Below are 71,396 nucleotides of genomic sequence, written 5' to 3' on the forward strand. Positions count from 1 at the left end.
ATGTTTTATGCTGCTCTCTTGGCAGGGTTGAAAAAGAGATTTTTCATCTCAGTGAAGCTTTATGCGAGTTAAATAAGGGATATTCTTGGATCCATGTCTTAGTAAGGTTTGTGTGCATTGCACTAGAAATCACCCAATCATGTTTGAAAAATGCAATTCCTTGAAAAATGCAAATGTTTGAAGTCTGAGGTCCTCAAATTAACATTAAGTCACATGACTCAAGTCCCCAAGTTATGGTGGTAATGGCCAACCAAGCCTTTTTCATTACACAAATAATATTCTTTCACAATAATATTACAGATCACTGAGTTCTTGCAAGAGAGAACTGCAGCTTAGTAGTTTATACAAAAATGGAAAGCACTGATGATAAAACTTTTGTGATATTAAAGAGGGAAAGTTTAGGACACTTAAGAAAGAGGGCACTGTAAGAAAAATAGGAAATATTTTCATGGTGAACAGTTCTGTGAGCAACAATGTGGCTTAAGAAGAACACACTGCTAACAAAGGTAGGGTTCCTTCAAGGACATATCACTGACAATGGCAACACTTCTTTTGATGACATTGATGGGAACAATGTGTGACTTCCACCGACGCTGAAACATTTTCCTCTCATGTTGTCAATAACAGACACAGATCAGAAACGCTGCTTTGTTATTTCACCCGCAGCCTGTCAGGCAGCCTTAAGGATAAAAGGGGAAAAACATCCTACCAGTCCTCATTCTTACTGCAGAGTCAAGATGCAAATCAGTGAAAGATGGCGTGCAGTGACGTATGGTACATGAGTATGACGCACTCTTCAAAGGCATTCAAGCACATGTAACAACACATGTAACACATGACATAAACCCTATACAATATACCCTGACTGTGAACATTCACAACATTTTATAAAACATTTCAAGTCCAAATTTATTTTGACAAGGTAACTGACATTGGTAAGACTGAACTAACTTAACTGCTTCAATCCCTTTTAATATGGGACACTGTTTTTTCTGCTCGAAGGCTGCACAGACTATGCAAGTCTCACAGGCATCCCTGAACTCACTTTGCTTTATTTTAATTTAATTTATTTTATTTTTGGTTCACACACTTGGCAAGCAATTTTATGTAAGAATATCAGGGCCAGGAACTTTCAGTATTGGCGCCGGGCATAAACAAAAGTCTGTCAGAGGTGGAAGAATTAGTTTTGATTTGATTTGATTTTTGCATTTTTAAAATGAATTTGAAATGTTCAGAATAAAGTCAAAAATGTTCAAAAAAAAAAAAAAAAAAAAAAAAGTCAAAATGTTGAGAATAAAGTTTTCAGCATTTGTGCCTGGCAAAAACCACAATGAAATGTTGAAAATAAATTGGAATGTTGAGACTAAAGTTGATATGTTGAAAATAAAGTCAAAATGTTGAAAGTAAAGTCAAATTATGAGAATAAAAATATGTTTAAAAAAGTTGAAAGATATATAATGTCGAATGTCGAAAATAAAATTGCAATGTTGAGGAAAATGTCCAAACTTTGAGAGGAAAGTTGAACTTTCAGTATTAGTGCTAAATAAAAAAAAATCAGTTGAAATGAGGTAAATTGAAAATAGATTAAAATCAAAATCAGAATTGGCAATTCTTCTTTTTTTTCCTCTCCGTCTCCACCTATTTACGTGATGTTGGCACAAAACAAAACAAAACAAAACAGCACAGGTTACCGGTCACCAACAGCTCTAGCTTTCTGTCTGTTTAGAGAAACATTTGATATTGTAAATTACAGGTTTTTTTACAGGTTTGCAAATCAGGACTCTGTACCACACACCATCACAGATGCTCGCTTTCGAAGTTAGTGCTGGTAACAATCTGGATGGTCCTTTTCCTCTTCAGCCCAGAGGTCAAGAGGTCCAGTTTGTCTGAAAACAATCTGAAACATGGACTCGTCAGGCCGCAGCACACGTTTCCACTTTGTGTCAGTCCATCTCAGATGAGCTCGGGCCCAGAGAAGTACCCAGTGTTTTTGGACGTTGTTGATTTATGGCTTTCGCTTTGCATGATGGGTTTTTAATGCAGTCCCACCTTAGGGTTCAAAGGTCATGAGCAGCATCCAGCTGCAGTCCCTGAGAAACCCCTGGCATGACAAGCCTCTGGCATGACGGAAGCGTGGACATGGACTGCATAAGAGATGGACAATACTGCATATTTATCAATGTATTTTATTTGATTGTTTTATCACTTATTTCAGTTTATTTTATATTGTCTTAAAATGATACACATGTGCGCACTGAGGTCCTTTTTGACTTTTCTGCTCATAATAAATTTAATTTTCATAAGCAAGCACTTTTGGTGTAGTTAGCTTTTATCCCACTAATACTTTACTTTTTTTTAATACAAAAATTACGTTTTATTTCTATCACTTTCTTTCTCTACTATGCAATTCCCTGGAAGATCCTCTAGAGATCTTTATCAAGTAAACCTGGTCAACTGTACGAACACTTTGTTGTTGGCTAAATCTAAGCACTGACAGGTAAATATGTATAAAATCCATCTCTCTTTCATCTCTTTATATAACCTACAAAAAAGAAGAAATATTAATCTGTTTGATGATTTAATGGTAGACTATATGTTGAAGAAGACACTGTTGATCTTAACGTCAATAAAGACAAGGCAAGTATATTTGTTTTTCTATAGCACAATTCATATACACTATTCTAAAGCAAAATGTACATCTGTCTTAGTAAATTTTATTTAAAGTCTTAAAAAAATACAAAGTAAAAAATAAAGTAAGACGTAAAAAAGTAATTTTATTCATACACACAATACTAAGCCAAACTGTACACACTAAGTAAATTTGATCAACACGGTTTTCTTTTTTTAAAAAGACATTTTAGTGTAATTTTACAATAAATTTTAATAATCATCATTATACCATCTATTTTCCATTTATGTTATATGTTAAAAGTAAAAGAAAATTTCCAGGTCTGCGGCATTCACTGTTGGTTTTCAGCCTTGTCCCTTATATGCAAAGATTTCTCCGGGTTCTCTGAATCTTTTAATGATACTATGGACTGTAGATGGTGAAATCCATAAATTCTTGCAGTTTCGTGTTGAGAAACGTTGTTCTTAAATTGTTGGACTATTTGCCGATGCGTTTTTTCACAAAGTGGTGAACCTCACCCCATCCATGTTGGTCAACGACTGAGCCTTTCGAGGACGCCCCTTACATAACCAATCATGATACTGTCACCTCTTACCAATTAACCTGTTTAAGTTCAGAAATGTGTGGTGTTGCATATAATACAGACTTTGACTCAGAAAGTTGAATCAAATATCAGTTCAGTGAGTCAAAGTACAAGTAATGTTAAGAAACTGTTGCTGATCAGAGAGCAAATCACTGAATGCATGTGTCTTCATCTTTTTCAGCAATCTGAACAAGAGGTTTGTTGGATTTGAGTTTTTCCTCACTGGTCTGATGTGGGCGGGGCTCTATTGGATCAAGGTGATGTCACAAATTTCCGTGGACCAATCAGGATTTAGCAGATTCTGACGACAGTCTCAACATTTATTAATTTTAATCAGTGTGTTTATGTTATTGTTCGCTATCAATTTATTCATTATTGTTATTCTTGTTAATCATTTACTATTGTATCACAGTTCTTATGAAGATTATTTGGGTGTTAAAGTGTTAAACTCTTCTTAAATACACCTTTAAGGTTTGTTTGTTTGTTTTTTTATGTTAAGTTATGTTAAGTTATATTGTAGAAAAATACCCAAGATTTTTCAGGGGCTTCAACAATAGAAACCACACAGCTACAGTCTGGTGATGCTGATCAATGAAAGCAGCTGATGAAGTTTCACAGTCAGCTGTGGAATTCAGACCAGAAACCAAGCTGTTCACCTTTCACTGCTCTCAATTTTCAAACACCTGTCTGCTCCCACAGGACACTTCTGCTATCAGACTGTTTGACTGGCTTTCAGTATACGTGACTCAATAAACCCAGGGAGACTAGTAATAACAAAGAAAAGAATTGTGAGACAAACCAAGAGGAGAAAAGTGCTAAAAATGCATCTCAGTGTGGAGCTACACAGTCTCCACCAGCTGAGGGTGACTGGATCATCTGTTTCATGTTTGTAGGTCATCGCTGCCATCTAGTGGTCAACTGCAGAACGTAAGCGGCATAAAAGAAATCTTAGCCCTTGACTTTCACTTTCAACTTTATTTTCCTTTTCCTTTATTTTGACAGGAGTGTTGGTTTAAATAACCTCACAATTTGTACAAATACACGTTTCTCCTCAGAAATGCATTGCTTGCATTCACTCTCACACCCAGAAAGTGTTGGGATGACTTTTGACATAGAGAGTACTGCACACACAGTGATGCTGCTCTACTCAGTGTGTGAACTACAGACAAACAGTTTATTTTTATTTTTTTTTTTGTGTGTGTGTGTGTGTGTGTGTGTGTGTGTGTGTGTGTGTGTGTGTGTGTAGGTGTGTGTAGGTGTATGTGTGTTGTGTTTGTTTCTGACTTAGTCTACTTTCAGGGACACATTTCAGACATAACACCAGTTAACTGGGGAAGGCTTGTCCAATTAGGGACAAATGTCATGTCCCAAGTTGGAAAAATGCTGATTTTATGGTCAGTAGTTAAAAGTTAGGCAAGTAGTGGGTATGGGTAGCTTGGAAGATGGGAAAAGATTTTGGTACAGAATCTGCTGAGTTACTATGTGTCACTGGGAAAAATGCAAGTGGTGGACATGGTTAGGGTTGGGGCAGTCTATCATTTATGTGGTTTTGGAAAAACTGAAAAAAATCGTTACATGACCAGGAAAATTTGTGTGAATGCCCCCTCAAGTCAGAGCAACAATTCGGAGAGTACAGAAAAAAATTGGCACATGACTTGCAAGGCTGTTGTCTGTCAGTTGAAAAAACACTGATATTTGGGTCAGTGGTAGAGGTTAGGGTTTATGGGTAGGGTTAAGGTAGTCCTGCATTCATGTGATGTCAGAATAAAGAGAAAAGTGAGTTTCTGACAGGGAAAATTTGTGTGAATACCCGCTCAAATCAGAACAACAACTTGGAAGATGGTAAAAAAAAACAAAAAAACTTTGGTGCAGATCCTGCTGAGTTGTTATAGTGGACATGGAATAGTCCAACATTCATGTGTTGTTGAAAGAATGGAAAAAAAAAATTAGTTCACAACCAGGAACATTTGTGTGAATGTCTTCAAGCTGAAACAACACAAAAAGTCAGCCAACGTTTTAGTGCATTAAATGCCGAGTTGTTGTCTGTTGACATCATATATGCTGAAACATAGTAGATGAAAGTAAATGGTTGATAACTTTTTATGAATTCAAGTATTTAAATTTTTTACTCACATGTAATTTGTAATGTGGTGTTAGGTTGTAACTGTTAGTTGCTGTCCACTTAGACTGACATAGATTAATCAGAAAAGTTATTCATCAGCATAAACCATGATAAGAAGTCAGGTAAAACTATATTTAAATGGTGTCAAGGAATGTGCTGTGCAGCAGCAAGTCTGGGACAAAATTATTTTGTAATATAAAGCTTCAGACTGTTTCAGCATACTTGGATGGCAACAGGAATCTTCACTGGGGTGCCATTCTCAGCTAAGCAATCACCCAAACCCTTCAACAAGTATAACAACGACAACGCCGCCATTCCCTTCCCATCGTAACATCCATGGTGTTCCCACATTATTACTTAAAAGCTCATAAACAAACCAAAAAGTCAGAAGAACGACTTTCCAACTCAGGAAATGGGACTATCCAAGAAGCACACAAATGCAACATTATTCTCCAGGAAATTAATGTAGGCCAATATCCCAGCTCCTATAACATTCCTGGAATGTTCCTTCCAGGTTTTTATTTGGTAACCCTCCAACAATATTCAAAGAACACTTTCAAATGTTTTTGTTCAGCATTGCATTCCCAAAACTTCCTAATAACCACACAAAGTCATGTGCTTAAAGTAACCTTCTTGAAACGTTCCATTAACAATCACAAAATGTAACCTTTTCAGAAGAAAAACTTCATGTTCATGTTGTAACGTGTGAGAGCATAAAGTGGAACATGCGACTAACCTTCCCAGGGCATTCTGAGAATGTTAATGTTACATCATAAAAACTTGCTCCTGTTACACTTCAGGAATGTTAAAGAGAAACTTTCAACAAACCTCTCAGAACATTGGGAAAATGTTACTATAATGTTATTTCTATGTTGGAAAAACTCTCCTTTAATGTTTTGGTGGAACATTCCAGTAATCTTTTTCCAACAGTTGACTAACATGACCATAACGTTACTTTATGTAAGGCAAACTATCATCAACCATCCCAACTTCTAACCTCTTCATTCTAACGTTAGGGGGAAATGTTCACTAACCTTCCTGGAACGTTCAATTAACCTTTTCTGAACTCTCAGGGAACTAAAGGGACAGTTCACCCCAGAATCAAATATGCATATTTAGTAGTTGTAGAGATGTCTGCCTTCTCTCCAGTATAATGGGACTAAATGGCACTTGGCTTGTGGTGCTCACAGAGCCAAAAAAAATACATTTGAAAAAATCTCTTTCCAAATATCATGACCTGGTTACTCAAGATAATCCACAGACCTTATTGTGAGCAGTTTCACATAGGAAGTATTGTCTTTCCAATAGAAAGCAAATAGTTCTGGAAGATTCTAATGTAGTTTTGGTAGATTCTACTGCAGAAAGAAGGTAGTTCCTACATGAAAACTGCTCACAGCAAGGTCTGTGGATTATTTTGAGCAATGGTACCAGAACCAAAAAGAAATGTCCCCAAAAAGTTTGGGACACAAATATTGGTAGCTGAGATAGTGTCCCCAAAAGTTACCTAAGTCAGCATCTCTGTGTGTGTGTGTGTGTGTGTGTGTGTGTGTGTGTGTGTGTGTGTGTGTGTGTGTGCGTGTCTACATTTTAGTGCATGGGGATGATTGTTTGCATCATTGCATTTTTGTGCAGCTATTGCCATCAGGTTACAATGTGTATAAATGTGATACGTGTCACATGGAACTTGCATATTGAATACCTATAACCCCGACAGCTTCCACCTGAGAACAAACCAACACACCCACTGGTTACACAGAGCTTCTTAGATTTGTCGAAGCACACAAAGTAAAACAGGAGGAGAGAACAGGTATTGCTGTTGCTGATACAAAGTGTGCAGGAGGAGGTGGAAATTCAAAAGGGAAGCCTTAAATCATTGTGAGATGTTATTGGTAACACAAGCAGGAAGTGGTGCAGCACAGGCGATGAACAATACTGCTTCAACTCAGGTACACAACTATTTTCAAGAATCCAAATCACAGCTTTCCTATGAAGAGTGGTTCAGGAGCTCTCAGGTTTATAATGTGATGTTTGAATGGAGGTAAGTAAAACAAAAGAATACCATAAAATACGTCTTAAGTCACTGTCATGCAGTTGCATTCGCTGCCATTTATACAGCACGTAAATCTTAACAACAGCACACACACTGAAACAACTGATACACGCTTTACTCACTGTGTTGCTTGTGCAAAGTTAAAGGGAAAATCCACACAAAAACAGAATTCACATTTTCAATTTCGAAATTTTTGGTAAAGTCGTCACTTCTAAAAAAAGAAAGCTGTGATAATGACATCACATGACTATTTGGAGGGTTGGTCCATTGACAGTGAATAATTTAGGGAACTCAGTGGGCCAGTATACCTTTGTCTGACTTATTACAGATGGGTGACAAAAGAAAACATGAATAAATATGTGCATAAACACAGAAAATGCATCAGTCTTTGCACATTTTGTATATAACTTCGTAAGAAGAATGTCCAAACAGCAACAACTGAATCTTGAATTCTGATACAAACTGAAATAATAAAGTTAATAAAACAACAGGGCCTCAAGATTAACTTAAAGTGCAAACCCAAAGCCTTAAGGTTCGAGTATGCTTGAAGCTATCTAGTTTGTTGTAATTTCTGTGGTATGGAGGTGTTCTGAAGTGTCTGAAATGGATATCAAAGTTGCTTTCTGCATGTGAGAAGAAGCCAAACTGTAGCCCTTCAACACCACAAATGTAATTGGTCTTCTTAATAGCCATCATCCCAATCATTATGTTGAATCCTAACAAAGAAACCGGCTTTGTGATACTTGAAAATGTGCATCAAAATACGTTACCAGTACCAGTTGTCTTGACCATCAATCAGATAAAAATAAAGCAGGGTTTTGGGATTTTTTTTTTATTTTCAGTTGACCCCTTCCAAGTCCCGCCCCTTTTTGCTCAGTGCTCCAATAAAAGTTGAGCAAGCTTGGTGCCTTGGTAAACCTCCTTCTTTACTGTTTCTTGTACTTAGATATGCTATGTGCTAGGCTCATCTATGTTGAAAAGAAAATAAATGATGGTTAAAAGATGTTGCTGCTAACTATCTTGCTAATCAGCATCAATCATTAGCTAGCTAGTTAGCTTGTATTTTACTAACATTAGTTAGCTAATTAGCCAATGTTTTGGTAAGATTAGCTAACCTAAAATCATTATATGTAACTTTTACTTAAAAATGAGAAAGTTGACAGAGGTACCAAGTTTGCTCAACTGTTGGCCCAGAGCAAAAAGGGGGCGGGACTTAGAGAGAATCAGTTTGGTGAGTTGTAATTATTCTTTCTTGTCAGCTATATTCATGTTCATGATCATGACAGCCGAAACTTTTTAATTAGCTTTCCAAAACATTTTTGCAAAATTGAGGAGGGTTTTAAATTTCTCCTGATTCCATCAACTTTTCATGGAATACTTTAAAATGCACATTAAAAGTATGTTAATGGAAACATGATAGAAAGTCTAAAACTAAAACTAAGTATGTTAGGTTCTTCCTTTTTTTCATTCTGTCAGCCATCTGTAAGTTTGATCTGCACACAGAGCTTTCAGATATGAATGGCAAAATGTCCCTATAACCTTGAAAACACTTCACTGCTGTCCAATGACTGGTCCCATTATTCGCTGTCTATATGTCTTAACATGACATCACCAGTAAAAACCGTCTCTCTGCTGTGCAGCTTAAGGAAACTGGCTCAAGTTCACACCATAAACGCAGCCACGCGATGTTAGACAAATTACATCTGTGAATTCTATATTTGGGACGGACTTTCCCTCTAAGAGCAACGTTTCTCCTTCCAGATGCATTAAAATTCTGAGCTTTAGATCTTGAGCTCTTCAAGCTCACAGAGTTTGTCCGCCCGATACATCAAAGCCACTATTTCACAATTATTGATGGATCTGACATGCTGGTAAAATTCAGAGAATCATCCAAAAGACATATGGCTCTATCCATACACCAGATCCTGCATCATAAATGTCATCTTTCCATGTGCTTTTCATTCGACACCAAATGCTTAGTTGCATCCTTTATACCCACAATAACCCAGTGTGCCTATTTCCTCTATAAATTGACCACACATTTACAAACCTTTGTGATTGTCGTCCTCACACACAATGACTCCACTCAGGACTTTCAGAGAACCAAGAAAAAATAGTTTGAATTCATACCACTTGTATCTGACTGTGTTACAGCATGCAAGCTTTAAACAATGTGTGTTTTCACTTGAGAAAAGCCGTCATTCAAGTCAGTCAGTGCAAAGGGGAGAAGCTGGCACCTTTGTGGCCCCTGGCTTTGGAGCTGGAGCCAGCGTCCGGAGAGGTAGGGGAAACAGGGTCGTCGAAGCCGGGGTTGGGGATATGCAAAGCCGCCGCTCGTTTAGTCTTCTTCGACCGGCTCTTGGTGTGACGCGGTGGAGAGGTGTCGCCGTGGGAGCTAGCGGAATGGCGGGGCCCGCAGGTGGTGGAGAGCTCCGGCGAGGGGTCAGAGTTCACGGCGGGGCTGTTGTCCGGGCAGGTATGAGCTGTCTGAGGTTTCCCCTGAGGACACGAGGTGGGCAGGAGCGGGGAGAGGGTGGCCGACTCCAGCAGACCTTTAGTTCCCTGTGTGCACTGGGGGAGGCACGAGAAAGAGGAGGAGGAGGAGAAGGGGGGGGCAAAAAAGACAAGAAGTGATGAGACGAGCCAGTGGAGTTAACAGCAGCATCTTAAATCACTTCAGTGAGCTCTGCAGCAGCTGTGCAGGATGAATCAAAGGCAAGCTGGGGGCTGCGAGCAGGCTGCACGAGTGGTCTGAAGCTAGACATCACAAATGTTTCATACCATAGATCTGCTCTAGATGCACGTGAGAGCTAGGGAAGCATATTTGATAGGTGTTCAGCTTAAAACAGTCACTGTATAGTTACATTGAACTTGGCACAAAATTGTTTCAAAGACTAATCCTGTAAAATTGTCTTTTAATAATGTTTGGGGGCTTGTTTCTGTCAGGATCTTTCTGCCAGAGAGCCTAGAAAGCTACCTGCCAGGAAGGGCTTTCTGACAGAAAGGCTTTAGGAAGTCAGGTGACAGTACAAAAAGTGACAAAGTCTACATTAGAAGCAGGCTGTGGCAGATGAATGGGATAAGCATAAGACCTCTGCCCAGGACAGGAGGATTAATTTTTATGTGAATGTGATTGTTGAGTTATTACTTGACGTATTATTTTCTGTTCTTTTAATTTTCTGTTTTTTGTGAAAGTTTGGTTAGGTTTAGGCAACAAAAATACTCATGGGCTTTTCACACTGCATATTCTTAGCCCTGGGCTATACTTAACCCTGTGCTAAGTGTTAACAATGTGTGAGTAAAAAGGAGCTAAATTATCCCAGGATTAACCCTTAGTCCAGGGCTAAGGATTACTCTGGGCTAAGAATAAGCAGCGTGAAAAGCCCTTTAGAATGTTCTGTAGCTACTCCGCTCTTTTAACCCTGCATCACATTCACATTTTAGCCCTGGGTTTATTTGATTTTCAGGTGATAACTCAATAAACTCAGGGCTAACCCTGCTCTGGAGCAGGGTTAACAAGGCTAAGGTTGGGCTTAGCCCACTTTGGAATGGGCCAGGTTTGTGCCACTGTGAAAGAGTTCTTTGAGGCTAAAAGCTCAGTCCAGTGTAAAAAGTCTTTTGGTTAGGTTAGGGAAAGATCATGTTTTGAGTTAAAGTAGACTCCTGATTCAAAGACTAACTTCTCCCATGTGCGACTTTTAGTCCCTTGTATGCATCAAGCTCCAAAAACAACACTGGACCCTACACATCCCATGATGCAACTCAAAAGTGTATGTTGGTACAACCTACCTGCCTGGTAATTGCTAACATTTTTCCAACTCTATGCCCCCAGTTTATGACAAAAGCTTCCTGCTAACAAGAAAACTAAACCTGGATTTATAGTTGACACAATGGACGAAGTCCTGCCATGTTGGTTTCACACACTGATATACGTTGCCATGGTTACTTTGTTTACATTCTTTCATTTACTTTGTGATGCAGAGTAAGGGTAGGCTACACAAATAGATATATAGAGCTGGAGCTACATCCAGGTGACATTATTTCACAGTGCTTCCTTACTGAACAGAGGACAACTGAGTTAGTGCAATGACTCGTGCCTGCTGAAACAAAAGCAACACCCATCTTTAATATTGGTTGAGGTTGCAACTTTGCCAGTCCAAAGTTACCAAAGTTGAACTCTACGCAAAGCAAAGCAGCAAATACGAGCATGTGCGACTGTGCTCAAATAGCTTTATTAGAATTTTGATATTCCCTTATTATCCCTCAGGCCTCCCTGTAAAGCCACTGCTGCAAAATACATGAACACACACTGCCCAACTTCTGCTGGAGGACAGGTCCACAAGAGAGCGTTGCGAAGGAGAGCATCACTGTAAGTGCGAACTGTATCCAACTGCCTCATGTCTCATTCACATGAAACAGTGAAACCATGAACATAGCTATTGTTAGTACTCACAGCTGTCAAGCTAGCTTGTTAGCATTGGGAAGGTACGCAATTCGGCAGGTATGCTGGAAGACAGGCAGGTAGGCCCAAAGAAAATGAATAGATCAACTCACTACAGGCCTGTGACAGCCACAGATAGGCTGGTAACACTTCAGTTTCCAGGTCCCATAATTTCAGGGTCAATAGATGGTAATTACCAAGTAATATATTCAGTTTTTTTTAAAGTACACACAAATTACCCCCATAGTAAATGTGTGATAATTCGCTCGTGTCATTTTCATGCAAGTGGGTACTGAAGAAATTTCAGTTATACGAGTTATACTTACTAATTATCACAAATTTACCAGAAAATCTGGAGCAAATTTGCAGTTAATTTCAAATAAAGTTCAAATATGTAAAATGGCAACTACCACCTACTTGCATGAAAACAACACCTGTGAATTATCCCATATTTATCATGAAATTTGGGGGTGATTTGCAGGTAAATTCAGAGAAATTTCAAATATGTTCATTTGTAGCTACCACCAGCTACATGAAAAAGGTACTTGCTAATTGCGACATACTTAACCATGAAATTTGGTGGTAATTTGTGGGTAATTTCTAAGAAATTCCAATTGTGTTACTCAGTAATTACCACCCACTACATGAAAATGGCACTTGCAAATTATCACATAATTATCCATGAAAATTGTTGGTAATCTAGAGGTAATTTCTGGGTAATTTCTAAGAAATTTTTAATATATTACTTGGTAATTACCATCTATTAACCATGAAATTGTGGAACCTTTTTGTCAGATCATTTGATTTGTTGATTTTTGTCTGGATGTAAAGAGAATTTCAACAATTATAATAAAAATTGCCTGTAAAAGACATTAGCTACCAACGCTTTATAAGGAGAAGACTGAGAGATCTGTCTTTAATTTCTCTAATGCTGTCTTCACTCTTAATAAACTCCACCAGTGTCAGAAACATGTATGGGAAAACATAAACTACCAATCAGAGCTCTTGCAGTCCTCACATGGGGTTGCAAAACTGACCTCAATCCATAAGGATTGGCACCTTTCAACAACAGGGTCATTTAAAGTACCAATCAGCTACTTTACTATGTTCACTAGCTAGTCGCTAATTTTGTTGCTGCTTATAACAGCTTTTTCATTGAAAACAGCTGCCTCCTGCAGCTTAACGTTTCGGGCCATAAAACCTAAATTGACAGTGAAGTTACAGTCCGTCAAGCCAAAACAATGATCTAAAGAGGCTAAAAAACTCTGTAGAGCTGAGAGGAGTGCAGGGCTGGTGATAATTCTCTGAGGGTTTGTCACTATTAGCGACCCCCTTACACATTATACAGTCCTTTTTTCCATTGTTAATATAAAAATATTGATTAGTGCAGCTTTAAACACTGCTTTTCGCCTGAATTAAATTTAAAATGTCCCCAGCCTTGAAGCTATAATACACTCTTGAGTGTGAATAATCAACGAACTTCAAGAGCATAAAGCCTTGGGAGTCATTTTTTAAATTCAAATTTAAAACACTAACTGTGAATGAACATTCAAACTCTGACAGTTTCCTATTCACTGTGTAAAACGTCAATTCAGCCTGGCTGTCAGCATGTCCCCAAAGATGAGGACATCAGCACTTTCTAATTTGTTTCCCTATAAGAAAATGTAAGAAACTATAAGAATTTTTATTTTCGTTGGAATGCAACACTTTGTTTCATTTGATTTTTTTCCTGCTTGACCTCTGAGGACAATTTTGGGTCCGTGTAAGCTCCTGTCAGATGGGCTGTTCCACCATCAAGAGAAACGTGGCCAGCAGGGGGTGGACTTGCTGTCTGCTCTGTGGTCAAGCCCAGTTGCCATTTGCCAGAATTGCCAGATTGCTAGTCCAGGGCTCGGCTTTGACACACCTAAGGACATTGTGTACTGTGGTGTGTGTCGCCACTTTCCTCAACTAGCTGAGAACTATAGCGTGTTTTTTATTGGAAACAATGCCTTCAGGAAACACCACATCACAATTCATGTGAAAAGTGGACAAGTGTCACAGTTAAGGAAGGCTGCGTTAGGCTGCATTTAAAACCTCCTCTCTCAAGTGGAGAGAATTTTACAGGAAGAATATGATACGTTTTTTATTACACAAACTCAGAAAAAAAAACATTTTCCAGATGAGTCAAAGTGCTGGAGAACATGTGGCTGTGTGAATGCTAATCATTATCATATTTTTTGAGACTGAAGTGTAATTCATTCCTTTTGGCAGGATATAGTACATTGTGCTTGATTTATTATACTTAGGACAATTACCTAAAAAGATGATTTTAAGAAGACACAAGTATTTATTTGAAATTATTTTGGCTGCAAGCAAGAAAGCTATAACATGAGATTTATTACGGCCAGAACCACCATATATTATATATAAGAATTTATTGAAATTATTAAGGATATTTATGTCATGGAGAAGTTCAAATTGTCTTTAAATCTGTAAGCAGATTGTAGTCAAATTGAGCCAAATGGATACAGTCTTCTAATACCACAGAATCCAGTTATTTTAGATGTAAATATGTCCCAAATTTCTCCTCACCTGTTTTGTCTTTTTTTGTCTGTTTACATGCTGAAAAAGGCCTATGTTGTTGTTCAGAATGATGAATGATTTCTCACCAAACATTTCAAAAAGCTTACATCTGGGCCACCAAAACTGTACATTTAGCACCTGTCCCACACTTTTAAGAATGATATTAGCATGGCTTACAGTTTTCCTCTCCAATCACAGCCTTAACAGTTTCAAACATGTTTCTACCTTTACAAAAAAACAAATTAGTGGGGTAAAACGATTTTTTGGCAAATCTGTGGCATGAAAAAGGTCATATTTAAGGGTAATACTGTCAGTGTAGTGGAATTGTTTGAGCTTCTACACGCCTGTACATTGTGAATTAATTTTACATACAGCACACCCTGCATTGTGTTAAATAATGCACTCTGCGATGTATTCGACATGGCAGCGCATGAATAAAGCCATGCAGCAGTGCAGCAGCAAGCCATGCAGACACAGCGTTGGGCACAAAGACTCTGCACTCGCTTTCCCTTTTCTCTAAACAGGCTTACCAAGCTCAAGCATTGCTTTTTTCCTGCTCTAACAGCGGCTAATCAGCCAGTGCAGGTCACAGCAAAGTCTAGACATGTCTCCTCCTAGCGTTGGTGGCAGGACGGGGACAGACCACATACAGAACAGCAAGTTAGGACTGGGGGGGGGACAGACACACAAGGTGGTTTTTTTTCTTCTTGGAAAATACAATTATACTACACAATATGTAAATTGCGAGGATGGACAAACAAAACTATGAAAAATTTAGACACATGATGGTTTGCATGGACAAAAATGCATGTTTTATTACAGTTTTACATTTCAAAAAGTGACAAAATAGATGTATAAAAACAAGATGAACAAATTTAAAAAAAACACATGGAATGAAGGCATGAGGGGAAACAAGTGGGAGATGACTGGTTTGATGTCTCATAAATAATTTGGCACCTTTATATGCAGACAGATATGGCTGTTAACATGAGACAGGAGAAAGTGAACCCACACAATAAAAACATGAAACTGCTGGTGCACCAAAAGTTTTTCCTCACAGCTTTCCCAGTGTATCGACTGCATTCAAGACTATTTTTACACACTTAGTTTATGCATCCAAAATAAATTTCAGACTACAGCTTCATCTGGCTTGCAGTTTATTGTGCACACGCAAATAAAAGAAAAAAAAATTATGGCTGTCTTGTTATTCTGGCGTAAACAAAAAAGAGCTGTTTGTCTTCCAAAATGCCAAACAGCAGCTACTCTACATCCTGATATGCGAGTTCTGTGGCTCAGGCTGAAACTCTATCAGAACCACAGTTGTGTCTTGTAAACATAAGTTGCTGTATGACTCTCCGGGCGTGCCGAGCTGGAAACGGCATTTGAGACTTTGATTCTTATAATTCCTGCTCTCTTCCTGCCTCATAAAAGACCCTGAGTTGATGTACTGCACAGGAACAAAAGACTGTGGCGTAGATTGTAAATAAAAATATGTAGTAAATAGTACCTCTGTAGTTTTTTTCAAAAGAAAAATGTCAGTAAATCTGATTTGTTCATTTCCATGAGGTAAACATGATTGAGCTGTTCAGAAGTGCATGAACTGCCTGCAGCAGGCGTCGCAACTCATCAGACTAACATAGCCAACGGCTAACCACACATTACTAAATCAAAATTTAAAAGAATACTTTTAACATCCTGTTAAATAGGTTTGTTTGCTTTTTCTCCCAGAGAGAGATGAAAAGATTGATACCACTCTCGTGTCTGAACATTAAATATGAAGCTACTGACAGCAGGCGGTTAGCTTAGCATAAAAACTGGAATCAGGGGGCAAACTGCTTACCTCGACTGGTCCAAAACGAAAATACACCAACCAACATTTCAAAGTTTGATTTACATGACAGTGCAGGGTTGTTTAACAGCGGAAATACATGACACAGCACGTCATGTAGGCGGGGCAATTAGAATAGATGACAGCTGATCAGCCTCGCTGTGTGTATAATGAGTTTTAACAAGTGATAAAGCAGTTGGTTTGCAGGCTTCGGAAGACTGGGACTGAATTAATTAACTTGATCGCTTTAACTACAGGATCATGAATACACAATGATTTATTTATTTTAATATGGAATATAAAAACACCCACAAGGATCCTCTGCTGTATCACACTGCCTCGGGTGCAGTGAGCTATTTATTTTTAATCATTTTTAAACAGATTGTACCAGTTTTTTGGGGGCAGTTTTATGTAGTTTTTACCTGTTGGAGGCCCACGCAGCTGCGCATAGATTAAATAAAAAGGAGACAAGCTGCGGAAAAACAGAAATGCAAAATGCCATAGCTTCTGTGGTTAGAGTAACAGCTTCAGTTGGCTTGTCCTGCATATTTTGGCTGTAACCCGTACATGGACAGAAATATTAAAAATTATTAAGCTTAAGGGTAAGTATTGTGTTGAAACTATTTTGTGACACGAACAATTCCAGCCAGGGTGTAAAACTACTTTTTTGTCCTCTGGCAAAATGGCTAGTGAATGCCGCTCCATAATAAACTGTTTTTTCTGGCTGGTGAGTAAAGCAAATCTAGCAGCCACTTGCATGTGGCCTGGTTCCAACAGCTCCACATAAAATCAGAGAAGATAGAAAGTGTTAATTGGTGAGCTTTAGTGGTATCTGTGTTGTAGGTGGAATTTTTTTTTCACTTTGAAAACACTGGCCACACATTTTCCTGCAGTTTTTACACACACCCTCACTCTGTACTTAAACAATAATCCAACGTTTGAAAGAAGAAATAACTCAACCCTCCTCACACATAGCAAACTGAAAGATAAGCAATAAAAATGACCTGTGCTGAATTGGCCACTTGCTGAGTTGGCCAATGTTAGTAAACCAAAATAAATATTTCTGCATAACTGACATACCTGAGTCAGTTTGCTGACTTGTCTCTACTTGTGTTAATGTTTTAGCATTGATCATTACAGCATAATTACCACTTGTGACCACTGCTCAGCAGAAGTTAGCCAGTAGCCTGGCTTTACCATACAGACATGAGACTGACATTGATCTTCTCTTCTCACTCTCTGGAAAGACAGCAAATAAACACATTTCCCAAAATTCTTCCTTTAAGCTGCTTTTTAATCTTATGAAATAACCCCAGTGTACTGTGAGTTGTCAACCTACTTAAATGACATGTGACGCTCTGACTGTAGTGTAAGTAGAGTACGCGCAGGGATTAACCCAAACACAACAGTCAACATAAGGCAGCAGACAGATGCTGGCTCGAGGCTACAGCAGGCAACAAGGCTTCTGTCAGGCAGAGGAGGAGTTTTGGTGGGAGTTTGGGGGTGCAGGCACGGGAGAGGGGGATTCCTGCAAGCCAAAAGCCAGCTGGGAAGACCCTCCTACCACGTTTATCTCGCTCTTAGTGGCCACGGTGGGCAGCTCGATGTCCGCGCCGGCTGTCTGGACGGATTCATCCGCGGGCAGGAAACCTCGTCTGTCGATCAAGCTGAGAAAGACGGAGACAAGGAAGATCAGGGTTATTAAAAGAGACACCTTCATCTTTCAAAATAAGACAGCATACTTAGGCTTTATTGTTCATCCAGGGTAATTTAAATGAATGTGTCAGGGGTTAGAGCTCAACAAAAACCTTTTTCAAAACTATTTCAATAATGGATTCATCATCAAATGTGCCGAATGTCAAACACTGTCTGGTTGATGAATCAAATACGTCCCTCATAAAGAACCTGGTTTGGAGTTATACCCCCGTTTTACAGGTGCACTGTTGCAGTGAACTATAATGCTGTTTGGCAGTGCTAACAAAATACAGTCAATTGTTATCAGTACCCCTTTATTTGAGCACTGTCTGGTTATAAATCTGTGAATTACTGTCAGAGGACATGAAGACATTGAGCTCATTGTTACATCACAGTAACAACAGCCAGTGACTGAACGTGTCCCAGCATGTATTACAGCTTTACACTCACTACACCTCTCTGATAAAACCAGTCCATGCATTTTTAATCATTTTCATACATTGTTGGGGCTTGATCATAATGGAAGATCATAACTAACATCAAAATTATATACATTAAATGGCTCAGTTAATGATTTAATATTCCGATAAATGCACCAAAAGTAGTACTACAAATACATGTAGTGATTAATTATTTATAAAAGGTTACAAAAATTGACATTTATTTAAATTTTCTTCTGTAAATATTAACCATCGTATTAATCCCCCTATTAATTTATTTTACCATTCATTTTTCCATTTTATTTCTGAATTTTTTCACGTATTGTCGATCTGTACAATCAGATGTCAATCAGTCAGCAGGTGAAAAGTTGACAGCCGTCTCATTGCAGAATGAAGCAGCAATGGATAAAGAAATAAATAAAAATAACTTTGGATAAACACATAGTGGGGGAATGGAAAAAGGATATAATACAGAAATAAATAAATATAATTAATATCAATAAATAAAGATGGAAAATTAAATGAGAAATAAAATTTATGTTAATGGAAAATAAGTACATCACATTTTATCAATCAATTAAATGGTGCATTCATTTTTTATAGCATTTTTTGGTGCATTTAATGGCATATTAATTTATTTATTGAGTCATTTATTTATTTTTTATTTTGGCAGTTTCAGTTCTCCATAAATGGGTGTTAAAAAGCATCAGAACATAAATATTATGACAAGATGCAACATGGAAGTCAGTCTGCTTTTCTGTAAAGGAAAACAGAAATATGATATTAACATATGCATGAATGTGGATGAGACACGTTGATGTTAACTGACGTTGTCTTTAGGTCTTGTGTGTGAGCTGTGAGACTAACCTGGGTGGCATGGGTCCACAGAGCATAGTACAGCAGTTGATAAAGATGTTTTTATGACTGTATGGGTTGGTGACATCTTCTCCACTCTTCCCTGACCAGGAGCCTTTAATCTGGAGCAGACAACATATATTTCATCTTATTTATTATGCAACATCTCTGTTTTTATATCAACACACATTCAAATTATGAGAATTTCAGCAAAACAGTCCTTTGGTATGATTTGGAAATCATCATTAAACACGTAAAAACATGTAATGAATACGTGCCAAGAGATGCTTTCCTCAGCAATTATACATTATTATTTGACATAGCATAATATTGACGCAATGTGACTGAAGTAAAATTAGTTTGACTTTACCTGCATTCCAAATTTTCACTGTGTCACATGTCATAGCTATAATTGTAATGTTACTAAAGCAACTCAAAGCAGTACTCACATCTTCATTTGTGGTCAAGTTGGAAGCAACCAGGTATGTATGGAAGCCTGAGAGGCCCAAGATGGACCAGACTGAGAAGAAACATATCACCAGCTCCACGGCAGTGAAAGCTTGGGTCAAGGAGAACATCCGTAAATTGGAGGAATAAATAAAACATGAAAAAAAAACAAGGAAGAAGAAATCTTTAGAACGTTTGTGATCAAAGGATATCTGCCTGGACTCTCCTGCAGAGCGAACACCAGGCCTTTTCCACCCTGAGCCCCTGAAAGAGACGGAAAAAACAACACTGACATGAGGCTCAAAGTGCGTTTCCAGTTCCATTAAAAAGAAAAAAGTGTGTGATCGTGTTGGGATTCCCTAACCAACAATTGCAGTTAATGTTCTTGATTTGGGAACAGTAACGGCAGAGTCGAGCTCAAATATGCTCATTTTACAGAAACCCTTTAGAGAGCAGAGCTATTGAATGAAATCTAACTTGAAAACTGTGTGGACTCTCATGTTCTGCGAGGTAAGTGGTCAAATGGGAACAAGTAAATACTGTAATGCCACCCACTCAAAGGGGTAATTCGGACTATTTGAAGTGGGGTTATTTGAGGCACCTTTCCACAGTCAATGTACACAGTAGTAGGTGGTGAACACACCCTCAGTTTGGAGCAGTGGAGAGGAACACCGGCATGGACGCTAAGCAATATCAGTTTATGTGTACACTACACTTACAATATTTTTACTGCTTTGCCTTGCCGTTAGTCTGTCTTTTCCAACAGGAAAGCAGCCTTATATTTGGCAAAAACTGCTCTCTCCAAAGCAACCAAACTCCTTGATTAAAACCAGTCATTTTTAACTTTTTCTTACATTGCAGAACAAGGGAGTTGCTGGTCTACTGCTGCCTGGATCAGTTAGCTTGTTTGTGTTATTACGTGACTTCTGTGAACCTGAACTAACCTTTTAAACCAACAAAGTCATACAATAACACAAACTAACTCACAGATGAAGCAGTAGACCAGCAGCTCCCATGATCTGTGAGGTAAAACTACTGTTTTTGCCAGTTGAGTCTGGTTGGGCAAGATAAAGCTGCAAAAATATTCTAAATATAGCATACAGTCAAACTTTAGGTGGGCCTTATTGGCTAAAGTCCTTTCTGTTGCTGACCCCGCCCACAGAAATATACAGTATTACATGTACATGTATGAAATAGAGAGAAATAGGGGAAATTTGAATAACAGAGACTATGTTTCCTGCACTTGTGCAGTGACCTTTAAAGAATGAAAATATCAAAAGAAGTGCACTGCAACAGCATTAATTTTACTTTGAATTCTCAGGAGAGAATCAGTTTCCGTTCACTGATATATTTTCTGCCCTGCCGCTAAAAGAGAACTGATGTGGCAGATCTTACAGGAAAAATGCCTGCCCCTTTCCTATAAAACTTTCCTTAAGAAGCAGGAATCCTTCTTAGGAAGTCTGGTTTGACGTAGCTGCATTGTTGACCGGGTGAAAACAGCAGACTTTTAGAGTTGTATAGGATTCATACACGCTGCACAGTGTCAGATACAGGTTGTGATAATGAAAAGGGAAAAAAGGTGTGAAAATTGGGCAGAAATCAGGAGAAATACAGGAGAATTTTGATGCAGGAATAAGGGATAGGGCAATGAAAAACAGTCTGCTGGGAAGATATGGAGGGTTGGCAGGTATAGCTGGTACTCTTTTCTGCTTCCCCCACACTGACCTCATGCAGCCCCACTTCAAATAATCTACTGACTATATGCATCTGCAAACTGTTTATTTAGTGCAGTCACAAAAGAACTGAAAACAAAATGAACAAAATGTTCTGTGTATTTTTCTCATCAGACTCATGAAGTGCTCTGATGTGGTAAACCTCACCCGTCTGGCAGTCCAATCCAGACAAAACAAACATCAACAGGTAACTGGCCGGAGCTGTTCGAGCCAGGTGTGTTAGCATTTATTATCAGTAAGATGTGAACCTGAGGAAGAGCACGTACTCAGTGCGAGATGCGTGGTCACACAGCCGAAGATGAATGCCGTCAGGAAGGAGAGCGACACGATGAAGGTGTAGAAGAAACGGTAGTTGCGTTTCCCCACGCAGTTCCCCACCCATGGGCAGTGATGGTCGAATCGCTCTGGAGGAGAAACGCACCAAAGGAGAATTCACAATGAACTCAGAGTGCAACCACTGACATTTTCGTTTTAATTTAATTTCGGGAATACTTCAACAGTTTTGAATGTACTGTATGCTGATATGTCATTCAAGTTAGTCCAGCCTGAACCGGTGTAATGCAGCAATGTCCTCTGTAGCCTTGTGAAACCCCTATTCATTATTTATCGCTGTAAATGTCAGAGTGTCGGCGTGTGTCCGCAGCTCACCCACACAGTTGTCACACAGGCTGCAGTGGGAGGTGCGTGGAGGCCGGAACATCTTGCAGGTGAAGCAGTACTTGAGCTTCACCACCTGCTGGTTGATGACGACTTCCTTGGTGCGCGGTGGAGGCCGGTAGCTGGTGTTTCCAGTGTTGTCTGCAGCAGAGAAGAGGGGAAAGAGAAACAACAGATTCACTGATCAGCTGATCTTAAATGAGAAATCTGTAATAAATCATATAATGGTCACGGTATGTCATCAGAGATCAAGGAAACATGTTAAGTTGAAGTACAGGCTCCTCTGACAACAACACTGCAGCCAGTGTTGCCTTTGAAATTTCTATTCTTGGGCCGGAATGATTTTTTTTTTCATGTTAATTAGAGTTCAAATTGATGCAGAATGTTAGCTGAATGAGCAAGTGTCTCTTTATGAGCCGTTAGAAATCATTAATAATCTTGTAGAAGGTGTAGATGTTTATGACGTTTAAATTGAGCAAAATGTTAATGGAGTTTGGCAGGCAGTGAGACAGGCAGTCACTGAACTCAAACTCCACAGTGAGTATTTTCAGAGCAGTGGGCTTTTGTTTTCAGGATAACAGGCTGAACTTTACATTGAAAGACAACTGACAGTTATTAACAGCTCACTGACTTACAGTGGAGGACTCATCGTCACTTATTATTGTTAATTTATGATGTTGCACCCATCTTGTGCTCCTGCAGCCTGCCTGAGCTTCCCCAAGTCTGGGGAGGAGGGAGCAGGGGGAAACAACTTGCTTCGAACATTGATTGTATATCAAAGAGGATTTCAACCCATTTAATATACAGTCTATGGCTCCAACTCACTATATGGAATGCAATATTCACTTTTGCATGTGCATCTCTTATATATTGCTCTTTTAAGTGATGATACTAACTAAGGTTGTGTTCCGTTCAGGTCACACAGATTCAGGATGCTTCTATTGCGCATGTTAGCTCACTGGAAAGGCTCTGCTTCGCTTAATGGAATGGGACCTTAATTAATATCATTGGTAATACTTGTGTTTACCCTGATATTTCATATCACTATGGCTGCTGTGGCTCTTTAATGACTGAACTTTGATACCTGAAAACTCAGTGCTCTCTGATGTCCAGCCACTTTGAGAGGAGTGGGGTGGAAATATTGATCCTTTGTTATATGACCGCATGGTGATATATAAAACCTGCAAGAAAGTAGGCTGCTGATTGGTTACACTAAATGCCCAGACATTAATAGACTATTCACAGTCAAGAGCTGAATACTTTTTAACTTGTCACAACTATATGTAAGCTGCTAGCCATGCATCCTCCAGCAGTAAATGCGGTCAACCTATGCCATATTCCTGTCCCTCAACACTTTTATCAGTCTTATTGGTGAGGCATGTGCAGTCATCTCACTGAATCCCCAACATAATTTTAGTATTTTAGTAGCATACTTATTAGAGTATGAATTATTTGGTTACTTTTCCAGTGCAAAAACCACATACTCAAAACCTGCTGTAAATTAGTATGGTATTAGGACACACCTCTAGTTTATACTACAAATTGAAATTAGTTTTTATTCATGTCCACCCAAAAATGAAAATTCAGTTGTTATCTACTCACCCTCATGCCGATGAAGGTCAGGTTTAGTTTTTTTTAGCCCACAAAACACTGCTGGAGTTTCACAGGAAAACAGTGTTGCAGAATCTTCCAAACAATGGAAGTGAATGGTGACCAGTTTTCAAACATAAAAGAACAGAAAAGAAACATGCCAAGCTGACTTGAAAGACGTCATCTATGCCATGTTTTTAGCCTAAATTTTGAACAGTATGGAGGCTTTTTTTTTTTGGGTTGTTTTTTCTGTTTGAAAACTGATCACCAAAAGGTGTTTGGGAGATTCTGCAACGCTGGTTTCCTGTGAAACTCCAGCAGTGTTTCGTGGACTAAAAAACTAAACCAGACCGTCAATCACCATGAGGGTGAGTAGATAATGACAGAATTTTCATTTTATGTGAACTATCCCTTTAATTTCTTTTTTAAATTGGATCAGTAATTAAGACAATTGTTCAGAAAATATGGAGCCAACGTAAATGTCCAAAGGGGTTCCTTAAAGCTAGCGCAGCAGGTAAATATGCAATACCTCTGTCAGAGTCCTCGTTTCAAAAATAGCTGGAACAACAGCAGTATGGTTGGGTAACATGAACATCTTACATCACCACTGCCTAAACTTTGGGCATGAGTAGGAGTTAACAAGGTGCACATGATGCCAACTTTAGACAAGGTCATTATATTGAAGCATGCCATATGAAAAGGAAAGATACAGCTGGCAAGACTTGAACACAACTGATGGAGCGCTGTGAACAGGACTGTGGTGGAAAAAAGACAGGTTGGGACGAAGCAATCTGTACAGGACCTTGTAAAGATTAAACAAATCGTCCACTCCAAACTTTAGAAGTCAACAGGACACATTTCTTCCAGAAAAACTGGCTGCAAACTGACATCCATTACACATATGGCAAATGAGTCTCAGGACCTTTAATGTGTCAAAGGTTTCATCATCATTAACATGAACTGGCAGCAGAATGACTGCTCAATTAGAACTTGCCTTATGTTTCAGTATCAAAATAGCCGACGCTAGCAGAACAATGCCTGAATTGTGCTCTGAAGCATAATAAACAGTGTGAAAGCTCTTATGACAGTGCCACAAATAGTACGTCCTTGAAGTTGGACATGATTGAACGCCACCGAGCAGATTTCTTATAAAGAAATGAGCTGAGCTCAAGCAGTTTGAAGCCACATGGAGAGTTCCACTGCCAATGGTGGTTTAAATTCAGTGCCATAAACCGGGAGGAATAACACTCTGGGGGAAAACAGTGAACACTTAAAACCTGTAAGATTTTATGATACGGGATATCAAAGTCAAAAGCACTTGAGATATAGCCCAGACTCCACTTATGCTTACCGATCTGTTTCTCAATGTCTGCAGCCTCGTCTGGCGTCGCTCTGGGCAGGATGCCGGGGTCGGTGAAGCTGGTCTGGAGCAGGGTGATGACCACAAATACAAAGAGGCCTCCCCCAATGACCGGTATGCAGCTGGTCAGGTGTTTGACCAGGAAGGGACAGCTGTGACAGACAGAGAAGAGGATGAACTACCAAGACAGTCTGACCATATCAAAGGCTGGCAAAGGACTGAAAAAAACGCCCTGTCTCATACAACTGAGCCTATTTTTTTTTCATCCACAAGGGGATCTAGTTTAATTAACATCGAGTGCCTTTAATCACCATCGGAACCTCTGGAGACAGAACACACTTTCTACTACACAGTGACAGAAAGAAAGCCAAACTCGCATTCAAGCGCTATTCAGTGTTATAGTATCACATCATATCACATTAACAGCTGCAATCTAACTAAGTACATTTACTCAAGTACAAATTTGAGGTACTTTCTACACCAATGCATCTCAGAGAAATATTGTACTTTTTACTTTACCACATGACTCTGACAGCTTTGGTAACTAGTTTTCTTGCAAATTAATATTTGTTCACAAAGCATATGATGAGCTTATAAAATAATGATGTTTTGATTCTATTTAAACCGACAGTTTATATAAGTACAGCTTAAATGATTAGCTGGTAATTGTGAATGCATCTCTCACCATTTTCAGTATTTTTGCAAACCAAACAATTCATTGATCAATGGAATAAATATTGAGCAGATTAATCCTCAATAAAAATAATCATTAGTTGCAGTCCTATACAATAAAGAAGTTCAAGATGAGTTCCACCATTAATGAATGAGTAATAATAATCTATAATATCTATCTATAATAATAATAATCAGTGCATTACATTTTCAATTCAGGAAAAAAAATTTTAATCTGCAACCAAAGTAGACACTGACATATTAGAAGGCCAAATGACTGGACAAATAGGGCTCATATATGTGCATTTTATAAAAAACCTTGTCAGACTACATTATGAAACCTTGCATGTTTAAGTTTAATCATGCATTAGTGGTGAAACTGCTTCTGTAAATCATGAATAAGGACTTTTATTAAGCATTAGGTTCTGCTTTACAGTTCGGCGCAGATCTAACACACCAGACAGGAGTCTGTTCAATATTGCCAACTGAGAAGTACTGACATTTTGTTCCTAAAATATTTATCACTGTCACCAAAATATTGTGATCTTTGATTCTGTCCAAGTCATCTAATCCTACAAACATTAACACAATTTACGGACAAATAGAATCTGATATTTATTTTTTGTAAAGTCTAGACAAACTACATTTTAATTTGAATTCTGTGTCAGTGAGGAAATTGCTCTTGTAAAACATGAATAAAGACTTCTTATTAACCAATAGTACCTGCTTTACAGTTAGTGTAGACCTAATTCAGCAGAAAGCAGTCAGTTCAATAACAATATCAATTTATAGAGCTGGTTTAGCTCATATTGCCAAATGAGATGTATTGAAATTTCATCCTTTAAATAGGCTATTTTATGTCACCAAAATATTGTGATATTTGATTTTGTCCATATCTCCCAGCCCTATAGATATTCACACATGTTAAGAACGGATATTCAATACTCTGATATGTACCTTTTTTATAAAACCATGCCAAACTACACTATGATATTTGAATTTTTTTAAGTTAAATGTGTCTTTAGTGGGAAAACTGCTTCCGTAAAACAAAAATAAGAACATTTAATTAATCATCAGAACTTTCTTTACAGTTCGGCGTACATCCGACAGGGATCAGTTCAATAAAGTGTCATTTATAAAACTGCTTTGCCTCATACTTCCATCTGACATTAACTGAAATTTCGTCTTTGTATAATATATCTTTGTCACCAAAATGTTGTGATATTAGATTTTGTCCATATCACCCAGCTCAACAGATATTCACACATTATGATACTAAGTTTTAGTAAAGCAGAGCCAACATTATGAAATCGGACGTTTTTAAGTTGAATTGTGTGTTAGTGTAGAAAGTGCTTTAGTAATATACGACTATGGCCAGTTTCATTAATAAGCAGGTCATGCTTTACAGTTCGGCGTAGATTTTATACACCAGACATGAGCCAGTTCAATAAAATGTCTATTTATGGACCTGCTTTGCCTCCCATTCCCACCTCAGATATACTGAAATCTCGTCCTGTACACAGCATACCTTTATCACAGAGACAACGACTGAACTCGCAGGTGATATGACACAATCTTAGACTGAATATGAAACATGAACTCACTCAAATATAAAGAACAATCCACTTGTGACGAGAATAAGGCCCAGAGTGAGGGGAAGGACCCCACTCTGTTTGGCCACTATGATCCGTCCATCGCAGTAGAAGCGGTTCTTCCCAGGGAAAACTTCCCACTTTCTCCTCGGTCTCCTCGGCTCCTCTTTCTTGTCCCTGTCGTTCCCATGATGAGGTGGAGGGGTCGGGGTCGGTGTGGGAAGTGCCTGCGGGTCGATTTGCTGATACTCGCAGTTTTTCATGGTTTATAATGTAGTTTGGGTGCTCTGTCCTAATTCGGACGACCAGGGCATTTGACCAGCGATGGGCAGCATCACCGCCGCTCGTGTTTGAGGCAGCTGGACGGTGCAAATGTCGTCACTCCACGTAGGAAACAAGCTAACCACACACCACGGGTATCCAGTTGTAAATAACCCGAAGACCCCGTGCTCGAAATGTCATCCTTGTTAGTTTCCATGCCTCTTCATTTATTCCTCTTAAAGTCTTTCTCCTGAAAATTCAGACGACAGACCACTACTCATCGTTAGCTTGTTAGCTGTACCATTTAGACTAGCAAACTCAACCAGATGCGGACTATTTAACATCAGTAAACCCAAACTACCGTTACCACTGCTAGCTTGTTAGCTTCCTTATCTTGCACATATTAGGTAACCAATTTGCTAATCCCTGGAGGTCACATGAGCTTGAAATAAAATGTACACTAAAAGTTGGTCATTTCTGATGCATATTGCTCGCCTACCAAGAGCCCTGACATATTCGTGACCAGTCTTGGTTAGCTACGTTGCCATTAAAAGGATTCATCCGGGCAAAGTGGCCGTTGTCAATTGTAACACAAAGAAAATCTGTGTTTCCGATTAGTTACCTTTCAAAATAAACATCCTACTATTAAAATATTAAATAAATATGACGATTTCATAAAAACTTGAAGTCCAGTAATGTTTTCGAATACCTATGACCCTTCATTATTACATTTTTCTCTACAAATGTCAAATGTCGACAAATAATCAAATGTAAAAATTTGCCAAATTATCCAATATCCGGTACATCTGCGGCCACTGTAGGTGACTTGACAAAGGTCCATCACGGGAGGACATTATGGAAATCGTATCAAAATAAAAGTGCAAACATGTTGACTTTTATTGCACAGACAATTTACACGTCATACATCTTGATAATAACAAATCAGTGCAAATTCAAAGATTCAAATTCATAAATCATATTTAAATGATATTTAAAAAAGTAATAGGCATGAAAAAAAGGAATATTCAAAGCAAAATTTGGAAATGCACATTTACATTCATACTTTACAGGCAACACATGCCCCTACAGTTTTTATGGCCTTTTTATTATTGCATGGTTTAATAGTTGTAATGTACTATTCACAATCTTTGTAAAAAAATAAAAAATAAAAAAATAAAAAAATAAATGAATTAAATAAATGACAAAGAAGGAAAGGGAGTAGCTTGTAAATTTACATTTATACCTACATACCTTGTATAGAATAATTAATAGCTCTATAATATATGCATTTTCCTTAATTTTTTGTCACAGGTAAAGAATCCTAATATAATGTGTTAACGTGTTCATAAAACAATGGAAAACAGGAAATTTGATCTTTCCATTGTTTTAGACTTTTGGTTTTGTGTGTGCAGGAGGTAAATGTGGCCTTCTCAGGTTATTGCTACCTTACATACTTACGATGTCTTATTACTACTGTAATGCAATATATACAAAAAATACAGGTACAATTATATTTTACTACGTAAAATACACAAACCTACGCTAAAACCAGTGGCACTTTAAGTTGCGTTTTATTTTTGTAGTCATAACCGGAAGTTTAACTTTTACTGAAGCCACCTGGTGCGTTTTCTCCACCTTGACGCTCAGGTACACGGATTTAGTCGAAAACTTTACTGAAACTGACATTTTGTGGCGGAGCTTTCAAATGGGACTTTTTAAAATGGATTAAATCCGGCAATGTTTGATGTAAGGTGAAGAGGACAGCAGTGATTCGGGAGTCATTCGGTGGACACACCGTGTACGCTGTGAGTAATGTTTAGAGACAAGTTCATAAGTCCTCTAATGGAGGAAAGAGCCGCGATGACAAGTCGCCATGAAAGTGAAAATCATTTTTATTCACGAAAGGGACCGTAGTTTTGAATGTTCTTCAAACAACAACGTGGAATTATTGATAGTGGTTAAATGTGGGGAAAAGCACCATAATGTTCTCATTTCACTTGTTTGTTTACTAGCTAAATACATGGAATGACTACTGTAAACATTAGTCCCAACACGTCGTCATGGCACGGAACGCCAGGTGCTTTCCGAGAAGCTGGCAATTTAAAATTTGTTACGCTTTCAATGAATATGTATAACCTGCAGAACATAACCGAATGTTACTTAAAATTCAATTACTCTTATTCTTCACTTCGGCATTCATTCAGTCTACAAGAGTGATTGCTTACCCTAATAAAAAATGTGTTTTTACACAGGTTAGCTGTGGCTGTCATCAAAATAGCCAAAATAGTTACAGCTAACAACCAACTAAATTTACCCACTTACATTAAACAGATGCGGAACTCAAAATGACAAACAGATAAATGAGTAAGAACTCTAGTTGGTCATTAAGCCTCGTCCTGTGAGCAAGAGGGCATTAAATTGCATGATTTATAAATGGAATTTGGTGTGTTTTTATTCAGCCTCTCAGCGTAAACACAAGAGATGGGTGTGAACGAATGGACTTATTTTACTGACCATATATATTTTCCTCTTAATTGTAACAGTTACAATGAAACCTGGAGTTCATTTTCAGAACTCTCCATGACATCATACAGTGAATTTGATATGTGAATGTTGTCTGACTGTGTGCTGCTTACACATCCTCCAGAGAACCAGTTGGGTGACTTTAGCTTCCACCTGGGGATAGTAGTTTCACATTTGTTTTGAAGATGAGATGCCCTCAGGTGACTGCAAGTGATTTTAAGTTCTGCCTGGCAGATTGGAATGACAACAGGCAGTTTGTTTAGAGATGCCATTTCAACACCGTCTTACCATTTAGTTACATCTCAGTTGACCTCATTTTCTTTCACGCTTGTCCAGACCTTGGAGCCAGTCATGTCCAACAGTGTTGCTGGAAGTCTGAGACACAGCTCCGGGCCTGGCAGCAGCTACAGGCATGCACCCAGCCGGAGCAGCAGCCAGAGGTCGTCCTATGAGGAGCGCTGTGTGGACCCAGTGGAAGAGAGGCTTCCTACCCCAGAGCCAAAGACAGTCCACAAAGCCCACCTCAAAGATGCTAATGGAAAGGATTGTGAGACCCTTGGCTTTATTCCTGGCTCAGCTGACCCTCCCTCTGGGACGCAAACCTGCAATCCCTGCGCTTCTCCGAGGAGCTGCAGGACCTTTTTCTGCAGCGTGCTCACCTGCGGCCTGTACAGGGTCTGCCAGCGTTCCATCCTCGCTCCATGCCTGGCGCCAAATGAGAGCTCCCCAGATGAGCCGGAGAAGGTGAGCCTCCGAGCCATGAACGCAGGAGACAACAAAGAAGAGGACGCCACAGACTGGCTAGGGGACGTCCGCATCGCTGGAGTCAAAGTTGACAGTCAGAGAGAGTATTTGGATATTGAAACCACATCTCCATCATATGCACCTCCGTCGAGTGGTCCAACGCAGCCCAGCCACCCATCCCTGCACGAGTCCATGAGGTTTGACGACTGGGAGGACGGCGAGGAGAACGTGGACTCTCTGATCACCAAGAAGCTGCTGGAGCTCTACTCCGAATATCAGATCGAGGAGTTGGCCAGGTGCACCTCGGACTCTGTGTTTCTGAGGAAGAGCAAAGCCATCAATCAACTCATCAACTCGCTGGCGGAGGAGCACAAAATGGACGAGCAGGAGGCCGAATGTCGGCTGGTGCGAGGCATCATCCGCATCAGCACCCGCAAGAGCACGAAGAAGAGGCCGCCCATGTCCAGGAGGGAGAGGACGCTGTCGGACAGCGGGAACGAGACGATGAGGGAGAGCGATTCCTTTTCATTCAGCAACAACAGTAAGTTGTAGTTTTCTCTTCTTAACTCCGCCATACCTCTGAGACGCCAGCAGCTTATCTGCCATCAAGTAAACATCCCTCTCATTTTCTCTGTTTCCTCAAGATGACTACAAATCAAATCCAAACATTCAAATATCTGAACTGACCTCCTCTGACAAGTGTGCCAGAGAGATTTGGAGGAACAATGGAGGTAAGAAATATATCTTTGTTATGTTATATTACATACATATATTGAAACATATACTGTTGCTTTACATGAACAAGATGTACAGTTGTGGCTTGAATTAAATGTTATTCACGTTTTACTGTTTTATGTAGTGACCTTGAATGAGGTGCTTGTTTTCCTCAACTTGGCTGTTATAACAGGGGAAATCCATCATGCATGTATGTGCCAACAGTGGCCGAGTTTGTTTTCATCACACATAGCCTGGTAACACTGGTTTAACTTCCTGATAAACTCTGTTCTGACTTCTAACATCCACTTTTACTTCTGACTAGACAAACATTCTGAATTATAAGTTAATTTTCCACACTAAATATTGCAATACAATCAACTTATGCCTTGGTTTTTTGATAAAAATCATTTTTGTTTTGAACAGACAGCATGTCTCTTTGTACAGGTGCAGCAGCCTAGCCAAGATTTTAGAAATAATGAATTTAGAAATAATGGGGTAATGAGTCCCCAAAATGCACTTGACCTTGAGATATGATTTTTTTCTTTTTATCTACATTTGGATTTTTCATACTAAATTTATCCACTTAAGTGTAGATGTCTTTAAACACTATGATCCAATGACCAATTAGTTCTTTGGTCTGTAAAATGTAAGACAGTGTTGAAAAATGTCTAACAGTGTTCCCCAAAACTCAAGGTGAGGTCTTGGAATACCTTGTTTTGCCCAAATATATTCAGTTTGCAATCAGAGAGGAGTAAAGAAATCATTAAATAATTGCTGATTATGTAAAGTGGCATTTCCACTGTGGTACAGTTCGATTTGACTCAACTCTACACACTCTTTTTCAGCTTTCCATCACAGATAGTACCCTGTATTTTTTTTTTTTGTTGTCACTTCGGTTGAGGTTCCAAGAGAGCTGAGCCGTTACTAAAAGGTGACATAAAAACACTGCAGGCCACTGGTTGCTTGCTTGACATTTGGGTGTCTGGCACAACGTCCAAAATACCCAAGCTAACATCAATAGCAACCACATTGTTTTTATACACTCAAAAAAAGGCAGCCTGCAAAACCACACCGTGGTCAGTTGACTCTGTGCAGGTGTATCAAGAACATCATCTCTTCATAACCTCTGTTAAAAGAGGAGTTGAGCTCCTCTTTGTGTCCATAGTGAGAGAGACAGTGATAATGCGACAGAGAGTGACGGTGAAATTGAACTGAGCAGAGGAAAAGGTGAGCTGTCTGGTCTTGTCAGTCTTGTCCATTTGGCAGTAAATATACTGTGTAGGTTATAGTTTGTCAGTGAATAAATAAAGGCTGTAGCTTCTCAAGACCAAAGCACTCATGGTGTGTGTGTTGTTTCCCAACAATCAGCTCTGCTCATGTTGAAGGAGTACTGTCTGCAGTTGAGAAACGAAATACAAGTACCAAAAGCAAGTAGAGTAAAGTTGAGCTTTACTGTGTAGTGGAAGTAGGACTTAAATCAGTGGTTCTCGAACTTTTTCTGTCATGCCAAAAAAAAAGTCATACCTGCTGCACATAAATCAAATCAAATTAAATTAAACATTCAGAGTTATTCAACACAAAAGACACACATCTCTCTCACTACACTGAAGGGGAACTTGAAAGCACGACTCATGTCAAATTTGACTCGTGTTTATTGGGCTTCACCTGTTTTTCCTTCCCTGTCTCACTCATTGTGAAAAAATGTACATCTGTATTTTGATTGCCTGTCAAGCACCAGCACACGCTTGTACGGTCACTGTTCCCTGAGGATTTAGATTTTTTAAAAAACATTTTCTACATTTTTCCTCTTTGTCATGAATGCACCCTCCAGTTTGAGAGCCACGGGCTTAAAAATGCTGTTTCTCTACACTACTTTAAATGAAATAAACACCAAACCCCTTATGTATTTATTTTGTTTGTCTAAAGTAGTTAAATTTAAATATATTGATCCTAAACATACCAGACCTAATCTATAAAGCACCCTTACTGTGTAACTTTTTAAATGTAGATTGTAAACTCCCTTCATCCAGTTTCTGAAACACCTTTATTACCCAGAATAAATGCAGAGGACATGACCTGTGTGTCTTTTATGGCAGAAACGGCCAGGTGCAGGTGTTTGACTACTGGTTATTGTGTGATTAGAACTAGCTATTCAATAACATTTTGTACCATACAACACATGTTAATGCACGTTTGAATAAAACAGAACATACACAGTATGCTTCATTAAAGTGATTCTCAGTACAGTAAGCATGAATTATGCAGTTAAACTTATTCTTTTTAATCATGTAGTCTATTGAGATTAGTGAGTTTGCACAAATGAATTGTATGAATATGCCTGAAAAAATATTTGATCTCTTGATCTTCTTCCGTGTAAACTATTGTGTGATTTGTTAACATTTAGTGGGTCAAACATAACAGAAGCAACCCAAACAACAGAAGGATTTGTGCGTCATGGGAAAAATTATTCATATGTGGACTAACTTCTAGCAAATGAACATAGAAGTTAAGTTAAAACATAACCTGAACCAATCCATATGGCTGCACCAGTGACAGATGAAGATGTAAATCATTTTCGTCAGAGAAGTGAGCCAAAGCTAAGAGGCTACAGGATGTACAGGCTCCTGTATGGACACTGTAGTGCATGTCTCAACTGTTGTAAAATTACAAACAGTGTGCAAGATTTTTATCTGCGAATGCCGATGAAAAGATAAGAATATGATAAAACAATAACAGCCTTCATGCAGGAACATTTTTGTAATCTTATCCTGAGTCTTTCTTACATTTTGTTTGCTCGTGCAAATATTCAAAATGGGATTAATTGAAGCCTCTCAACTGAAACATTGTGTCATAAATGGCTTGTTTGAACTTGATGACTGCAACCTGTTCACCTGCTACTGTGATGTGTCATCGGAGCTTGGCTGTGCTGTGACAAAAATAAGGAAGGAAGAGTTTGACATGAAGTGAGACACTAAAGCAAAGGCGGTCAAGGGGACGTGATAGTCAGCATTATAATGAGGTACTGTAGTGCTGAAGAGATGACCAGGCCTAATAAATCTCAATTAATCTCTCATCATCACAATTTTTTATTATTTCTTTTCTTTTTTCAGTGACCATGACAGTTGTAATTCAGAACTGATCATTTTCGCTAAACATTTTGCAAATCAGAATCGCAATTTTGGTCAAAGTAATCACAATATGACTTTTTTTTTTTTTTTTTTTTTACCAAATCCAGCCTCCCTAGTACATTTTATATGTCAGCTCACATATTTTTCCTCCTAACTGTATGTTAACATTCTGAGTATCTGCTGCCTCACTTTCACCCGCCATCATTCTTACTTATTTTATTTAACCGAATCAGCCACAGTGTCCTACAAGAGCTGTCTGCCTGGGACTTCACCACTGTGCAGTTTGAAGACAGCAATGCATTATGGGTTGGCAGAGTATGTCCAGTAAGCTCACAGCACATATTCAGAAGATTTTGGTAATCTACATCCTGGAATGTCTTGCGTTCATTAAGTCCACATACTTGTCATATCAATGTGTCCTAAAGCCCAAGATGACGTCCCCAAATGTCTTGTTTTACTAACAACCCAAAGATATTCAGTTCAGGAGTAAAGAAATCAGAAAATATTTGCATTTAAGAAGCTGAAATCAGAGAAATTTGACTTTTTTTTTCCTTAAAAAAAATAAATAAAACCAGTTAATAGATTATTAAAAAAGTTAAAGATTGATTTAATAATCGATTAATTGTTGCAGCTAAACTTGGTATGAATACTGACTAATATGTTAGTTTGATTTTGAACACAGCAGTCTTCTTCTTCTCTGCCTTTGCTGGTGCATCGCTGCGTTTCTTTGTCTGAAAGTCTGAAAAAAATGATACAAAAGCTCTTCTATTTTTCATCTGTCCAACATACTGTTGTCTTTTTTTTTATTATTAAAATATCCCAGATTTGACTGTAAAATGATTTCAAGTTGCAGGGCACTGTGAATAGAGATAGAGTGGTAGAGAAAGGGAACTAATATTTGTTCTCCTGTTCAGATGAATGTTAAGGAATTACCATGTTTTTTTCTGTCCTCTTTTTGGTCTCACAGGTCACACCTCTAGCTCTCCAACAGCCTACTCTCCCACAGAAACGAATTCTTCAGGTGTCCCATTAATTCGCACCTCTGTGAGAACATGATTCCTGCAGCACGCTGGCGATCTATGCTTGAATTATTTGTCATGCTGTGTCCACAAGGTCACATATGGGACGTTGAAAGGCGACACTACTTGCACAGGAGTCTATGGCTGAGCCAAGCTCTTTGTAGAGACAATGGCATCGCTGTTTGCAAAGCCGAGCCATGAAAATGTGAAAATTCACATTGTCTGAAGGACTTCAATGAACTCAGGGCTCTGTGTGTAGATATTTATGGTTGATAAATATTATGTGTACGTTTGAAGGATTGCTTTATTGATATCACCAGCAGCTCTTGGTGGCTCATAGATATTGTATCACGGTCAACCGTCCCCTCGTCCTTGAAGGAGAACTGAGTTATGTTCACGAAACCTGACCTGGTCAGATTATTCTGCTGTTGTTATGTAAGGGACATTTGGATTCAGCTCTGTAAAAATAAAATACAGAGTTTTTTATTTTTTGACACATTTCACCATCATAGATTTGATTTTAAACAAATTTGTGTGTTCTTTTAATTAAGTGGTTATGTATCATATTATGTACACGAGTGACTCAAGATTAATGATCCGAAATTATGTTCTGATAGTTTCCATTATTGTGTTTCATACTGATGTTAAGAATACCTAAAAGTGCCAATAGTGTAAGGATGAATTAACAATAATTGTCAGGAAGACAAAGCTGTTTTATACAATTGTTCAAAATCCTGTAATTGTAATATTGGGTGGAGTTTTTTTTTCTGTGTGCATAGTGGTATATTTTTGGAAATTTGCTTATTTGCTTTCTTGCTGCAGGTTACACGCTACAGCCAGTTAGCTTAGCTTATCCTACCATATAGTCTGGAAACAGCTAGCCTGGTAACAAATACTGTGTCTCGCTTTGGATACTTCCGTTAGTACACAGTTATCTAGTACACTTTGCACACTATGTACTCACTTGCATAGTGCGCGAATTTCGACAGTGTAGTGCTGTCTCAAATCGAGGATGGCCATTACCAGAAATACCACTGGGGTGAACTTTACTGCCACTTGCCAAAACATCTCTCGGCTTGTTTATTCATTCATGTTCAATTTGAGTTCATTCAACACCAACGTCCTTTTAATTTTATTCGCTTTTAGTTGCCCTCTGTTTCTCAGGAGGTTAAAAATACGCCATGGGCCAGCCCTCCCTCCACCTACCGGCTGAAAATGCACCAAAACTCGACCAAATAAACGTGTTGCTGGCTTCAATCCAACAGCAGTATAGTGGTACTTAATGACAGAAATAAATGCATGACTTATATCTGTATAATTCAGTGTTTACCGCTTCCTCAACCACCTGGTCTACCGTGTTTCACAAGTTTGGTAGCTCCGCCTCTTCTGCTACGTAGACAAGATGGCGACTTTTGAGGGCAAGAAGTGTTCAGCGTTCCGTGGCCGTTTTTTTAGTACAACATCCGGGTACTCACAGCGCTCTGAAACTCATTAAAGCATTTCCATATTATCCCAACATTGATCAAACCCAGAGGAATCCATAATTTATTCCAGATAACAGTGTATTTTCTTGCTAGCTGGTAATTACTCAGGAAAACAAAGGATATGTCATAAACGTCAGAGAGTGACTAAACAAAATGGGAATAAAACTTCGATATTACCTCGTTCATGGACAGAATTTCTGCTTGACTCATGTCAGACAGATTTTTATCAGCTTTGGCAGTTTAAAAATGAAGATGAAAACTTCTGTGACCCCACACTAACCCCCATCGATGTCAGATTTTGTCTTTGTGCATTTAAATAACACATTTTGCTTTGTTTGTTTATTCCGTATAAAGAATTTTGACGTTTTATTGCAGGTTACGCACCCCGTTATTTCTTGGCGCAAATTGTTACGGTTGTACAGTTCAGTTTCTGCACTTATTAACACTGAGGTATAACATGTTAATGAGTGAGTTTTAAAGGCTAGCTTTTTCCCTGTCTCCAGTCTTTATGCTAAGCTAAGCTAAGCTAACTGGCTGTCGGCTGTTGATACATTTTTACTATAGATAGTTTTCTCTTGGCAAGAAAGTAAGTAAATCTGTTTTTTTTCCCTAAGAAAAAGGTACAGAAAAGCTTATAAGAGAACCTTGAGTTTTTTGTTTGTTTGTTTGCTTTTTGTCAAAATTCTTTTTTTTTCTATTGTGACTTTCATTTTGTTTATACAATACTGTGTTTTTTTTTTTTCCAAAGCATGGATTAATAACATGAAACTCATATGAAGCAGATAGCTCGTAAGTTAACCAGGTGCATTCTGGGTACTGTTTGTGGCTGTCCTGTCTGTAACTCAGTCTTAAATTGAATGTTGTTAAAAGCTGGTGTGAGCTGAAGCTAGACTTTAGATTGTATCATGTGCTATAACTAATATTTATTAGTGACATTATCCCAAGCTGACTCATGAAGTGAATGTCTGTTTTCTTGCTCCTGGGTGCTGATGGGAATTTGGCCAGCTGACTCAGTGGAATTTATTCACCTTCTTATCAGCATTAGATTATGGTTACTGCTGGTTATGGTTTCTATTGTAGTGCCATCAGTTAATGCACATGGGTAGCTAATAGACATATTGTGCGCTTGTGCAGATTAGACTAGAAGGATCTAAATCTGAGTCAAGGATTTGGCTGCAACACGGGGGTGGTTATAATGAAATGGTGTGAAACTGGTTGCTCTGGTTTCGACCACGAAGCAGAAAAAGCAACTCGACTCTTTCGGAGGTGATGAATGTGTCTGTGTCATAGAAACGGTTAACTCTAACTGTGCTAATAGACTTCTTATTATACCGAGCTGGTTGAACTGTTTGCTGAAGCATAGCATTTTCTTTTCATTCAATTTTCTCTAAACGTTTCCTGAGTTCCAAAGTGTAATGCTTGTGCCTTTCACCAAGGTATAGTACTTTATATTTTCAGCAAATGTGTGTGTAAGCCATTCTTTAACCGATGTCTCGTTGTAAAAACAATAAAGTAAATGAAGTGAAACAAAAAAAAGAACGTTTGCTTTTTGTTTGCCACAAATGGCCACATGAGGGAGTCAAAGTATGCATTTTTATGATGAGGCCATGCTGCTCCATTACACACCTAAAATAGGATCGTTTTCTTAATACGTGTTTATTTTTATGCTTTTTCAGAAGTCATGCAATTCTTAAAAACACATCAAATCAAAAAATGTATTAAAAGGTTTATTTCGTTTGTTTCTCAAACTAGGTTCACTGTATAAAACACTCACATAAGGCTTTCTCACTGGGATCTTAATGCACAAACAGCATCTCTGTTAATAAATGTAACATGTTTGTGTTGCCAATGACTGGCTTGAAGAAGAGCTCTGTGACCAGGCTGTGGCTGATGGTCTGAATGGCTGAAGCTGCGAGGAGGATGTGGCTGAAGCGAACGGGGTCCTCCGGGTGCAGGAGGTGGATGACTTCTTGGAGCGCCTTCTGAGCCTCCTGTTGGAGGCCTTCAATGAACAGCGAGGTAGTCAATCCTTCAACAGCTGTAACAGATAATGAGAAGTTTCTGTTTAAGTCCATATCACATATTAGAGATTTTCCAATACCATTTGTTTCTGATATCTGAACTTTTAACTTCATGTGATACCAGTACTGATTCAGTACCAGTATGTTTAAAAATATATAGAACTATATTCTTATTTTTTTAAGAGCTGTATACTGCTAACCCCGTATGGATGTGGTATCATTGCTATCGTTGTATGGGATGCTGCTGCTAAATTAAGTGATGTCAGATTAGCATAAAGACTCACGTACACGCTGATACCCAATCCAGCAGTTTAGGCTGTATCATTGGCATACCTGTTACTGGTATCAATATCGGAACTACAGCAGTGTATTGTTGCCACGAGTATCATGTTCTAACATGAAAAGTTTGTTATGAAAATCTGTTTTCCAGGTCATAATAAGATATTTTTATGTTATCATGACATACAAAGTTCTCACATTATAACCAGAATTTTTTTTTCTCATTGTTACTATATAATACATAACAACATACTATTTATTGGCACTCATAAATTAAGTGATATCAGATCAGGACATACAATCACAGATCAGGATCATGTCATAACATGAAAAGTTTATTGTTATAACAAGATATTTTCACGCTATTATGACATACAAACTTATCACAACTTTTCTTGTTGTAACATACTATTTATTTTGTTATAACAAAATGTCTCATGAAACATTTCACATTTTAACAAGATAAATTGTTGTAGGTAGAAAAGTTTCTTGTTATAGCTAGTAATATGATATGTGAAATGTAAAATGTGAAACATTTTATGTTATACAATAAGTAGGGTTGGGCACCAAAACTGTGGTTCCTGAACTTCCGATACCTACAGAAACAACTTTGCCAATAATCACATTATAACTTGAAACTTTTCACATTATAACAAAATATATAGTATTTGTTATAATAAGAAAAGTTCCTCCTTATAACGTGAAAAGGTTGTATTTTATAATATTTTGTTATAACATAAAAATGTCTTGTTAAAACATGAAAAAGGATATTGTAATAACAGTAAACTTTTCAAGCTATAACATGATGCTAACCTGTTTTTCTTTTACTGGAATGAAATACTTCCATACAGAACAACCATATCACATGTCCAATAAACTAATCAGCGTTGCTGTTCAATTCAAAAAGTGTTCAAAAACTAATAAAAATGTGTCTTACCTGGGTTAAACAACAAAGCACCCTTCAGGTAAGCGTATTCCTTTGGACTGAGATCCAGATTCCACAGATGATGCAAGCAAGTTCTCAATCTGTGGACTTCAGCCAGCGTTGGTCGGTCATCCTCCTGTTCAGTGAGTCCTGGTCCGAGCAGAATCTGTCTGAGGATACTTGAATTTGGTGCATCGGTCACCTCAAAAACTATCTTTTCTTGGGCTAGCCCCAGAACAAACAAAGGAACCCAGCAGTGTCTTAACAGCAATGACTGATCTCCTGATGGAAGCTGACTGAAGGATGGTAAACTTCGCACAAAGCAGATGGTTTTGACCAGCACGCTGGAGGCGACTTGGCAGGTGGCCTTTGGGTCCTTGAGGCAAACCGTCCTCCTCTGCTCACAGTGGCAGTTATGTGCTGTGGTTGCGTTGCGGTTCAGGTTTGTGTTGAGGTAGCTGCTCTCCCTCCCGCTTAAGATGTTGTAAAGAATAGTGTTTGGATGCTGATCCTGGTAACCAGAGCAAGTGCTGTGTGGAATGTCTTCCAGAGGAAACATCATGAAGGAAAAAAGTGTCCACAGAATGCTATCAGTGTCACATGTGCCTACACAAGACTCCACAAGCTCAGGCCCTATTTATCAGGATTCACGACAAGCTCAGCCTTGACCCTCCTTTTTTGAGCCAAATTTGCATTTGGAAAAAAAAAAAAAACAGTGACCGTGGACTTCCCATGCCGAGGGATCTAGGTTCCCTCCACGTGGCGGCGATAAGACCAGTTAAACTGAGCAGCTGCACAGAGACGTGAAAAATACAGAAGCTGCCGGGGTGAATGACATTTATCATGTTTACCTCAGTCATTAACTCACCCTGTACCAGTCTATCAAGGACTGACGGGGTCAACGCACAGGCCTCCACCTGACCTGTGCCCCACTTACACTCATTTGGATGTGCATCAAAGAACACAGTGATTTCTTTTTATAGGTTTTGAAGATTACAGCTGTGCTTCCAGTTTCAGAATTGACTTAATTTCTAGGTCATTTCATTCGCTGGCACATAATCTGCCTTCATCAGGTTTACCTACCTGTAATAATTAAAGATTACCTGTTACAAGCATCTTGCACATGTCAAGATGAAGGGTGACAAACTGTTCTAAAAATCCTCCAAAAACAGTAGGCTTAATTGAGCTTGAAAAAGTTCATATATGCACCGTTCATAGATATGCATTCTAGGTCACAGACAGAGCTGTGAACTCCAGTAGCACCTATGGATATCACTTTCTGATAATATCTATGATCTATAGTCCTGAGTCACACTGAATGAATGAAAATACATTTTATGATACATAATATACAGTATAATGTTCATAATACTTTTGGTTGGTAGCTGTTCTATTCTTCACAAAACCATTAAATTGGTTAAACTGTCCCGCTGCTTTTGTTGATTGCACATGAATGCACAACATCTTATCTGAGAAATAATTTTTTTTTTTTTAAAATATAAAATATTATATATATATTATTAATGAGGTAGCTCTCTAGCTATCTGATCTGTGACCATTAAAGTGATGAAACTGTTAACGGCAGCAGCTGACATTAGCTGGTTTATTCAAATTTACCCTGGCTCATGGCCAGCTTCAGGCATTGTGCTGATCTAAGCAAGATTAGGTTTTGGTGCCTTGCCAACACCACCGCCACCACACTACTCCACCAGGACTGCCTCATCACCACCCACTCAGTCTACAGTAAAAATATGAACCAACATGAGTCACCGCAATGGTTTCAAGACAAAAACATATATATATATATATTTTTTTTTTTTTTTAAATTATAATTTACAATAACTTCTCAAATAAACTGATGATTTAACAAACAAGGAATATCTTGTTACATTTTACCAACTATCTAATGTGGATCTGTACTCAACTTACCTGTAATCACAGCACAGGTGGTTTTTACAACAGCCAATCACAACACATGAGTTTTACATCGACCAATTGCTAAACAGAAAACATTTTTTTAGAACTCCCAATCACAGCATTGTGAATAACAAGGCTGAATATGAGGATGAAGGAGGGCGAAGGGAGGAAGGGCGCCCAGGGGCAAATTTTTATTTTACTATTCTTTCCTTTGAGGGTGACCAACACACATCTGAAGTTGGCTCCCTAGGCATCCACCTATATGGTCAGTGCCTTTAGCTGGCCATGCCTTGGCTGGGTTTTGATTCCAAAGATTTTCCACAGAGAAAGACACACAACTATGTGAAGACCAAAAAATGAAAGAAAAAAAAAAAGATTTTCTCTGTGGGCACTGAAGACAACTGGAGCTAGCTACCAGTGCTAAAATGGACTTTACACTGGATGCTGACTGAACCTGGCTTAGCTAGTTAGCTAGAAATTATCCACAAATTACATATTCAGTGCTGCAACAACCTTTCTTATCCAGTAATCTGTGGATTATGTTTTCAAAAAATCAGTAATAATCATTGAATGGCAATATATATATTATATAGATATGAAATAGTAGGGTAAACACAGAGGTTACTTATGATACTAATTAAAGTCTTGTTCCATTTAGTGTAGCAGAGCCTTTCCAGTGAGCCACAATAATCCACAATAACAGCACCCTGACTCTGTTTGACCTGAATGGAATGAAACCTTAATTATTAGTATCATTGGTGACACCTGTCTTTACCTTATTATGTCATGTCAGAATGGCTGCTGTGAAAAGGTCTACTGTGTGAAGACCAAAAAGACAGTCTTCTATCTGTTGATGCTCAAGCCAACATGGTCACCTTCTTCTTCATCTTCTTTTTAGGTCCTCTGTGGCCATGAACTCATGAGGGCAACTGTAAATTAATGAAACAATAATAATAATTTCAAAATTTTTAATTGAGAATTAAATTAAAGGTCTATCATTCTATTGACAAGGGGGAAATGCATTTTTGGTTGCCCCTCTAGAAAATTCTTCTTTCTTCCTGGGCGCCTCAGTCCTCCCCAGAACCAGTCCTCTCACTTTATTGGATATTTAGGCTGTCATTTAAAATCTATTCTTCCAATTGGTCAAAACAAGTGCAGGCGGGGTTTGTTTCCAGGAAGTGAGCAGCGTGACTACGGGCCTCACATTGTAGCTCAAGTTTTTGCTTGTCATCTCACAGCTAACGTTATATTAAGCCTTTTCATAATCCACTAATATGGGTGATGATGAAGAGAAGTATGACGGCATGTTGCTTGTTATGGCGCAGCAACACGAAGGAGGGGTACAAGAGGTAAGTCAGTGGGCTGTTGACTTGTTAAAGCTACGGTGCTAACGTTGAAGCTAACGTAGTTAGCCTCTATGCTAGCAGGTAGACCTATCCTTTAAGCATTTACGTACAGTAAAACCAAACGTTATTAACTATTTTACAGGATTTGGCAAATGTTGTTAACGGTATCAATAGTCTCTTTTGTTTTACAGACCATAACATTGCGATTTTAAACAATTGGGTGTTCTGTTTAATTCGACATACATGTGATCAACAAAGCATCACGAAATTTTAATACAATCTCATTTTAACACTTTGATTGTGTCTATTTTCTGGAGGAATTAGTAACATCGGTTATATCTGTATGTAGCTCTGAGATGCTGGGTCTTGTCAGTGTGGTGTCAAATGGCTGAAATTTCTAGAAGAATCTGAATTTCCCTCCTCGTATGTCTTTGCTAAGGATTTATGAACATTTGAATTAGGCTAGGGATCCAAATGTGTGACAAAACAGCTTTATAATGAAGGGCTTTAGTGCTAAAGACATCTTTGTTTTGGCATAACAAATGTCACATCACTATGATGTTAGTAATAGTGTTTTCCCCAGGGGACACACATTTTGCTGTAAAGATTACTAATTCCACTAATCATTTTGCAGTATCTGTTAAAGGATGATGATGATTTTGTTCAGCAGTTTGCTGTACTACATTAATGCTATTCTTGCAGTTGGATCAAGCAGTAAATAATTGAGGGTTCTGGAGGATGGGGGAAAGTGAGATTTAATGCTGATGATGCTCAAACTAACCATGAAGATGATAAATCTATAAGTACATCTACTTTGATGACCAATAAGTTTAAGCATATTTAATGTGGTCCAGTCATGCCGACAATGCACAAGAAATAAATTCTGAAAGTCATAATCTATGGGATGGAATTTGTGACTGCCTATTTTTTTCCTCTACAGTTGGTAAACACATTTTTCAGTTTCCTCCGCCGCAAAACTGATTTCTTCACTGGTGGTGATACAGGTGCTCCAGAGAAGGTGAGCTATGTTCCTGTATCTGCATCTTCTTTGACTCCATACTGTACTATGTAGTGACACCTCAGTTTACTCTCATTTTTCACCATCTCCTCCTTTCAGCTAGTCAAAGATGCTTTTGCCCACCACAGTAAGCTAGCGCTGAAGGCCCACAAAGAAAAACAGATGAAACAGGAGAAGGAAATGAAAGAGAAAGCAGAAAGAGCAGCAAAGCTTGCAGAGGAAGAGAGGAAAAAGAAAAACGATGACGGTCCCAGAATTCAGGAGCTGACTGATGAAGAAGCAGAGAAACTTCAGTCTGAACTCGACAAGGTAAAATCTAGGACCCTTCTTGCTCTGTCACATTGCCTTTGTTTTATTAGGAATATTACTTAATTCATTTCTTGTGTTATATATTTTAGAAAAAGAATGAAGAGAAGAAAAAGGCCAATGAAAAGACAAATGAAGAAAAGTCATCTGACAAAGCAGACAAAGAGAAGGGGGTGAGTGCACAGCTGGACAATTTTTATGTGAAATGTCGGTTAGATAATTTGTTGATGAGCAGCAAAATCTGTTTCTGCTGACGTGCTCATCTTAATTTCCATCTTCTTCATTTCTCCAGTCTGACTCAGAGGGAGAGGAGGATGAGAAGGACAAAGACAAACTGAAGCCTAATTCAGGAAATGGAGCTGACCTGCCGAACTACAAGTGGACACAGACCCTGTCTGAAGTTGACGTGAGTGCATTTTGACTTCAGGATAATGCTCTTACTCATCAGGATGATGCTCTTACTCACCACTTCTGAAATGCTGAAATACATCTGCATCACCAACTAGTGTTTCCTAAACCTTTCAGAGAAGATTATTTTTGATCATCTTGTTGCTCAGACAGCCAAATTTTTGCCAAAAACCTTCAACATTGACATCACCAGACAGATCCACATCTCCTTTCAGAACTGGCTTTCTGGCTTTCTTTCGTCTCTGTGTTAAACCAATCCTAAGATTAGGAGCAGAGGGCAGCCACTGTGCAGCACTTAGGGACCAATTCCAGATCTACTTCAAGTAAGAACCTTGTTCAGGGTTACGGACTGGAGAATCAACATACAGAAGGCACAGGGAGAACATGCAAACTTCATGCAGAAAGGCTGTGTCAGACATTGGATTTGAACCTATGACCTGTCCCACTGTGCCACATTTGATTTGATTTGATGCCACAGCAACAGTTTAGGGTACAGCGCAGCCTAGAATTGTCACCTGATGCCTCAATCTTTGATGGGAAGATCTGTCATTGTGGAGTGTTTATAAAAAAGTGCCTCTCTTAAACCTGTAATAACTGATTTTGTGGCCATGTAGGGGCAACAGAAACAAGTTGTGAACACAACAAATCATGACCTTTTTAAGCTGACATGCGTAACTTGTTAAGCATATGCTTATTTAAGCATTTAGCAGTTATGGATGCAGCAGTATCATTCATTTGGAAGGAATATCAACTAACTTTGAGTCCTGTTTTTGGTTTCTACCTTCTTCTCTGAAAACAGTTTCCTTCGTTGGCCAAAAATAACACTGACAGCAGACACAGTGAACCAGAACATAGTAGTTGCAGCTGGACAGCTAAATAATGACATGAAACCCACTATAAAACTACATAAAACTGAGAGGAGCTGCAGATTCAGGTAATAATTCTCTATAGGTTCATCACTACAAGTGACCCCTTTCACATTGTTTTTATCTTCTCATGTGATACATTATTATTATAAAACTATCAGTGATAGCTGCTATAAGGGCAACACACACTAACAGTGTATGACGTGTGTCACAGCTCTTTTAATCGTTGTTTTCTGTGCAAGCCCTCACTCTTACATTTCTTGACATGTATTATTGCCAGTTGACACACATCAACTCAAGGGGACACTGCTGACATGCGTCTTCCCTCGAGAACAGCAGCTCCTTTCTGTCATGTCCAATGTGTTCTGCAGGTGTTGCATCAGTTGACATGTGCTCTGCTCTTACAAGTTGTACAGAAAGTCAGGGAAAAAAAGTTTCTTTTGCTGTCAGATGTTCCCTATAAGCTCCATCCCCTAAACCAGGCTTGTTCAATGAATTGTTAATGATAACATCTTGTTTGTTTTACAGGCCAAATTCAGTTTAATAACTTTTTTATGTCATTTATTACCACAACTTCTGCAATCATCCCACAGTGTAAACCTGCATGATTTTACAGAAACAGTGGTTTGTCATAAGAAGTAGTTTTATTTACATGGATTACTGTCACACACTGATTTCTTGGAGCAAACTTTTGAAATGTTGCAAAAAAGAAATGCAAATTAGGTTTCCATCTACTGGTTTGCAACAAATAAATTAGGCTCTGCAAAGCACAGTTTCATCAGAAGGCCATGGTATATGCTATTATACACATGGCTGTAATAAATAGAGGAGAAGAAGTAGAGCTTGTCAACCAGAAACCGAACCAGTTCTTTGCCAACCATCAGTAAATCTTGAGGAAGAACAAAAAAAAACCGTTGCCTTGGCCAGAGAAAAATGGCTTAATAATTTTTTTTTGTCATTCATGGCAGCTGAAACAGCTTCTTCTTCTCTTGGGGAAGAAACAGTTGATCAGTCTTGTAAGTTAAATGTTCACTATAGAGCTGTCCCTGACTAGGATTTTGGGTTTTTTTTCTTTTCTTTTTTTTACACTGCAGTGCATCACAATAAATTCTGATATGAGCCTACATGAGCATGTTTTACTGCCATTTTATTGCCATTCTTTGTCATCTGTGATGTGAAAATATCAGATTTTCACACAGTCAGAGACGTTTTAAGTGTGCATCTCCTATAGTTCAGTTATAAAATCAGCAGACCTGCAGAGCTTCTCTCCCGAGGCTGCAGCTGCTGTCCAGCATCACCTGCACTGCATGCTCCATGCTCCTTTGCACAGTGAATTAAGAATTTATCTCGACCAAAGCAAAGTCAGTGATTGTTGAGACAGTGGAAAAATGAACCAAGACTTTTTGTTGAGTTTTGAGTTTCTGTAAAGTTTAAATGAAGCTGACGATGATGAAAAAAGTTGAGTTTGGCAAGAGAAATTAGACAGCTGTATCTGGTTCAACAAAATGTATCTTAGTCTTTAAAATAACGTCTCTCACTGTCGCGATCCTTGTCAGACACTAACAATAAAAATATGTGCCTGTAAATGGGGAAAAAATAAACACAAACAACAAGCAAACAAGTGTCACCTTACTCTGAGCGCTCTACTGGTGCACCTGGATGAGGTGACTGACAGCGTGTCCCGCTGTGCTCTGTTTCTATCACTCCTCTCTGCTTCCATCAGTTAGTTTTGTAGTTTGTGGTGATTTAGAGACTTGGTTTGTAAAGTTTAGAGCCTGTCACGCTGTTGCATTGCTCTGTGTACAATGACGCAGATTAAAAAAAAAAACCTAGTTGAAGCTTGTTTACCAACCTCTCATTCAACCCTTTCTCAGGGGATATTTTTTAATAAGTGCACCAACTAATATAAAAATCTGTTTGATTCCCTCTAATTCCTCATTGAAATGTTCTCCCTGTACATTTTTGTAAGCTGTTACTGTAATGCACGCTGACTGATAAAGGGGGTAAAAATGAATTCTCGACTGGAAGAATCTGTCGACTGCAGAGTCTCTGACTAATGTTTGGAAACGTCGCCTTGGCTTGCTATGTCAGAACTTATTCAGAAAAAGTGTTTCCATCTCCAGTGAAATGCATTGACTCCTTTTTGGCAAATTCCACGTTAAGCGAGTGTAAAAACTGTTTTCGTGAAATTGAGGCAGTTTTTTTTTTCTAATGTGATACTTAAATGCACATAGAAATTGAGAGAAACTGGGCTGATGTTGCCAGTCAGCACCAGCAGGTGATTCCACCCTCCGTGTCCTTTCTGCTTGATGTTGTAGTTTTTAATAAAACACAATCTAACACGCAGCACAAATTTTTCCATCCTCCTACAGCTGTCAGTGCCTTTTGATGTCAACTTCCGCATTAAGGGGAGAGACGTAGTGGTGGACATCCAGCGACGCTCCATCAAGGTTGGCCTGAAGGGACACCCTCCTGTTATTGATGGGCAGTTTTACAACGAGGTGAAGGTGGAGGAAAGCTCCTGGCTCATCGACGACGGCAAAGTTGTTACAGTCCACTTGGAAAAGGTACGAACGGGGTCACTGGAGACGGATTATAACAACTGGTCTGTGTCTGAATAAACGTAAGAACTGCGGATTTGTTGAGCTTAATCACATTCTTTAATTTCAGATTAACAAAATGGAGTGGTGGAGCAGGATCGTTACCACAGACCCAGAAATCAACACCAAGAAAGTCTGTCCAGAGAACTCAAAGGTAAGAGATGTTTAAAGCAAGTTTAAGCCTGTAGGTGAGTTCTGCCTCCTATACATCCATCCCTGTCCTCACTGTGTGTTTTTCCTGTCGAGCAGCTGTCAGACCTGGACGGAGAGACACGCGGGATGGTGGAGAAGATGATGTACGACCAGAGGCAGAAATCAATGGGCCTGCCTACATCTGAAGAGCAGAAGAAACAAGACATTCTTAAAAAGTGAGTTTCCAGTGCTACAGAGCACACACCCGCTCAGTTTTTTGTTATCATGAAACTTTAAAAGATCTTTTTATTCTCTGTCAGCTGACATCTAAGACGTTTTATTGGCTGACTCTACAAAGCAGACAGTGTCCACCGTCAGTTTAACAGAAGCCTTATGGATTATAAAGACTTTATTTGAAGGCCGTCTGTCTAGTTTTGTCCTCAGTGTTACATTTTTCTGCTCAAGGCCAGGCTCACCTGCTGTAACTGCATGCAATAAAAGATAGCGTGGCGTCTGTACCATCTTCTGCCAGGCACAGACCTGACCAGGTTCAAGGAGACACATGTAGATGTAATCTCTTACCCTACGTCAGTTGTTTTACTCTTTCAGAGCACCAAACTGGCACTTTTCAATAGTTTAGTTTCTCTTTATGATAGTGGCATATCTCTTATTTAGACCACAGGTCCTCTAGATGATCCAGTTTGGTTTTGGTGCACTTTAAAGATGGTTTTGCATGTTTTAGCCCTTTAACTACACATTGTGTATATATTACTCCCAGCCATTTTCATGCCATGCATAAAATTTATTATTTATTTCCTACCCTCAACACAGCCATCGTTTTCAGATCATTTTCGTGTCTGGAAGGTATTTTTCCACAGTGACAATGTAATCCATCACAGAAAATAACTAGGTGGCTGCTTGATTATGGCAAAAGTAATTATCCTGTTTTTTTTTTTGGGTCAATATTGAGATCACAATTATTTAACACAAGAAGTCATAGATTTTAGAAACATTGTCAGTCGGTCCTTGTGACTGATCTGACTCCTTGAAACTCGAGTGTTTCCAAACAGCTGAGTTGGTTTTACCTCTCTCGTTGACCAAAGGCTCTCTTTGAGTCATCAGGACTTAAGCTGAACTAAACATGTCACAAAAGGAAAAGGGCTGGGAAAACAGAATGTGGCACAATAATTGTTTAACCTCGATTATCCTGTTTTCAAAATTAAAAATAAAATTCTATTAATCTCACAGCCGTAGTGCCTTAATCTTTTGTGAAGTTGCTGTAACACAGTTGCAACCATAGGGAGCCTTTTCCAAATTACGGTTGGTGGTGCATTTATAGGGAAACTCAGAGTCAGATCAGAGTCCCTTTACAGGGGTTGAGGAGCACTACTGCATATGTGGAAAAAGCTGTATAAAGCCTTTAATGTCTCCAGAAGCTTTGTGAGTCTGATAAATGTCCTCATGGGAGGTCACTTGAGTCCATGTCGTTTGGGTCTGAAGACTGTGGAGACATTCCAATGCTCATATTATCGTACTATTTAGTATCACTGAAAAAGATTTAGTATGTCAAATGCAGTATGCCAAAAAGATCCTAGCATGTCCTACTGCATCCAGGTGCATTTCACGGTGTGCAAGTCAGCATGCTTTTCTGGCTAATTGTACCCACAATCCTCTCTGCATCGGAAGATGCATCGCATTGACTGAGCAGCTGAGAGTGTATATCGTTTTTTCTTTTTACTTCAAACAGACTGCGATGGATGTATGAGCAAGTTAAAGACGCAAAAATTACAAAGTGGTATATTCTAATTGTACACATACTGCATTTAACAGCACATATTGTTTTAGGGCAGCTGCAGTGTGCACTAAATGTTTTTTTTTTTAAAAAGTATGTGATTTTGAATGCATGGTAAAAGTTAGAAAATGAAAAAGTCTGATGGTGTGGAGTTGTGAGATCACCTTGGTCAAACGCGTTTCAAGTCTCTGCAAGCTGATTTTGCAGTAAAATCAGCTGAAACCGATCTGCCATCTGAAGAGTAAAAGGTGCACTTAAAGAAAATGGTTAGCCATAAAGTTAAATATATCCCATTCATGATAAATGGGCTAAAACATAAAACCACCAGTATGCTGTTTAATTTGCATATTAAAGAACCGCTACAACTCCTCCATACTTAGAACTGAAGAGTCGTATTAAACCGGTGCATTAACCTCGTGAACATATGTGATGAACGTTCAGAACACGACACTCTCATTTTAGCAATAGTAGCCTCCACTGAGTCAGTGGTCCGTGACATATATCATGTTAAATATTACTCAGAGCTGTAGTAACTGAGATAAGAGCTGGATGTTGGCTAGCTGTGAGACACATGTGGGGGCCGCTGTCTTATCGCTGTTGATGGTAGATGACCCGTCTTCCTGCTCTGCTGCTCTCAGCTGAGACCAGAGGAGACATATCTGTTGTGGTGTTGACCTCCACTTCCTCTTTGAGCTTGTTAAAGCTGCCTCTAAGGATCCTGTATAGTTTTACACGGGTTAAACAATACTACTGCAGTCAAGATCGCTGCTCTCAGAGTTGTTTTATTGACACAAAGTTCACATGGTGTCTGTCCAATCAAATGTGTTGTCTGATGGTGTCATCTCAGAGGGGTTCATGCATTGTTTTCCTGTTTAAAGCATTTAAAAAATTCACTCTTTGGCCAGATGATGGTGCTGTAGCTAAAGGTAAAAATGTTTTCCTGCCTGTTCCCCAGCAGGGAAAAGCCAACTAACTATACATATACAAGCAAGAGAAATCAAAAGCAAACCAGTTATGCTTGAGATATTATTTTAAAAAGTAAATACTTAGGTGAAAAATATGGTCTGAAAACTCTACCAAAATGTCTGGAAATTTGAGCCTACAAAAAGTACAGAAAATGTGTAGGAACTGTGTGACTCTTCCATCTTGTGTGTCTGCAGGTTCATGGCTCAGCACCCAGAGATGGATTTTTCAAAAGCCAAATTCAGCTGAGACTTGCTGTCGTCCACATCATGATCCGTGTCCATCATATCAGAGCCAGCGTCACAAAGTCCCCCCTTCGATGGTTCTCTCCATAGTGGACATGGTTTTGTTGACTAACATGTCTTAAATACAAATGTTCATGCTTTTTTTTTTTGTTTTTCATCAGGATGACAAGGTTGATGACTGTAATGCCCCCATTCTCCCATGCATGTCGTCTCAAATATTTAAAGAGCTGTCTGGATTTTTTAATAAATGAATTTAAAATGAAAATGACATGACGCACGAGTGATTATTTTTTACCGTACTGTCAGCACAACCAGGTAGTTTAGTATTTGTGCCCCAAAACCAGAATTACATGTGAAACGACAACCAGTAAAATTTTTTATCCTTTTTTTTTCCTTCTTGCTTTTGTATTTTTACTGGCTGTAAATTTAGTTCATAACATTGAAAAGTTCAAGGCCGAGAGTAGTGATTTTAACAGCCCTCTGAGTCACTGAACTCAGTTTGGATCACATCCAAAGGCTACTGTCCTACAATGAGAAGAGATTTACCTTAGAGTCGTCATGCAGGGTCATTACATAATACTGTAAGCCCTGATGTGGAGCCTCTGTGGACAACACGGCTTTCTAAGTCTTTTTGGTTAAATTAATGTGTAAAATATATCACTAAAATGTCAAAATATTTGTAGATAATATTGCTTTTGTCCCAATGAAATGATTAGACAAGATATACTTCACCATGCACAGGTTGGAAAGAATCTTAATTTTGAACCACTAGGGAGCAGTGTTTTCCTTAAAGTGTAAAGAAAGTATTTAGAGGGCTCAGTGTTATCCTGTAGTTCTGTACAATGAGTACCTGCACTAATCCTATAAATCTGGTAGAAAGTAGTAGAAGATGACCTTTGAGGAAATTGAAGGAATTGTTTTTATTTCAGTTTCAGATGAGTGTTGGCCCATATTTATCTAATTTCTAAAACATCACTTGAAAATGCTCAAAAGAGTTAAACTGGAAGATAGTGGTTCTTAAGGGACTATGACATCAATCAAGTTACGTCAACTTAGTACAGTTAAGTGATAACATGACTAATGTTATCTACCTACATGGTTCACTTTTAAGACACTACTGTTCTACAGAAACTGACTTGTGACTTGCATGACTTGAAAAATAACTTATAAAGTAATTTGTCTCTCACCCTAGACTTCCATTCATTTTTTCCTCAAAGTTAGGTTGTGAAGGGGCTTGACTTTGGCTCTCTATAGGAATTTGGATGCAATCAGGAAAAACATCATGCAGGGAGAAAAATATGCTGATAGTAATATCACAATGACAAGTAAATATGCATGAAAGGGATTGTAAAAAAAAAAATTATTGTTTGCTTGAGGATCAGCTTTACAAATTGCTGATGCCTGGACGAAATATAAGCCCCAGTCTTTTGACAACAATGTGATGATGATGGAACAAAACCCAGAACAAGAGGCTCCTTCTGGTGTAAAACCCTCTCCAACTGTGGAAATCTGGCTGCACTTTTTAAACCAAAATCTAAAAAAAAAAAAGACACCATTTACATGATGAACACTGAGATGTCCATTTTTAAAACAAACTTCATTTCTAACCTGCAAAGCATATTGAAGTAAGTTGCACATGCTGTAGGTGAAAATGTAGTTTGCTAGCTAACATTAGCTATATTCATTTTTTGTGTGACCTAAATCTTAGTTATTGACATTAAATTAGCTCGTTGCTAGTGGTCTGGTCTTTTGAATTGGAGTGCCTTAGAGAGCAGTTATGCTAATGTAATGCATATACACATCTAATGGGATTATTAGATGTAGGTTATGAAGCAACAAGGTTTGGGGACCTCCACTCTTTTGGCCTTTTGATATATGTGTATGTACATATATCTTATGTTCCAATGTGCACTGTTACAAAACACATGCACATGCATATATAAGTGTGTGTGGCAGGTCAGTTTCAGGGTTACTGCAGAAAACAATCTACTGTTGCCACTATAGACAGTTAATACTGTCCTTAAAATTTCATAACAACAACATAAGGCTACCCTTTCAAAATCAAATACATGTATTGATCAAGGGCGGGAAAAAAAGCAAGAAAAAAATCCCCCCCACTGTCACACACAACAACGACAAATGTTCAGAAATTGTAATGTAAAGACAGAATAAACACAACATTGGCATATTTTCCTATATTTTTATTTATATTAAGTAAGCTTACAGGGGAGCTCACACGCTTTTCATGGGAGCTGAGCCCCCCTCAGCTCACCCATAATTCAAACCCTGTAGATAGATAGATAGATAGATAGATAGATAGATAGATAGATATATAGATAGATAGATAGATAGATAGATAGATAGATAGATAGATAGATGCCTATGCTCTATGTGGTAATATACCTCAAGGCCTAAACATCGAACATGGTGACCTTCACTCTGTAATCAGCGGGTCAGTCTTTCCAAAAACACTAATGTCCCAAAGAGACAGATGTCCGAGGAGCGTTTTTGAACTACATGAGCAATTTCACACATTAGGAGGACTTGCTAGGCAGCATAAGCTAATGTATGTTTCCTCCGGTCACCACAGTGATGGTGACAGCCTCTCACCATCCTGACAGGCCAGTCCAGTTAGCTGTGGACAGTCACACAAGCACAGAAGACTTGTAAGCAAACTGGTCCTCACTGAAGTAACATTTAGCAGAGGTGCATGATATCCAGTGTGGTCTGAGTGAGAAAGCGTGTCTTTCACTCATTGGTAGCAGTGTGCTGATTATCCTCGGGGTTCAGGCAACATGTCAGTGACTGCATTCACACAAGGAGGTATACCATAACCTTACCTTTTGAAAAGAGTCAACTAACATGTCTGAATGATGATTACAGTCAACTTCATGTGATTTCTCTCTGTGCAGTCTGTCAGTTTTGATGAAAGTTAACAGTAAGAATCCTTACACTTCTTTCACTTTACTCATAAACTTAAAGAGAATGCACACATTTTACTCAAAGTCTGTTTCCAGTCTGTGTTGGCAAGGGCTAATGTGTGGGAAAAAAAATTGTATAAAAACTTTCGCGGCTCTAGAGGGAGCTGCATGAAGTCTGATAAATGCCCTCAAGTAATGTCGCTTGATTCAGTGTCGGTTGGGGCTGAAGACTTCAAGTTTAAAAATTAATAAAGAATAAATGACAAAATGCTTGTCAGGACTGTTAGGGGTTGAGTTGCATTGTGGGACGGTAGGTGCAAGGGAGGAAGAATGAAAAAAAAAAAAACACAGCACAGAGATCTTTTTTTAATCTGTCCATCATGAGCCTGGCAGTGTTATAGTTCAAAGCTAAGTGTAATTAACTTTCAAAAATAAAAGCTATCAAACTTCTTGTAAATTAAATTTATAAATCTTAAATTCTTTATGAAATCAAATCAGGTTTTTTGGTCAGTGTGTTTTTTGGTTGTTTGTTTGTTTGTTTTTACAATTTGCCAGCTTCAACGTTATCACCTTAAACATTTTAAAAAGGACAGGAACCTGTGTTTTGAGTAATTTAGTTTTACTTGAGTAGGTTTCTCAAATGGTAATTTTCAGTTTTAATTTTCTACCCACCACTGCATGCATGCATCATTTCCTGTGATTCCCTTGTACAAAGTTATGCAGTTTGAATTCAGTGTGTGAATGGCGGACTCCGCCACTGCCAAAGAAAACTACTATACATAGAGAAAATTACTGAATGCTGTCAGACACGAGTTCTTCCTATGTACCAGAAACGTTATCAGCACACTTAAAAAAATCTGGGGAAAGATACAAAATGAAAGATTTCTGCCATGGACTGGGAACCATGTTTGTTCATGTAGTTTTTGTCTTTCAGCATTACGCAGTTCTTTTGGGCTCACTAACTTTCCTTAGGTTGGACCAACTTCATTTGCCTGTGTAATTTTACTCCTGTAAATTTAGTTGGACCATCAAACTACTAAATTAGGTTGAACCCAGAAAAAGTAAAGAAGTTGATAAATTAAGTTGACCAAACCTGAGGAAATTAAGTTGGACCAACAGAATTGCTTGATGCTGAAAGAAAGCTAAACACTTTTCATGATTTAATTTCACTAAGTTATTTTTTTTTTGAGTGGCCCAACTTCCAGTAGTTCCATTTACAGCAAAGAAGGTGAAGCCAGAGGCATGATGGGATTGTGGTTGGGTGGGGCGGCTGTATGACTGTGCAGGGGCTGAGGGCACAGAGAAGGCAGAGTCTGCTCAGCTGAGAGCAATGTCTCACCAAGGTACCAGAATTTCTTCATTAACGAAGACACACAGACATCAGAGGGACGGGGTTGGGGTTCTGAGGTGGATGAGGGGGCGGTCTGCAAACACACCTCCCCGCCGCTGCGCTGACTCGCTGTTCCAGACTTGACAACTTGTTTTTTGGCAGCGGCTCCCTCGTAAATCAGCCGTAAGGCCCTGCACAATGTGACTCACCATCATAATCGTAGTGTCTGTGGAGGCCGCTTCGCCCTTCTGTCTTCTTCCATAAGGCCGCTCGCTGGCTTATTCCTGGAAGTGGAGGAGGGATACGTGAGGGGACACCAGGACGAAGATGAGGCGCGAGACTGGCATCTTCCTCATCTGCCAGATTTAGACTTCCACTGCGCCTGATTGGATTGAAACACAAGTCTGCACTCTTAAATAAAGGTGTTAACTAGAATGATAATAATTAACATTGTGTTCCCAAAGAAGAACTCTTTTTGGTTCCCTTTCAGAGAGTTTTATGTAAAACCCAACATTAAAATGTATACCTAGGAGCTCCTGTGAAAAGTTTCACCCAGAACCCTCTACAAGAGGTTCAACAAAGAACCCTTCTATGCTGTAATGGTTCCATCCAGGACTCTCTCAAGGCCCTTTTCCACCAAATTTGCTCTGGTTCCTGAACCGGTGTGGTTCAAGATTCTTGGAACCTTGGTGCAATCCAGTGAACCAGCTTGTATTTCCACCTGTTTTGGGCGGAACCACCATAATCAAGGATCACAACAACCTGTAGAATATGACATGGCCACTTTTGTTCCCAAGGAAAAACTGCTGTTTTTTGGTTTCAGCGGGGAACCAACTTTTCAAGTTCCAAGCCAGTTTATTTTTGGTGGAAATGCTCAGAACAGTTCAAAATGAGTTGCTTGAACTGGAACCTTGGTGCTATCAACTGAGCCAGCCCGCCACCACTTTTGAGCAAAGCTGTTGTAATTATTTATTGTTTTTTTTTTTGTTTTTTTCGTAGAAATGCTCTGAACCACCAATACGGAACTGGCCCCATTTCAGTTCTAGTACCTAATATTTACAACTTCTCAGCTACACAATTAAACATTGTCACCCTCGCTATTCAACACCAGAAATATAGTTAGTTAAACTATTTATCAATACAAACGTGTTGTGCAGCTGCCCACCATTAGTCGAGTCTGTGGCCCCATCAGACAGCAGCCGCTCTCACCCAGCATGTATGCCCCGATGGCCCACCCATTTTGCTATCAGCAAAGTCGGACAGATGACAGCTCATAAAACACAAACATTGATATAGAAAATGAAAATAATGTTGGATGTAGACTGTGACAGAAAAAATGGAGCGACATGTGACCACATTCAGCACAAACACAACCATTATTGGGATTATTGTGAGCAACTGGGTCGGGGTTTTTGGAAACACTGGTTTAAATTTTTTTTAAATATTAAAGATGGATAAATAGCTCTACAGGCCAGAGGAAAAATATGTGTTTTGATTTTGGAGTGAACTGTCCCATTAAGAACCCTTTTCACCCAAAGAATCTTTGACGAACGCTTCCTTCAAAGGGTTCTGGATACAACCTCAACTCTTCAGGAAGAACATTTTTAGAACCCTTAAAGAGTGAGTTCTTGTCTGTATATCTATGTTTTCTTTCATTCGGTTGGTATACTGCCAGTTTATGTAATTTATAAAATCTAATTCTGTCACAAAAGCAGATGGAAACATTTCATTTTGTTGTGTTTGACCCTAGACTACACCTCTGCTGCAACTAAAACCATAAAGTACACAATAAAGCAACAGTGACCCAGCCCAACATCTGCTTCTGTTGTTTGGACTCCTGTCCTCCGTCCTCCACACCTGGGTGCTGGGCACACTCTGTAAAGCGTATTTGGAACACACACTTCCAGGGGTGGAGAGGAGGCCGGTGTGCAAAGTCAAACTCCAATTGTCAATTAGTGAAGGCCAACACAGGCTGCAGGCTGGGGTGTACAGAGCAGATCAGCCGTCATGGAGGACAAAGACTTCAGTCAGCTCAGGGTCTTCAGATCAACACACACACACACACACACACACACACACACACACACACACACACACACACACACACACACATACACATGAGAGGGCAGAGATGACTCTGGGCCCAGCAGGACCCGTTTATCGCTCCAGACTGAGCAAAGACCATCAGCAAACATCCTCCTCATCAAGTCTGGAGTACTGCTCATAAACAGGCACTCACACACACACGCACACACACACACACACACACACACACACTGAGGCTGAAACACAAGGACTCAGTGTAGCTTCTAATTATAATCACAAACTAATTCAACTTCAGGCTCCACTTCAATAGCTGTAATGAAAAGTACCTCAAGGCTGTACTCACCTTACTATATCTGACAGATTACAGACACACAGGTGTTACATAGTAGTGACGGGTCAGTATGATTCACACACACTGTCTAATACCAAAATTATGTCAAATGTTCACTTGGCAGGGGTAGAAGCAACTAATTACAAATACTCAAGTTACTGTAATGAAATAGTTTTTTGGGGGCCTTTTTATGAGTAGATTTTAAAGTACTTTTATTCATACACTATGTAATTTACTAGGTTACTTAAAATCAGAATTGAGTGATGGATTCAATTTGAATTAATATTGAAACCTTTTGTAAAGTTGTCTGATTGCAAATGGACCAATGAGAACAATGGTGGATGGACAAAAAAGGAAATACTGCAGCAGCACAGGTTTGGAGTCAGAATGTTAATGATAAATCACTAATCAATTAATCGCCATTAAGAATATAACCAGTTAAAAATGTATTCATGGACATTTGACGTGGTTTTGTCTGACAGGGCCAAACTTAAACTTTAATTAAGAGGAAAAAAAGACAAAACAAAAAAGAAAAAACTGAGAAACAAATAACAGAAACATGTGTCTTGTATCTTATAAATTATTAATGAGTTATCGATTGTCAGCCTTTTCAGCTATCAATTATGGGAAATGCACAAAATTGGGAACCTTTGGAGAGGTGACTGTGACCACTGAGCAGAACTGGGGTCATTTAAAGTGAATATTTGAAGACACAGAAAATACTTAAAAAGTAACTAATACTCTGAGTAGCTTTTGAGATGAATACTTTGTACTTTTTCAAACACCAGAAATTAAATTAATTAAATTCCACATATTCTTAATGTGCCCTTTGACCTTACAGATAATAGGAGTTGGGGTTTTTTTATGGTGTTTTATGCTTTTTCCCCTGTTTAAAGCTGAGAAACAATACAAACCTGGAGTTGAAATCATTTTGCAAGATATTAAGTGTGCACAAAACAGACAAAATGATAGCCATGTTTGAGAAAACAAACATTTTTAATTTATTATTAAGTTCAGTCAGAGATTGAGGTGTGCTTGTAGCGGCTAATGTCGCCTCAAGCTGCTAGACTGCTGCAGAGATGATTTCATTCATGCTTTCAGTCGGTCCATCAGTGAGTCAAGGGTCGCTAGAAAGTTTTCCACAGTTCTAGAAGTCCTTTCAGCTTCTTTTAAACCATTTTTTTTTGTTTTGGTTCTGCTCCTATCAGCTTTGTTTCCAACAGCTGCAGGCAGACGTTTTTTTTAGCAAGAAAACCCTGAAAATTTGTCTGATCATTTGTTCTCAGCTTTTTTTTCTCTGCCCCCAAGTCATGAAAGAAATTATTAATGCAGCTTTAAAGATCATGCCCTAATTCAGTACTTATTAACAACTGATAAACAACGATAAAAAATACATTTAGTCAAGTATTGTACTTAATTATATCTTGTCTTGTACTTTACTACAATTCAAAGGGTAAGTACTGTGCTAATTAAGAGAGTACATGCAAAATTATATCATCAATATATAAAATATTATACAATTTATACATTAAACTAGCCAAGTAAGCAGAATGACCTCCACCAATCAATGCACCTGAATTAATAATAGAAATGTACAGTATATTTACACTTACAGTATATTTTGTTCTGTAATTTTACTTCAGTATGATACTAAATACAAATAATTATCATATAATCTTCTCATTTGAATGAATGTTGATAAATTGAAGTTAAAGAAACGTATGACAGAGGTCTCATTTAAATATGTTTAAACAAAGACAGCTCCTGTATTTTGTTCCAGCTAACAGAGATAAATTCCTACATTTGGAGGGGCAGTAAAGTGGACGTTTCCAGAGATGTCAGCGTTTCATGAGGGGACCTTTGCTCCGCCGTGATCGGCCCCGCCAGCTGCAGGTCACATTGCTGCTTCATTACTGTTTGCCCGTGGCCCCGTGACCCTCCAGCCTTCATTTGCACCTTGGTGAGGACCACTCCATCACTGTTCGGGGGCCGAGCCTGTGTGGGCCTGACACACACATCACACCGCTGACATCATGAGTGCACGGCCAAGCCACCGGCCTCAGGTATGAGCCCGAGCTGAAGCAAGCATGAAGAACCTTTACTGTAGGCCTATATTTTACTGCTTTTTACTCAGTTGAGATTGGTACTGAAAAGCTTTTTTTTTTTTTTTATTTCATTTATTTTAGAATCAGATTCAGAAATACTTAAATGCACAACATGTAAATTCTGCTGCTCTCTCATGTGGCAAGGGATCATGGGAGTTGTTATCTTCACTTTTAAACAACCACCATAACTGATAAAAATCTATCTGACATGACTCAAGTATAAATCATGTTCATGGATAAGGTAATATTAACGTTTAATTCACGTTTAGTAACGTTGCCGACTTCCTTCCTCACTCTGGAATCTGACGTATCCTGTGTTTTCCTAGAAGTTATCAGCAGTTAGCAACTAGCTAGCAACAGCTAGTAGGAAACACATTGTTATCTTCCATAAAATATGTATTCCTCTGAGTTTTAAAACATTTTGGGATAATGTAAATACACAACTCAACAAAATATATAACACAGGTCTAAAGTCTTTTGACATTTTAATGCAGAAATGTAACATATTGTAGCTTTAATTGATTCCAGGGGGGGAATCTGGGTTATGTTACAGTTTCTCCCATTCAAGAATATAAATATATAAAAGCATAGAGAAAATATAAAAAACAAGTGTGTAAAAATATGTGCATCATACAACTTTATATATCAATATATAGATAAAAGAAATGTATACTGCAATATACTGTATACAAGAGTGTACATCAAAAATAAAGATAGAGAATATTAAAGAGGAGAATGCTCTTTAATACAGAACACATATAATTTTGATGTTACATATTTTTACAAGCACTTTTACAATAACATATATGCTTTTGTACATCTTCATTGTATTATATAATAGGCTGAATTTGAATGAATTAAAAAGTGTTACAAAGCTGTGCAACCTGTGTCCTTGAGTCAGAAGTGATCAAAATGTAAATAACCAGTTTCCATTAAAAATAATAATCAGTTACTTTTTATGAAGAATTTTAAATGTGTATGATTTTTTTCCTTGGAATATTTATTCCTCTTCTCAGAGTAAATTCAAGCACTTTTCAGACACTTCCAAGGTGCATTTTCAAGCTTTTCCAGCACCTAAAAGGTGTGCTAAAACACATATTTATATACATACAATATACTGTAAATATAGGTACTCAAAATTAATATTTCATCTCTTAATCGCACTAAAATAGATATTATTGCGCAACAAACGAGCAAAATTATTTTTCATGATCACATCAACAGAAGAATGACAAATTAAAGGAAAACACAAGATCCAAAATCTTTTCAACCCTTTAATACACGACATTAAAGTTTTATTTTTATTCTTAAACATTTCTAGCCCCCATATGATCCCTGTAATAAACACTGTTGTCATTATAACAAAGAGGTTAAGATTGTGTTGTTCAAAGAAAAATGTTGCCAAACTGAGCTTTTTTTTTTGCCTCCACAATGTTCCTGCTAATAATAATAACGTGCATATCTCAGTTTACTGTATTCGGCCCCAGGTGTGAGCATGTTTGGGTCTGTATTCAGTACCTTTGCCTGTGCTCACATGCAGATCTGAATGTGTTAGCCGTACGTCGCACCATAACGCAGATTGTAACAAAAGGGTGCCAGTGATGGAAAAGCACCCCGATGGATTTCTTAAACTGGACACATCTCCATCACCTCCTCATTTCAATTACATGTCAGAGGAGCCACATTCACTTAGCGTGGCCGTGCAGACGCTGTTATTTAAAGAAAGCTCATATCACAGGGCCAGAGTTTGGTGATTGAGGTTTGATGGAGTTGCACCTCGAGACTAAACCCACCGGACCAAATGTTATTTTAGGTTGTCTGCTGCATGACCCTGGATATATTTTCTTATTACGTGAGGCACAGCGGCCCTTATTTGACCTTTGACCTTACAGATAATATGATTTATGTGTTTTATGCTGTATTTTTTTTCCTCTCTGTATTAAAACTAATGTTTCACCCCCCAAAAAACACATTATTGTAGTACTAAAAGCTGAAAAATAAAGTAATTTTATGAGGTACTTAGTGAGTACAAAACAGACAAAATGAAAGCCATGTTTGAGAAAACAAACATTTTTAATTTATTATTAAATGACATAAATAAAACTCACAGTGAGTTCAAATACAAATAGATAGTTATGTACAGGTGTTTGCGCAGGGTGGGCGGGGTCTTTTTTCCCAACCGAACCCCGCCAGGATGCAGAAGGCACTTTTGTCTCTCAGTCCAATCCTCTTGGAACATTTATTGCAATCAGAAAAGGCACATTCATATGAAAAACACTGGACGTTAATTTATTCTATTTACACACATACACATTTATGTTAGCAGAACTGTTTTTTTTTTCATCTTATATATTTAAGAATAAAAACAAAAAATATCAAGGATTGTTCAGTTGAGTTTGGTTGTTTAAAATAGGTGGAATAAACATGTTATAAATGTGTACTAAGCATGTTGGGAATTACTAAGAGCAAAGAAGGAGTTGTGACCATACAGCTATTCTAAGGCTTAATGTGTCCAACATGGAAGGAGACGATTGTCTTTCAAGTTCTGTCTTTGCACATCATCTCAAGCCTAACTTTACACCTTTTTTTAAATTAGAGGCTCTGGAATGAATCATCTGAGCTTTTTCACAAACAGGAGTGAAAAGGGAATCCAGGTCCACATCTTCTCCAGGATTTTTTTTTTTAATTTATTCATGTCTTTAGTCCTGCTCCTGGAGCATCCAAGTTTCAGCCACTGCAGCTTAGTAGCTCTGCGCCACAGGCGCCCAGGACGCGGTCAGCCTGGCAATGGAGCTCTCGAACTGGGCCTCCCCGACGCCGACCTCGCTCAGGCTGGGGTCGTACATGGAGGAGGGCGAGGAGACGGGCAACGAGGAGGTCAGACCTGTGTAGGAGGAGCCCCTCAGGAACTGGGAGGTCAGACCTCCAGGTATGGAGCCGGAGGCTGAGCCTGAAGGGGTGAGGGTGGTGCCGGCTACTGACCATAGACTGGGGTACTGACTGTGGACGAGAAAGGGTAAATATTAGTTATTTTACTGGTAACAAAATCTCAAGTTGACTGAATTTGAAAAGACAAGTTGCCAAATATACTGATCACATTTCTTTAAACTTTTTAAATTTGTTGATTAAACAATGCATTCATTCAATTCATCCTTTCAAGTTAAGACTTCAAGTTAGAAAGTCTAATGTTTATAAGTTGTAAGGTGTAAAGTCAATAAAATAAATACTAAAATAAATACTAGAAAATAAATAAATACTAGAAATTTTAAGTTTAATTAACTTGAATGAATAAAAGTTGTATATTTACATTAGGTTAATTAGAAAAGATTAGTTGATTCCACTAAATTTCTGTATGTTTTTTTTTTTTTTTTTTTTACAGTGTACTGATGGCTGAGGTTTAAAGATGGCTGCATCATGATCTCATCAGGGAGCTCATAGATTTTGCCAAGTAATGATCCCAATTTTCCTCACAAACTGCAGACATCACTACAAAAATGAAAGGTGAGGAGGGTTTACCTGGAGTTAGATGTGGAGTTGGTGGTGTGGGACAGAGTGCCCATGCCTGTGGAGTTGGGGATCTGAAGAGCAGACCAGCTGTCATGAGTAGGCAGGGTCCCTGAAGTGTTATCCATGTAGTTGTCTAAAAACATAAAGGTACAGACCACAAATTAATGTCACTTCCCCCATTTGTTGTGATTCCTGACAAGATAAGTTTGATGTATAGTACATGTATGAGGTCTATGGGGGTCTTACTTGTGCTGGAGGTGCGGTGGGGGTAGTGGCTGGGGTACGGGGCCGCTCTGTGGCTCCTCAGGCTGGAGTAGCGTTCGCAGTAGGAGCCGGAGGAGTGGCCCGCCGTGCCGCTGAACTGAGGGGGGCTGCTGCTGGGGCAGATGGGACTCTGGCCTGGGAGGAACCAACCTCCAACTGTGGAATCAGACAAACAAAATTAAGTCATATAACATATCACAAGTCTCTGTATGACAATAAAAACCAACTACTTGTTTCACTTAACTTTAAAAAGTTAGCGTCCAGGCTGCCTTAAAATTTTAAGTTGACTAAATTTGCAGTTTTCTTTCATTATTCTGATGTTCAGAAATGTAAAATGAAACTCACGCTGAGAGTATCCAGACTGTTGGCTGTCTGCGCTGTGATCGGGGACTTCTTTATGGTCACTCCTGCAATCAAAAACAGTATGAGATGCTGTACTATCATGATCAACCTGCTAACTTAATATTCTGAGGATAAATGGTAATATAAATTTGAGTTTTGATAAGTTTGAGCCTTTACCTTTCTTTGGCATCCAAGAAGGCTTTAGCAAAGGGATTGTGTTTGATCTTCAGAGCTGTAATCTGTGGGGAGGACATGACAGCTGTTAGCAATTCAATTCAATTCCAATATTCAAGACAAGTCAGTGTTAATAGTGGTTTTGTGTACAGGAGGGTCCATGTACTGTGAAGTACTGACCTCTTCATTCTGGTAAGCAGTGACGGCGATGAACTGTGTTTCGGGGAAAGACTGGCTGCTGATCATCTTCTGAATGCCTCCGACCTTCACGATGTGTATCCTCGGCTCGTATTTGTGCAGAGAATTCAGCATAATCTGTGGGAAAATTACAATAAATGTCACTGTTTATCATTATAATACACTATGTATATATTCAGGACTATTAAACTAGTCATTTTTTCTTATAACAAGTGAAGACAAAGCAGCGAAGTGATATAAAACCAGTAAAAATCACACTATTTTCCTTGAATTAAGTGAATTTCTCTTGATATTACTGATCCACGCTATTTTGTCATGATTCAAAACCCTACAGTTCAAAGAAGTGAAGGGGTTCTGGAAACCAACGGTGTATTTAAATGTTTAAAGACATTTTAAGGTTAAAAAACTTCTACAAGTAACTTAAAATAACTTTTGTTCTACTGGATTTGCATAAAAAGTAATGTCATCATAATTAATTATATTCCTGTCTCCTAACCTGTCCGCCACCGTTGAGTTTATTGGAGAGCTTCACTTTGCTGAAGGAGACGGGCGCTTTCATCCAGTGCGCTCCGAAGTTAGGTGAGTCCGGGTGGATGTAGACGCAGCTGGGGCTCTGGGGTTCCGGTTTGCCGCCGGGGACCCACTCTCCGTTCACGTATTTCCAGCGGTTGTTGTCCGCGGCCACGAAATCAAGCAGCACCGAGTACATGGCATTAGGATCCAGGCCCGTGACGCTGGCCCTCAGGACCGGAAACATCCTCCTGGAAAACAACAAGGATGGCATTTGTAAGTCTTCGTAAGCATTTTGCCAAAATTGTTTTAAAACACACCTTTTTTTTAGCTCAACGACAACCAAGTTTTTCCACAATTTTTGTAAACCTCACAAGGCCTTTAAGGCCTGAGGAGTAACTTTTGACAGTGCACTTGTGCACGGTGTGTGTGAACCCTTTCAGTCTCAAATAAAAATCTGCTTTTGAAATTAAAAACATTTCTGCAAACCAACTCAAACTCCTCACGCTGAAAACCCTTATACCCTGTGCGTAAAAATCGCGTAAAATGCTCTCGGCCTGTGCGTAAACACACTACCGCGGCTATCCGAAAGCACCTACCTTCCAGTTTTGGTGACAATCATCTCGTTGGTTAACTCTTTGAACTTGATCCATAAGTCTGCATCATCCAGCGTCAGTTTAATATCCCTCTCGGACGCGTCTCCCTTCTCGCTGCCCTTCTGGAACTCGCTCTCCACGGCGCTGAGGAGATGCTCCAGGCGCTGGTCGGGGTTGGATGAAGTCATATTTCCAAGCAGCGTTAAAAGAGATATACCTAAATCCAAGAGTTCAAGGAAGGGCTCACTGACTCTGAGAGATAGCCGCTGACAGAGAGAGGGAAGGCCCGAGTGATACTGGTTTCCAATCCCCGAGGCCTCATCATTTAAGGGCCCCCAGGGACCGCATGGGGATATGGGGCGTGGTTTGGGCGCACACATCTCGCCTCCCTGACCGGGTTTAGCGTCTCCAAACACCGCCCACACACACCAGCCTGGACCCCTCACTGCAATGTAACAGTTTTAGAATTTATAAAATGTATAAAACTGTTAAAAGTTGACATTTCTTTTCCTCAACCAAACTCCATTCAAAAAACTGTCATTTTTACCGCTTTTTTTACTGATATTGTCAAAATAGGATTAACACAGTATTAAAGAGATACAAAACTATTAAGTCAAAAGACTGACTTTACTGTTGAATTGAAGTTTGGGATTTGTAGCTTGAAACCTAAAAATCTGTTTAATCTCTTGCAGTTGATATCCCCACATATTCAAAGCTGAGCACTCAAACAAAAGAAGGGAAGCGAGGTTAAGAGCTGTGCCTTTGAACTCAGTTGTATATTTGCAAATAGTGCTAATCTTTTGTTGTCCCAAATCAACATGGGAGAGGACCTGTGTTTACTGAGTATGGGCCATTAGGGCAGAGCCTGTGTTCCTGTTGTGCCAAAGTGTGGACGGCCCACAAGTGATGCCTGGATTTGCATAATGGGCCTGCAGGACTCCCTCTCTGATATTAAATATTTGAGTCGGTTGGAGGCTGAATGCTCGGCACAGGCTTATTCTCCTATTGAAATAGAAAAATTAATTTATTAAATCAAGCTCAGGAAAACTCTCTCTGTCTGAGATCATTTAAAACTGTATATTGGCCACCTTGCAGGACACAAAGTGGAACTTGTGGGTGGCAAAATAGAATTCAGTGTGTGATACATTACAAGACTCAGAGCTTAATCAGTGTTGTGATATGTATATATAAATAGTTTCCTTCCTCATTTGCTTTGTCTTAGCTTTCCAGTAACTTCTGAGTTACGTTCTCTGATTTCACTCCTTGTGTAACTTTATAACTTTGTTCCACTTCATACCAGAGGGAAATATTGTACTTTAAACCCTCATCCTACCAACATATTTGACATACAAGGACTACCAACTAAAATAAACTACTGTAACAATATAATAAATAGTTTCTTCTTAAAATACATTTTATTAGTTATGTATAAATGCCAGTCAAGTTACAGTCAAAATGAAAATGAAAATGAAAATGAAAAGATACTCTTTAGAATACAATTTGCAGCTTTTATCCCAAGTACAATCCACATTAGTGCTTTAAAGCTTATCTACCAACCTTTGATTCTGATATATTTTAGTTTCCAGTCAGTTCAAGAAAACAGTCTTATATTAACATGGTTAAATCAACTGGGATCATTTTGACCATAATATAAAACAGCTGAAATAAACATCATTTAAACGTCACCAGTTTAATTTTATTAATACAAAAGTATCCCACCAACAGCGTCCGATGCTTTGAATTAGGATCCATGACAAACATGAACTCAATAAATAGTTCCATCTATGAAAACAGCATATGAGGAATGAGGTCCTTTTCACTGGGGGCGCTTAAGACCCTGATACATTTATATTTTTAAAAAGCACCAATTAACATTATATTAAGTACAACAGGAATGAAGCTTTACACATTAATGCATAAGTATTCTTCTCTTTGTTGCTTATGCTTCTGTACTTTTCACTGTCCTGTGAAAAACATAAATTGAAAGACATCTCAAAAACTTTATATGGGTGAAGAAAGCAACCAGTCTCATTGGTTTTAAATGTTTTAATTTAATTTAAGTTAAGGAAATCACCAAACTCTGGGAGATACATGCTTTTCACTGGATAGGGAGAACATGTACAATGTTGAAATAATGGAGTATTTTTACATCGTGGTGTTGCTTTTGTTTAAGGACAACATGTGAATACTTCTTCTTCCACTGTAGGTCACCGTGTATACAGAGCTCCCAACGACTGAGCCGTACAGAAGACTGTCAGGACCGAGGAGGAGGGGATGAGAAGAGGAGGAATGTTTTTATTCTTCATTTTGAGAATGGAGTAGAAATGTCATGGATAAAGTCAAAATGTCTAGAATAAAGTCAAACTTTCAGTATTCGTGCCAGGCATAAGAAACGATAAATAAAGGGGACGAAGGTTTGTTTTATTTGACATTTTCAGAATAAACCCAAATTATTGAGAATAAGGTTGGAATGTTGAGAATAAAGTTAAAATACCATTTGAAACATCAAGTCAAATGGTATTTCAACTTTAGTCTCCACAGTTCGCTTTATTCTTAACATTTCAACTTTATTCTCAACATTTCAACTTTATTCTTGACATGATTTCAACATTTCAACTTAATTTTCAACATTTTGACTTTATTCCCAACGTTTCGAACTTATTCTCGAAATGCCAAAAACATATGACTGGCCCTAGTGTTCAAAGTTTGACTTTATTCTCAGCATTTCGTCTGTATTCTCTCATTTTTCCCCTCATGTTTGGCCCTGATACTCTTCTGTAGAGCTGAGTCACAGTATTCATTACAATGCTTACATTGTCCCCTCTGATCCTGAGAAAGCTTTCTATGTTTCAGATCTGAGCCTTCTTGTTTTGTTCCCGTCGCGTCTGATTCCACTGTCTGTCTGTGATGTACTTGGAATTGAGTGAGTTCTTTGGAGCGCGACTACACTTTACTACACCACTTCCTCCAGTTCTACAGAGGCCATAAATGTAAAGGGGTTCTCTCACACCTTTCTATCCCGTATCATTCAGCCGCCTCTTCCTTTTCCCCCTGTGTGTCTGTGTGTGTGAGTGTGTGCTTTTTTTTTTAATTTTGAAGGCTGAGAGGAAAGAGACAGAGTGTTAAAAAGCGGCTGCATACAGGAGCTAACCCCCACAGACTGGGCCTGTGAGCTCGGCTAACCCCCACAGACAGCCACACTCACAGGAAGCTTCCTCATAACTCCAAATTAAGAGCTAATTCAGTGATCGTGCCTTTTATAAATCAGGGGTGAGTCTGAACACTCTCTTGGCTGAACTTGGGCCCTGTGTTGTGGCTGTCAAGGTGTTGCCCGGCAAGAACTATTGAAGCACAAAACATCCTCACAGTTTGACTGACAGGCCGAGTCCAAACTGAGCTAAAGGAGGAGCATCTCAGTCCCACACGGTGAGCGAATGTCTGCTCTGAAATATGAAGTTTGCTTGAAAAGCCACTGGAGATTTCCCACAGCTTTTCTCCTCATACAGTGCACACACACTGCTGCTGCTGCTGCTGCTGCTGCTGCCCGGCGAGCTGAGGGTTAACCGACGCAGGCCCTGCTCTGGCATCGGCACACACTCACCTAGGTGAGAAATATTGCAGAGGTCTGGTGCTTCACAAAGGGACAGTTATAACGATGCATATTTTCCAGAGGACTTCGCTGGCCTAAATAAGTAAACACAGGGGAGGCGGATGAGTCAGCCCTGGGAAGAAAAAACACACACACACACATACAGGTACAAACACACTCATAAAGTCTTTTTTTATGAATTATGACATAAGTTGGTTACTGGGCAAAACAACACAATAACTTAAACTCAAACTTTACTGATAAGGAGCAAAAATAAGCCTAAAGTAAAGACATCAGATGGACACGATGATACTTTCTGTTATTTTTGTCAGTTTTTTCACACCTGTGTTTAATTTTGCCAGAATTTAACCTTTATGTTTATTTTGTTTTATTTTTAAGAAGGGACGATTAATTAACATGAGCACTTGAGTCCATAAATGTGCCAGATTTAGTTATACAGGCTTATTTTTATCTGCAGTCCCTGGCAGGTTGGTGGAATGTAAAAAGCATTAAAGCAGAGCACAAACAAAGTATATTAGCATGAAGAGTAAAACAGTGATATAGCATGGCATTAAAAAAACAAAGAAAGCACATAAGCACATAAACACAGACAAAAGTTAGACAGTTTCTTTGTTTTATTTATGTATTATTTGATTTTTTCATATTGATGTTATAGTATTTTGTAATTTTTTCATACAATTCTGGCAGAGAAATACTGACTTTTTAATTTTTCTTGGCCAGGAGATACTCAAAACGGAGATTCTTTCTTATTTCAGCAAGGTCTTCTTGTCTAATTAAAAGTTAAATATCAAATAAATAAAGGGTTAGAGTGAAAAACTAAATAAAAGCTCTTACAATAACCTATTCTTTTTTCCCTCTCTGAATTAATTTCTGTCTCCTTGGCTATTATTCATTCAGTTTCAAGCCATTTATGATCATCATTCATTTTCATAGAAGAAGTGATCATTTTATTTACTTAAAATGACAGTAAATAACTTATATACAACAGAAAAACAGCACATTGTATTTTGCATTTCTCAACATTTTGGGGTCAGTTTTTCTAAATACACCATCACCATGAGCTAAAATGTTCACAGCAATATCTGCAGTATCTTAGTTAGCTAATGTTAGCCACGCTAAGTTACTGGTCCCACTGGCCCAAGTAACTCTGCTGCAGCAAAACTCCTCAGTGTACTGAATGAAGTGAGGGTGAGTTTTATTTTGTAAGAGAAACATTGTGTGTCACAGTGTAAAAACACTACATCACAAGAAACACACTCCATTCAAAATATCATTTAGATACAGAAGTATTTCTAAAAAGTAAAGTACTGATTAGTTTTAATAAAGTATCTTATATAGTATCATATCATATCGTATCGTATCATATCGTATCGTATCGTATCGTATTGTGTCATATTGTATGCAGAGTAATCCATGTATTAAATTAGATTACTGGGTTTTTGTTGGTGATGCATAAGAAGCATTTTAATGTTATATCTAGTGAGGCTAATACACACTCAGTGCAGTTCA

General features: G+C 38.7%; 5 protein-coding genes across 5 annotated transcripts; 2 read left to right on the plus strand and 3 right to left on the minus strand.

The window, feature by feature from the left end:
- Positions 1-8,434: 8,434 nt before the first annotated feature.
- Positions 8,435-28,091, minus strand: zdhhc18b (zDHHC palmitoyltransferase 18b). Its single transcript, XM_084739511.1, has 9 exons — positions 27,272-28,091; positions 24,987-25,147; positions 22,037-22,186; positions 21,655-21,792; positions 19,868-19,919; positions 19,658-19,760; positions 19,221-19,330; positions 17,783-17,885; positions 8,435-9,955 (listed from the first exon to the last, which is right to left on the minus strand). Exons 1-9 carry the CDS (start codon positions 27,520-27,522, stop codon positions 9,596-9,598), a joined length of 1,428 nt encoding a protein of 475 aa, XP_084595637.1. The 5' UTR covers positions 27,523-28,091; the 3' UTR covers positions 8,435-9,595.
- A 2,294-nt stretch (positions 28,092-30,385) lies between these two features.
- LOC146312696 (keratinocyte differentiation factor 1-like) lies at positions 30,386-36,681 on the plus strand. Its single transcript, XM_084739076.1, has 3 exons — positions 30,386-31,328; positions 31,432-31,518; positions 35,600-36,681. Exons 1-3 carry the CDS (start codon positions 30,395-30,397, stop codon positions 35,686-35,688), a joined length of 1,110 nt encoding a protein of 369 aa, XP_084595202.1. The 5' UTR covers positions 30,386-30,394; the 3' UTR covers positions 35,689-36,681.
- A 2,071-nt stretch (positions 36,682-38,752) lies between these two features.
- LOC146312697 (nuclear receptor subfamily 0 group B member 2-like) lies at positions 38,753-40,942 on the minus strand. The gene is made up of 2 exons (XM_084738840.1): positions 40,373-40,942; positions 38,753-39,173 (listed from the first exon to the last, which is right to left on the minus strand). The coding sequence occupies exons 1-2, from the start codon at positions 40,920-40,922 to the stop codon at positions 38,932-38,934; spliced, it is 792 nt and encodes a 263-aa protein (XP_084594966.1). The 5' UTR covers positions 40,923-40,942; the 3' UTR covers positions 38,753-38,931.
- Positions 40,943-43,434: 2,492 nt separating this feature from the next.
- Positions 43,435-52,131, plus strand: nudc (nudC nuclear distribution protein). Its single transcript, XM_084739697.1, has 9 exons — positions 43,435-43,626; positions 44,564-44,641; positions 44,741-44,950; positions 45,040-45,120; positions 45,240-45,353; positions 48,594-48,788; positions 48,892-48,975; positions 49,071-49,189; positions 51,906-52,131. Exons 1-9 carry the CDS (start codon positions 43,552-43,554, stop codon positions 51,955-51,957), a joined length of 1,008 nt encoding a protein of 335 aa, XP_084595823.1. The 5' UTR covers positions 43,435-43,551; the 3' UTR covers positions 51,958-52,131.
- A 10,609-nt stretch (positions 52,132-62,740) lies between these two features.
- On the minus strand, positions 62,741-66,581 carry tbxta (T-box transcription factor Ta). Its single transcript, XM_084739699.1, has 8 exons — positions 66,281-66,581; positions 65,668-65,932; positions 65,154-65,288; positions 64,977-65,038; positions 64,803-64,864; positions 64,440-64,613; positions 64,203-64,326; positions 62,741-63,686 (listed from the first exon to the last, which is right to left on the minus strand). The coding sequence occupies exons 1-8, from the start codon at positions 66,463-66,465 to the stop codon at positions 63,428-63,430; spliced, it is 1,266 nt and encodes a 421-aa protein (XP_084595825.1). The 5' UTR covers positions 66,466-66,581; the 3' UTR covers positions 62,741-63,427.
- Between the last annotated feature and the right edge of the window lie 4,815 nt (positions 66,582-71,396).

The sequence above is a fragment of the Lutjanus erythropterus genome, chromosome 16 (genome assembly GCF_056507025.1).
Source record: "Lutjanus erythropterus isolate fLutEry1 chromosome 16, fLutEry1.hap2, whole genome shotgun sequence".
Taxonomy (NCBI): domain Eukaryota; kingdom Metazoa; phylum Chordata; class Actinopteri; order Lutjaniformes; family Lutjanidae; genus Lutjanus; species Lutjanus erythropterus.

Excerpts from the sequence above, each read along its gene's own strand:
- zdhhc18b (XM_084739511.1), bottom strand. The coding sequence starts at position 27,522 with ATGAAAAACTGCGAGTATCAGCAAATCGACCCGCAGGCACTTCCCACA. Across the intron at positions 19,331-19,657 it reads ACTTGACCACAAATGAAGAT|ATTAAAGGCTCCTGGTCAGG; the intron begins GTGAGTACTGCT and ends TGTCTGCTCCAG. Across the intron at positions 17,886-19,220 it reads TGTGGACCCATGCCACCCAG|CTTGATCGACAGACGAGGTT; the intron begins GTTAGTCTCACA and ends CGTCTTTCTCAG.
- LOC146312697 (XM_084738840.1), bottom strand. The coding sequence starts at position 40,922 with ATGATGTTTCCTCTGGAAGACATTCCACACAGCACTTGCTCTGGTTAC. Across the intron at positions 39,174-40,372 it reads TGCTTTGTTGTTTAACCCAG|CTGTTGAAGGATTGACTACC; the intron begins GTAAGACACATT and ends TATCTGTTACAG.
- tbxta (XM_084739699.1), bottom strand. The coding sequence starts at position 66,465 with ATGACTTCATCCAACCCCGACCAGCGCCTGGAGCATCTCCTCAGCGCC. Across the intron at positions 65,039-65,153 it reads CTGCTTACCAGAATGAAGAG|ATTACAGCTCTGAAGATCAA; the intron begins GTCAGTACTTCA and ends TCCTCCCCACAG. Across the intron at positions 64,614-64,802 it reads ACAGTCTGGATACTCTCAGC|TTGGAGGTTGGTTCCTCCCA; the intron begins GTGAGTTTCATT and ends CTGATTCCACAG.
- LOC146312696 (XM_084739076.1), top strand. The coding sequence starts at position 30,395 with ATGTCCAACAGTGTTGCTGGAAGTCTGAGACACAGCTCCGGGCCTGGC. Across the intron at positions 31,329-31,431 it reads CTTTTCATTCAGCAACAACA|ATGACTACAAATCAAATCCA; the intron begins GTAAGTTGTAGT and ends TGTTTCCTCAAG. Across the intron at positions 31,519-35,599 it reads GATTTGGAGGAACAATGGAG|GTCACACCTCTAGCTCTCCA; the intron begins GTAAGAAATATA and ends TTGGTCTCACAG.
- nudc (XM_084739697.1), top strand. The coding sequence starts at position 43,552 with ATGGGTGATGATGAAGAGAAGTATGACGGCATGTTGCTTGTTATGGCG. Across the intron at positions 44,642-44,740 it reads ATACAGGTGCTCCAGAGAAG|CTAGTCAAAGATGCTTTTGC; the intron begins GTGAGCTATGTT and ends TCCTCCTTTCAG. Across the intron at positions 45,121-45,239 it reads AAGCAGACAAAGAGAAGGGG|TCTGACTCAGAGGGAGAGGA; the intron begins GTGAGTGCACAG and ends TCATTTCTCCAG.